This window comes from Amblyomma maculatum, chromosome 1, assembly GCF_055883805.1.
Source record: "Amblyomma maculatum isolate TAMU_Amacu chromosome 1, ASM5588380v1, whole genome shotgun sequence".
In the NCBI taxonomy this organism is placed as follows: domain Eukaryota; kingdom Metazoa; phylum Arthropoda; class Arachnida; order Ixodida; family Ixodidae; genus Amblyomma; species Amblyomma maculatum.
In genome coordinates, this window is record NC_139344.1 from 301,776,533 (window position 1) to 301,848,621 (window position 72,089).

A 72,089-nucleotide genomic window follows, 5' to 3' on the forward strand; every position below is an offset into this window, starting at 1 on the left:
CAAAGTACACATTAAGTTGATCCCGCAGTACGAAATATGTTTCTTAAGTAGGTGTTGTCGGGCTAGTTGGTGCAATATTTCAGACATGATGGCTTTGAGAAAAAGACACACAAGAGGGATCAGGAGGAGCGCAAAACGAAACCAGTCCTGCAAAATCCCGATATGCCACCACATTTCGAAATCGCACTTCCTTCACATGATGTCGACCGCTCTTTGCTCAGAATCTGAGACTTCTTTGCTCGCACGGTAGAAGCAACTACGTTCGTGATCAAAGTGTGCATTTGAGGGTAGCAGCAAAGTACACATAAAGTTGATCCCGCAGTACGAAATATGTTTCTTAAGTAGGTGTTGTCGGGCTAGTTGGTGCAATATTTCAGACATGATGGCTTTGAGAAAAAGACACACAAGACGGTTCAGGAGGAGCGCAAAACGAAACCAGTCCTGCAAAATCCCGATATGCCACCCAATTTTGAAATCGCGCTTTCTTCGCATCATGTCGAGCCGCTATTTGTTCAGAATCTGAGACTTTTTGATCGCACGGTAGAAGCAACTACGTTCGTGATCAAAGTGTGCATTTGAGGGTAGCAGCAAAGTACACATTAAGTTGATCCCGCAGTACGAAATATGTTTCTAAAGGAGGTGTTGTCGGGCTAGTTGGTGCAATATTTCAGACATGATAGCTTTGAGAAAAAGACACACAAAACTGTTCGGGAGGAGCGCAAAACGAAACCAGTCCTGCAAAATCCCGATATGCCACCACATTTCCGAATCGCACTTCCTTCACATGATGTCGAGCCGCTCTTTGCTCAGAATCTGAGACTTTTTCATCGCACGGTAGAAGCAACTATGTTCGTGATCCAAGTGTGCATTTGAGGGTAGTAGCAAAGTACACATAAAGTTGATCCCGCAGTACGAAATAAGTTTCTTAATGAGGTGTTGTCGGGCTAGTTGGTGCAATATTTCAGACATGATGGCTTTGAGAAAAAGACAGACAAGACGGTTCAGGACGAGCGCAAAACGAAACCAGTCCTGCAAAATCCCTATATGCCACCAAATTTCGAAATCGCACTTTCTTCGCATGATGTCGAGCCGCCCTTTGCGCAGAATCTGAGGCTTTTTGATCGCACGGTAGAAGCGACTACGTTCGTGATCAGTGTCCATTTGAGGATCGCAGCAAAGTACACATAAAGTTGATCCCGCAGTACGAAATATGTTTCTTAAGGAGGTGTTGTCGGGCTAGTTGGTGCAATATTTCAGACATGATGGCTTTGAGAAAAAGACGCACAAGACGGTTCAGGAGGAGCGCAAAACGAAACCAGTCCTGCAAAATCCCGATATGCCACCAAATTTCGAAATCGCACTTTCTTCGCATGATGTCGAGCCGCTCTTTGCGCAGAATCTGAGACTTTTTGATCCCACGGTAGAAGCGACTATGTTCGTGATCAGTGTCCATTTGAAGGTCGCAGCAAAGTACACATAAAGTTGATCCCGCAGTACGAAATATGTTTCTTAAGGAGGTGTTGTCTGGCTAGTTTGTGCAATATTTCAGACATGATCTCTTTGAGCAAAAGACTCACACAAGTCTGTTCGGGAGGAGCGAAAAACGAAACCGGTCCTGCAAAATCCCGATATTTTTTTCAAAATTCGTACAAGAAACCAGGCCGAACTGGCCGAACGACGAGTGCGCGTCTACCGTGGTCAAAATGGAAAGGAAAAAAGAAAAACTTTTGTTACTAAACATATGCTTCAAACCTTTAGAATCTGGCTATAGTAACGAGTTGGTTACTTTTCCTAACATAAACAAGGCCAGTCTTGTTCACTTATCATTCAAGCTGAAAGATATCGTCTACTTCAATTTTGGTAGCTTTTACTAGCGCCATTTCAAGCGCCTAAATCTGAAGAAGGAACGCAATAGATTAGTAAGAAAGAAACCCATCAACGATTTAGCGGTGAGGGGGAGGGCAGAAGAGTTCAGGATCTCGCTACAGAATAGGTTTTCAGCTCTAACTGAGGATGGCGACATTACCCTAGAGGCAATGAACAATAATTTCAGAGATATCATTACTGAGTGCGCAGTAGAAGTAGGCGGTAGGATAGTTAAAGAGGATACCGGTAAGCTGTCTAAGGAGACGAAAGATTTGATTAAGAAACGGCAGAGTATGAAAGCTTCCAATCCAACAGACCAGATCGAATTGGCCGAGATATCAAAGCTAATCAATAAGCGCAAGGTGGCCGATATAAGGAAGTATAACATGGAGAAAATTGAGCATGCTGTAAAGAACGGGGGAAGCCTTAAAGCGGTAAAGAAGAAATTGGGCATAGGCAAAAACCAGATGTATGCGATAAGGGACAAGGCGGGCAACGTCATCACTAATATGGACAAGATAGTCAAAGTAGCCGAGGAGTTCTATACAGATCTCTACAGTAGCCGAAGTAGTCAGGACCGTAGTGAGATTGGCGGTAGGGAAAAACAGTCAGACGTTCCACCAGTGACGAAGGACGAGGTCAAGAAAGCACTAGAAACTATGAAAAGGGGGAAATCAGCTGGAGAGGATCAGATAACTACAGATTTGCTGAAGGACGGGGGGGATATCGTGCTAGAAAAACTGGCCACCCTGTATACGCAGTGCCTGGTGTCATCGACGGTACCGGAAGCATGGAAGAATGCAAACATTATCCTCATTCACAAGAAAGGGGACTCTAAGGACCTTAAAAATTACAGACCAATCAGCTTACTGTCTGTTACGTATAAGGTATTTACTAAGGTAATCGCCAATAGAATCAGGACAACCTTAGACTGCAATCAAGCAAAGGATCAAGCAGGGTTTCGGAAACGGTACTCTACTATCGATCATATCCATGCCATCAATCAGGTGATAGAAAAATGCTCGGAATATAACCAGCCCTTATACATAGCATTCATTGATTACGAAAAAGCATTTGACTCAGTTGAAACCTCGGCGGTGATGCAGGCATTGCGAAATCAGGGGGTAGACGAGCCGTACGTGAAAGTGCTGGAAGATATATATAGTGGCTGCACAGCAACCATAGTTCTACATAAAGAAAGCAATAAAATTCCCATAAAGAAAGGTGTTAGGCAAGGAGACACAATCTCCCCAGTACTATTCACAGCTTGTTTAGAGGAAGTATTTAGAGACTTGGAATGGGAGCAGTTAGGGATAAGGGTAGATGGAGAATACCTCAGTAATCTGCGATTTGCTGATGACATTGCCTTGCTAAGCAACTCGGGGGATGAACTGCAAATAATGATTGATGACCTAGACAGAAAAAGTAGAATGGTAGGCTTGAAAATCAATATGCAGAAGACTAAGGTAATGTTCAACAGCCTCGGGAAGGAACAGCAGTTTACATTAGGTAGCGAAATACTGGAAATAGTAGGCGAATATGTCTACTTAGGACAGGTAGTAACCGCAGATCCAGACCATGAAAAGGAAATATCAAGAAGAATAAGATTGGGATGGAGCGCATTTGGCAAGCACTCGCAGATTATGACTAGCAGCTTACCGGTATCGCTCAAGAGGAAAGTGTACAACAGTTGCATCTTGCCTGTACTCACCTATGGGGCTGAAACGTGGAGGCTAACCAAGAGAGTTCTACTTAAGTTGAGGACAACCCAGAGGGCTATGGAACGAAAAATGGTAGGGGTAACATTAAGAGATAGAAAGCGTGCAGAGTGGGTCAGAGAAATAACTCAAGTTAATGACATTCTAGTGGAAATTAAGAAGAAGAAATGGACATGGGCAGGACATGTAGTGCGAAGAGAGGATAACCGATGGTCGCTGAGGGTAACAAACTGGATTCCAAGGGAAGGAAAGCGTAGCAGGGGGAGGCAGAAAGTTAGGTGGGCGGATGAGATTAAGAAGTTCGCAGGGGTCAAGTGGATGCAGCTAGCACAGAACCGGGTTAAGTGGAGAAATATGGGAGAGGCCTTCGCCCTGCAGTGGGTATAATCAGGCTGATGATGATGATGATGATGATGATTTCAAGCGCAGCGGTTGACAGCCGTTGGGATTGTCGTTCGACAGATAGCGCTCACGGAGAAGGCCTACCATCATCTTCATTCATCTCCTTTTGTACTTGCCGTGTAGCTGCGCCGCTTCTCCTTTCTAGTTTTGCACCTTTAGTGCAATAAAGCTCCTTTGCAGTAAACACCTTGGAGAAGTGCCGTGTGACTGGGGTATTGGATTGGTAGTACCAATGTCTCACTAGCCACCATGTTTGAAACCAGAAGCATGCATGGCAGAAACCTGCACGTTTGCCTGTTCTGCTCATCACTGGCTGCTTCGACATGCACTGTGTAAGCTATGTCTTGCTATGGTGTCACGTGAAATCAGTGTCATCCAGAGGTCTGGTCACCATGCATTCATGCTAATCTGCATCATAATTTTGGTGACATGCAGTGTGCAGCAGCAACATTTTGGTGCATTTGAATGCAGCGTAAGCAGTTGCATACTATGTGCGACTGTTCTCAAACCCAATAAATGCAATCCTTGCAACTCTGCTGCATTGTCATCAAGTTACCTATTTCATCACATGGTTACTGACTGTACAGTATTTAGTACTCCCAACACACACCTAAGTACGCTGGCTTTCAGTGCCAATTTATTTTTGGAGATCTGGCTACCATGATACTGGCATCCCATACGAGACAAAAACTTGTGTCATTGAGGGGCCAAGTCTGGCTACCAGTCTGGCTGCCAGTCGACACCCCTGTGCACCGTACTAGCCGAAGGAATCAAGGCCTGCCCCCTGAGCACGGGCCGTTGGAGTTCAACACCGCAGGCGCCCTTCGACCGGCTATGCAAGGAGCTCCAACTTACTACACCCTGCAAAATCCACGACTGCCTCAGCCCTTCCACGGCAGTCAGAGCGAAGACGTCGAAGACTGGCTTATCCAATTTGAACGGGTCGCCTCGTTTAATCAGTGGGACGACGCCGCCAAGCTTCTAAATGTCTTCTTCAGAGTGAAAGATGGCGCTCGTACTTGGTACGAGAACCGAGAAGACGCCCTAACATCATGGCGTGAGTTCTGCCGACACATTCGTGAGACCTATACCAGCGCGGATCAGCGAGAACGTGCAGAAAGGGCTCTACAGTCTCGTATACAGATGCCAAATGAGACTGTGACCATGTATGTGGAGGACATGACCCGGCTCTTCCGACTTCTGGCCCGGCCGTGACTGAAGACAAAAAGGTGCGCCACCTTATGCACGGTATTAAAGAGCAACTGTTCGCTGGCCTCGTGCGTAATCCACCAAGGACGGTTGCCGAGTTTTTTTCGGAAGCTGTCACAATAGAGAGGATGCTCCAGCAGCGGTCTACCACTTACGACAGGCCGGTGGTCGCCGCTTCGGTTGTTGAGCCGTTTTCGGCCTTCGGGGCTACTCCGAACCTACGCGACATCATCCGCTCAGTTGTACGCGCAGAGCTCCAGAAGCTTTTCGGTGCTCCACAGCCGATGGTCGGCTCTGTAGCTAGCATTTTCCGCGAAGAGCTTCAAGCGTTGAAGCCCCCGGTAGCGTCCGCTGATCCACAACCTTTCCCCACGGAGTACCTGCGTCCAACTTATGCAGATATGGCGCGACGCCCTGCCCCTGCTTCGGCCCCATTACCGCCACCCGATCAAGGCTCACTGTATTCCGCACACACTGAGCCGTTCGTCGACAACCGACGACCACCCCAGCGGAAGGCGGACCTGTGGCGCGCCCCAAATCGCCAGCGCCTGTGCTTCCATTGCGGGGAGCCAGGTCGTCTCTATCGCCAGTGCCCCTATCGACACCTTGGACTTCACGGATTTCCCATCGACATGCGTCGCCCTCCAATAGGCCAAAGACCCCGAGAGATTGAAGACTACTTAGCGCAGCAGCCCATGGCGCCAACTTCTCAGCGGCAGTCACGATCCACGTCCCCACGCCGATCATCTCCGCAGCCCGGGTCATCCTGGTCGGCGCAGCGACGCTCGCCAAGTCCCCACCGGGAAAACTAAAGACAGCGACCTCCGGGGGCGAGGCCGCTTGCAATCGACGTGACGAAGACCCCCTGACAAGGAGACCTGTGAGCGATCTGGATTTTACGGCACCGACGACAGTTCCTACGCATGAACATCGACTCTCGCGGGACATACCCGTGCTTCTCGACGGCCATAAGGTTAGCGCATTGGTGGACACTGGCGCGGATTTTTCGATTATAAGCGTGAAGCTAGCAGCGCTTCTAAAAAAAGTCATGACACCATGGTCGGGCACGCAGATTCGCACCGTTGGCGGACATGTCGTAACTCCTAGTGGCCTGTGCACGGCACGAGTTCAAATTCGCAGCTCCACGTTTATTGTAAGCTGCCTCGTTATACCTGACTGCTCCCGTGACGTTATCCTTGGGGCTGATTTTCTCCGGGAGTATGGATCTATTATCGATCTCCGGAAGCGCACAGTGACATTTTCAACCGAGAAAGCTGCTGATACTGACACCAAGAATCGCCAACGCCGCGCCGCCCTTCGAATTTCCGCCGAGAGCGTTTCGATTCCGCCACGCGCCAGTGTTTTTGTGACTGTTACTTGCGACGAACTGCGTGACAGGCATGCGGTCGCGGAAGGCAACCAGTCACTTTTGCTCACCCACGGCATCTGTACAGCGCGCAGCCTCATCCACCTCCGCGACGGCCGGTCTGATCTCCTACTGACTAACTTCACCAACGAACCCCGGAATCTTTTTCGTGCTACTGCCATCGCGTTTGCTGACTCCTTAGCGGATGTTTCTGAATGTTTTACGTTTGGGGCTGTTAGCACTGTGCAGCCCTCACTTGACCGTCTTGATATTAGTCCGGATCTCTCGGACACACAGAATTGTGAGCTACGTGCCCTCCTACTAGAGTTCAGCACTTGTTTTGCGTCCTCATCGAAAGTACGGCAAACGCCTCTCGTGAAGCACCGCATCATTACTCCTGACGACGCCCGCCCTATCCGCCAGCAGCCGTACCGTATCTCAACGACGGAACGTGAAGCGATTCAAACACAAGTTCAGGAGATGCTTTGTGATGGTGTCATACAACCATCCAACAGCCCGTGGTCATCCCCTGTCGTGCTGGTAAAGAAAAAGGTGGGACCCTTCGCTTCTGTGTCGATTATCGAAAGTTGAATGCCATCACTAAAAAAGACGTCTACCCGCTGCCCCGTATCGACGATTCGCTCGACAAGCTTCGTCGCGCCCAGTACTTCTCCTCCATTGACTTGAAGAGTGGGCACTGGCAGATTGAGGTCGATGAGCGGGACCGCGAAAAAACAGCTTTTGTCACGAGGTCGATGAGCGGGACCGCGAAAAAACAGCTTTTGTCACCCCAGATGGACTGTACGAGTTCAAAGTGCTGCCTTTTGGCCTATGTTCAGCGCCGGCTACTTTTCAGCGCATGATGGACACCGTTCTCGCCGGCCTCAAATGGCAAATCTGCTTAGTCTATCTCGACGACGTGGTCGTATTCTCTGAAACCTTTGCAGAACACCTCGAACGCCTGCGCGCAGTATTAGATGCCCTCCGGTCAGCGGACTTGACGCTCAAGCCCGAGAAGTGCCACTTTGGCTACAAAGAGTTGAAGTTTCTTGGTCACCTTGTGAGTGTCGCAGGCGTTAGGCCAGACCCCGACAAGACTTCTGCTGTCGCCAAATTTCAAGTTCCTGCAAACAAGAGAAGTTTGAAACACTTCCTGGGTCTCTGCACGTACTACCGCCGCTTCATCGCCGATTTTTCCAAAGTTGCCGCCCCCCTGACTCGCCTCACGCGCTATAATACACAGTTCGTGTGGGGCGCCGAGCAACAAGAGGCTTTTGCGGAGCTGCGCAGACGACTGCAAACAAGTCCTGTTCTTGCGCACTTTCATGAAGACGCTGACACCGAAGTCCACACCGACGCCAGCAATATCGGCCTTGGCTCTGTACTCGTTCAACACCAAGCTGGCGTCGAAAAGGTAATAGCGTATGCCAGCCGCACGCTCTCCCGCGCCGAGACAAACTACTCCACTACGGAAAAGAAATGCCTTCCGGTTGTGTGGGCAACCATGAAATTTAGGCCTTACCTCTACGGCCGCCAGTTTAAAGTCGTCACCGATCATCATTGCTTGTGCTGGCTGGCTAACCTCCGCGACCCATCGGGGCGCCTAGCACGATGGAGTCTTCGCCTCCAAGAATTTGAGTACACCATTGTTTATAAATCTGGCCAGAAGCACCCCAGACGGCCACTGACGTCCGACGGACAACCGAACTCGGCCACAACTCGGCGGCCGATTTCGGACGTCCGCCGGAATTCCGGCGTACGTACGAAAGCGGATGGTCGAATCCGTTCGCCCAGCGGACAGCCGCCGTACGTCCGCCACTGGATTCGCTTTTAGACAGCTATGATATAGTTTGTAGTCGTCGTGCTCGTCTGAACTGCGTATAAATCAGTAATGCCGTCAAGTCTGCATTATATGATGCCAGAGCGAATCGATGCGATAGAAAGCGTTTCCATTAAACAGTTGTTTTTTTTATTTTCTGCATGTTTCATCGTTGAATTCTTCCTTCAAAAATTTCTGATTAAAAGGATAATGACCATTAAACATTTTTCTATCATGATGCTTCGGTGAAATTTTAATCACTGGCTGAATAGACGCAACAAGCAGCAAGCTCAAAAAGAACGAAACCGAACCTATCCTCAAAAAAATCTGAAATGAGCCAATCCAATCCACCTAACAAGTTGAAGTTTTGTCATGGAAGATGGCTTCACGTTTCCGTGTTCTGCATTTTCTGCGCAGTTACAAATACCTACGGCTGTAATGCACTGCTAGCATTGTTTTTGCTGTGGCTTGGTGCGGCTGGCACACTTTGTTCACCCGCCGATTCCAAAGTAAGTATTTCACCGAAATTTTGTTTCTTTAGTGGAACTTTTCGATGCACCGATGGTGCTGAGCTTTTGGGTAAGGAAACAGCTCTGTACAGCAGCCGAACGGTCGAGTGTTTTAGGCGAGACTGACAGGATAGCTTCGCGCCGACTAACTAAAGTGCAGCCTCAAGTCTGAGGGCCATCTTTCTCGGCATTCCTGGACGCTGCGCCAGTAAGCCGCGCAACTTCTCTGTCTCTGATAAAGAAGTGCCTGCCTGGGCTTTAAAGGAGTTAACTTGTTAACCATGCGCAACGTGCAGAGTTGTAAAAACTATACGAGAAAACTTTAGCACTCGAGCCTATCGTGCGACATGCCTACATTGTGAAAACGTCGCGAGGTTGGCTTTTTTTTTTTTTTTTTTTATGGACAGCCGCTGACATTTCTCTCTTGAGCTTTACGGCAACTACAGTTTCTACAGGGTCTCGAATATTTGGGGGCTGGGATTTAAAAAATTCCTCTGTAAAATCTACTGCCCCATTCGAGCTGAAATAACGTTCACAAAGTAGCAAAATATCGTCTACGTTATCTGATAAGTGATTCAGCATCGGTTCTTGCCTAGATTTTCCGAAATCGAGAAAAAACTGCTCTCGGTGGCGTGCACAATTTTCGCAGAAGAAAGTCGAAAAGCTATTTTGACATGATGCGTCATCTGTCGAGCATTGAGACAAGCTGCTTGTCTCAATGCTCGACAGATGACGCATCATGTCAAAATAGCTTTTCGACTTTCTTCTGCGAAAATTGTGCACGCCACCGAGAGCAGTTTTTTCTCGATTTCGGAAAATCTAGGCAAGTACCGATGTTGAATCACTTATCAGATAACGTAGACGATTTGTCTCAATGCTCGACAGATGACGCATCATGTCAAAATAGCTTTTCGACTTTCTTCTGCGAAAATTGTGCACGCCACCGAGAGCAGTTTTTTCTCGATTTCGGAAAATCTAGGCAAGTACCAGAGCTCACAGTTGGGCTGTGAGCTCTGGTGGATGCAACGCCTTCTTTTATGCCAAACAGGCGTACTGGGAGGCCGTGCAAGCCGCGGGCTCTAAAAAAAAAAAAGACCGAGCTGAGCAAAAGTGAGATGAAAACAAAATTGTTGTTGCTTTGTCCGTACAGATATTCAAAGACTCCTCAGAACTTCACTGCATTATTGACAGCGAGATAATGCCAAAGCTACACTAGAGCCATGCAGCACCTTATAGTGCATGATACTGAGCTTATGTCTCGCACTGAAAGCTATTAGCATGTTCTTAGATGATCATATTGAAGTAGCTTTAAACCCATGCTTGTTAATACAGTGATAGCCATAAATTGAATCTATGGCATCATGCTCACATACAAGGCTTCTGATAACCGCTGGCCACATGATGTGGGCTATAGCAGAAACCTGTACCTGGTCATCTTACAAGCATTTGTGCAATTGATGCTTTTAATGTGTTGTAAAAGTTGTGTTCTGTTTCAGTATGGGAATGCTTTCCTTATTGAAGGCTAACATTTGGCTTCGTACAGCGAAAACCTGTACCTAGTCATCCTAAAAACAGCACCGCAGTTGGTGCTTTTAGTGTGTTGTAAAAGTATTGGTGTTCTGCTTCTGTATGGCAATGCTTTTCTCGTTGAAGACTAGCATGAGGCTTCCATAAATTTTTCAGATGGCATTTGCTGTAGCCAATTTCGTAGGCCAACAGGAAGCAGCACTTCGAGCGTGGAAAACTGTCATCCACGGGGAAAAAACAGCTACATCCCTTTGCATTCTCATTTCTTTGGTATGGCTAAAAGTGAGTATTGTATCATTATCTATATTATTAATATTGAATCATGATTGTCAGTGTTGAAGTTGTTTGAGCGTGATGATTTTAAACACACAGGACATCCCTTCGACAGTAATGTTTTTAGCTTGTTTACATGTAGGATGTAGAACTGGTTTCAACAAACTTCATGCAGCAAATTCTTTTTACATTGTCCACCATGTTACTTTTTGTCATTGTCCATTGAAGTAAATAGCCAGTATTTTACGTTTACACAGTCGTCCACTCTTAACTTGAATGGGAATGTGTGACATGCAGTTTGCAAAATAGCAATGCATCCGTCACAGCCATGCATCAAGGCTAAGTGGCTTGTGCGTAGAGGGACCAGCCGCTCCAGCTTCATGTCATCTGCCTCTTTGCTCCGGTGTGCAGACGTGCATTGAGGCAAAGTGGTTTATGTGTAGAGAAACCAGGAGCTTCTTTGTCACATCTGGCTGTTTGTTACGGTGTGCAGATGCGCATCGAGGCAAAATGGCTGATGTGTAGAGGGACCAGGAGCTGCTGCTTAACGTCATTCGCCTCTTTACTACAGTGCACAGCCGTGCATTGATGCTAAGTGGCTTGTGCTTGGAGGGCCCAGGAGCTGCAGCTTCACGTCTGCCTGTTCGCTCAGGTACGCAGGTGCGTATTGAGGCTAAATGGCTTATGCATAGAGGGACCAGGAGCTGCTGTGTGACGTAGTCTGTATATTTGCTATGGTGCGCATCGAAGTACAATGGGGGGGGGGGGGGGGGGGGGGCTCATGTGTAAAGGTACCATGAGCTGCTGCGTCATGTCGTCTGCCTCTTTACTATGTGCGCAGGCATGCATCAAGGCAAAGTGGCTTATGCGTAGAAGGACCAGGAGTTGTTGCTTCACATCTGCTATGATGCGCAGCTGCGTATTGTGGGTGGTGGTGGAAAACATTTCCATCAGATACAAATACAGGAGGTTACGCACTAGCTGACCCTGAGGGGGCCTGTCCTGGCAAAAACAAGGGGTCCCTAGTTTGAGACCCCAGTGGCGGTAGAGGGACTAGAGGCTGGTACTTCATGCTGTCTGCCTCTTCGCTACGGTGTGCGGCTGCGATGGATGCAGTGGCATCTCGAAAAGTGCATGCCACGCACTCGCATGTTCAGCCTAAGAGTGAACGACTGTGTACCTGCTATAGCTTTGTTATTCATAGAATAAAGCTAGGCCAAGTTGGATAAATTATAGCTCACCTCATATGTGGTCAGCAAAGAAAAGCCACTCCAGATAATCTGATGCATTTACTGCCATAGGATTCTTATTCATATACATGCTACTTCACCCTCAAAAATGCCAGAAAAACAACCAAGGGTGCGTCTGTAATAGTCTAGCTTGCTCTTTCTCTGCAGACGAGTCAGATGTGTGTTACATTGCTGTGGGTGGGACAGGTGTGAATCTGATTTTAAGCTTGCAACAAGTATGTTATTGTAGTTTAAAGGCAAAACGGTACTAATAATCGTAGCCCCCCGTGGCCTTTATCCCCTTTTAATAGTGTTGCCAGACACTGAATTATTAGTTTACTCTGCACTGTTTCTGTCTAGTTAATGTGCAGAGGTGTACATATATTTATATACTTGGAGTTGTCGACTTTGCACTTAGAAACATTGTAGCGTTATCTGATGTGTTGCTTTCATTCTTTTAATGATTTCTGTAAGGGATCGGTGGGCATGCTAGGCATCATTATTAAAGTCTACTCTTTTTGGGTCACTTGTTCAATGCCCAGCTGCAGCCATCTCCCACTTGCCCTCGGGCAGGAGGCAGGGAGGCGCGCACAGAGAGGCAGCTACAGCAGCTACAGTGCTTAACGGAAACGTAGGCAGAGAGGGAAAGAAGTCCCTTCTTCTGAGGACTTTGCTGTCGCACTCAAAGACGCGGGGACAGGCAGTTCTCGTTGCTGCATCATGTAAGGGGCTCATTTTTATTTAAGGAGCTTTACGAACAGTATACACCAACTAAGGGGTCCTTAGTACTAAGCGTACTAAGGGGTCCTTAGTACGCTGACTGGACCCGGAGGCAGCACAACTTTGAAACGCGCACCTCTTTTGGAAGAACTGCTTATTGTTCAAAGAAAAAACACTGTCAGGCTGAAGGGTGTAAGGCCCTCTTCCTTGTCGGGGAGCCCATAAAAGTGACAATTATTCAGTGCAGGCGCGCTGAGTGGGTCTCGTTGAGGATTCTAACCCTGGATGCCAACAATGGTGGGAGATGGCGGCGTTGAAAAAGGGCAAGTGTGTAACAGTGACGGTATGATGCGGAGCGGGAGGATGTGGTTTGGCACTTCTGATGTGGTCCGCAATGGTGCTGACTCGGATGCCGATAATTGCCCTGTAAAAGGAGCCGCCAAGGGTGCAAGCTTTGGGCAATGGTTGCGCACGTGGGACTCCGTTTTGATGGGTTTTAATTTTTTTTCTTTTTTTCTTTCCTAGGGGAGAGAGTTTGGCGTGTGACCTAGTGTGCCAATTATTTCGAGGTCCATTCTCTTAATTCCGTTTGTTGTGAAACGAATTTGCTGTCCCTTTTGCATTGTTTGTATTAGGGAGAGGGTGAAGAACCTTATGAAAGTGGAAAGACATGCCAAAATGTTTGTTAGCCAGTCATGTGTGAGTTCGTTGTTATTGGGGATGAGAAATGTGGGCGGAGTCCCAAAGTTAATGAAACTGGGCCCCGCGGCCTGGAGAACTCGTTCTGAGCTAGATTTTGATCTCTTGCCTCTTCGGCATAGATCATGGTCATTGTTTCACCTATTGTAAATATGTACATTCATGTATAAAGTTTTCAGTTCATCTTCCTCACCGTGTGCAAGGTGTTGTGGCCAGATGCAGTAAATTCACTATTTTCATTTCTATATAACATGCCTTTCTGAAGATGGTGAGCTCTTTTGTCCAATCCTGTAAGAAAGCAGCAAAGCGCTCCCAAATCTTCCACAAAACTGTGTGATATCTTTAATGCTAACTGCCGCTTGATGTCACACAAAACATGTAGTTGAGGTAGATTTCTTCCCCCCTCCCCTCTTTTTGTTCGTTCAAATGAGGACCAGCGGACACTAACTCTTGCTTTTGTAATGCCCTTAAGGCAGTACTCCAATGTCAATACCATTTTTATAGCTATGGCTGTCCAACAGCACTCATGTCTTTTATACACTTCTTTTACTAATCTCTTACCCAAGTGGTGGCTTATGCTGCGGGGGCGAAAGTCTGGACAGTATGTCTGGAGATTTTGGACTAGAATCGCGATGTAAACGAATTGTGACCTTATTTCTCTTGTACACATGAAAGAACTAACGTTGAACTTTCACATCGACAAGTATGGTCGGAGTTTCCTGGTCGATGTGAAAGTTATGTGCTTTGATTGCAGTTTGTGTAGTCCACACACTTTTGTCCCCGATATTACATAGGGAAAATTACGGCCCTTGGACAGAGGCAGTTTCTTTGGCGGCCACTACCTTCCACCTAAAAAAGCTACAGTGTTTCTTGTGAACAGCTGGCTGCATTTATAAATACCATTATTTTTTTGTAATTTGTTGTGCGTAGTTGAGAAATCCATGACATGCATGCACAGCTGGTTGCCAGAATTATGCAACCATATTTCAGTAACTAACATCCATGCTGCAAGCTGCCGGTAATACATCAGGAGCTTGTGGTTGTCAGCTTTTTTTGTTTTGTGTAACTATAAGCCTTGCTATTGTAATGTCACATATAGCGCTGTGGGTAAACAAATAACTTTACTTTTAACTCTAGTAGAAGCATGAACACTGCGCAATCAATGCGGCGGGCTATGCTTCCACATTGGGCTTTAGCCACATGTCAAATGTCTATCTTTATTCTGCTGCAGCAGCTTGCATGTTATCAGATAAGTTACTTCGTCGCAGCTGCTCTAAGGAGACGCTTTCTAGACGCTTGTAGCCTAGATGTTGATGTCGATATACCCCTGACACGCCCAGGGAATGTCTTCGGTAGAGGGTACATGGAAACCAGCGAAACGTGCAGTTTACAGAACAAAAAGGTAACAATTTTAAATGATGTTATTATTGATCACTTCTTTTCAGAGCAGGAACAATGACTTTAGAAATCTGCCTGTTAATCCGCTCAAAATGCAGGTTTCTACCGCCAATGCGTACCTGTGTAATACTGCAATGCTCTGGCTGTGCTTCATGTTCATATACAGCATCATTCACGCTTAGTTTCTCTGCATGTGCACTCCTTGTCTTGGGCATTGATGAGGGCGCATAGCAGCAAGCATAATATGCCATGTTTGGTCAGAGTGACATGTTCAAAGATACGACATAAAAGCATTAAAATACTGAATGCCAGGTTCTGGTCAAACTACGTTTGTATCTTTTGTTATTCTGCATGGGTTTTGCTGCAGTTATATGACCTTTCTATATAGTATGTGACAATTCTGAATGGAGATGCATGCGTACAGTGCCATCTGGAAAAAGCAATTGAGGAAGCTGGCAGTTGCCCTTGGAGATGTGTAACCAAAGTTCAGCGCAGATAACTTGAATTTCGTTTTCCCTTCTGTTGCAGGAGGAGCCCAACCTGCTCTTTCCATCTTTGGCCTGAAAGACCAGCAACAGCTGATCGAGCAAATGCACAGGATAGTAGCAGCTCCTGGAATCCCGGCCTGCGGAGGCCGCCCACAGAGGACATGATCATCTCCTCGCTAATTCCGAAATATTAGGTTTCAATAAATACCTTTTCCTCCACCACCTCCCCAAGGGAAGAGCTGTCGCGGCCAAGGATAATTAAAAAAAATTATTCAAGTAGATTCTTAATACTCCAGTTGGCTTGCATTCTACCATGCCATTCCGTCTATGTTTGCATGCAGCTTTAACATGGATATTTTTTAGTGTAGACTATTTATGCATGCAGTTTTTGCAATAAAGCAAAAAAAACAAAATGCTGTTTTTACAACCTCGCATGCTGGTATGCCTATGCACTTCGCATGTTTTCAGGAATGGTGCATTTGTGTAAAGCTCAGCTAGCATATGTGCCTCTTTGATGGAAGTTTTAATTGCACACTACTGTTCAGTGCTTTGTGTGTGAAAGTAAAGCAGACAACAGGAAACTTGAACCTGTTGCATATTCTGTTGTCTGCTTTACTCTCACAACAAAGGCATTGAGCACTAGTATGTGACTGAAATTTCCAAGGCGCATGCTTGCCGAGCTTTACACGAATATTATTGGCAAGTTTTTACACCAATAGCGGGCCCTGCAAGCAAGTTCCGGGAAACGTCCGAATGTCCGCCTCCGGCTGTCCGTCGGACGTCCGTGGGACGCGATCCGGATCCACGAACGATAGTCCGACGGACGTCCGCTGTACGTATATCGAACATAACCGGACTTCCATCGGATGTCCGAAGGTCCGAAAACGGACGTCCGTCGGTCGCCCGTCGGACGTCTATGGCCGTCTGGGACGAAGATGCTGACGCGCTGTCGCGTGCACCCGTCAGTTTAGTCGATGAGAGCACGGACGATGAGAGCGGTTTTCTTGGACTGGTGAGTGCTTCAGACATAATGACCCGACAGCGAGCTGACCCGGACCTTAGACCTGTCATTGACCACCTGCAGGGTCGCGCTGCTATCCCTCGGCAATATGCTCGGAACCTGTCTTCTTTCTGTGTCCGGTGTGTTCTGACCAAACAGAACTCCAGCACTGTTGACCGAGCGTTCCTCCTCGTAGTGTCAGCCGACCTCCGTGCCGATATCCTTTTTGCTTGCCATGATGAGCCCACCTCTGGCCACTTGGGCTTTGCACGCACACTCGCCCGAGTTCATCAAGCCTATTATTGGCCTAAACTTGCTGACGCCGTTCATCGCTACGTCAGAGGCTGTCGTGAGTGCCAACGTCGAAAGGCGCCACCTCTCAAGCCAGCGGGTTTGCTCCAACCTATTGCGCCTCCCCGAACACCGTTTGACCAAATCGGCATCGACCTTCTGGGCCCATTTCCGCTGACAACGGTCGGTAACAAATTGATCATAGTCGCGACCGACTATCTCGCACCGTATGCTGAAACCAAGGCGGTGAAGCGGGGCACGTCATCTGAGATCGCCCAGTTTTTTATGCAGCAGATCGTGTTGCGCCATGGCGCACCGTCCCAAGTAATCACCGATCGAGGCACGGCGTTTACGGCACAACTTATGCGCGACGTATTTGAGCTGAGTCACACGAGCCATCGCAAAACCACTGCTTATCACCCACAGACGAATGGTCTCACGGAGAGACTCAATAAAACGATCGCCGATATGATTGCAATGTACATAGACTCCCAGCACAAGACCTGGGACGAGATTCTCCCGTACGTCACATATGCCTACAACACTGCCATCCAAGAGACTACGCGTTTTACGCCATTTCGCCTGCTCTATGGACGCGACGTTCAGACGATGTTAGATGTCATGCTTCCGTGCTGCACGGATAATCCTCTCATCCCAGACGCTGAGCAGTTTGCTCAGCGCGCCGAGAAGCACGTCAACTTGCCCTCATCCACATTCAGCAACAGCAGGGAAAGGATACGCGTCGCTACAACCTCCGTCATCGACACGTCACATACCAACCAGGAGAGCAAGTTTGGGTGTGGATACCGGTGCGCCGGCCCGACTTGTCTGAAAACTGAAGTCGCGATACTTTGGACCTTACAAGGTTCTGCACCGTGTCACAGAAGTGACATACGAAGTCCTTCCAGCGGGTACTGTGCAGACCTCGCGTCGGCAACCACGCTCCGAGGTGGTGCACGTTGTCCGAGGTGGTGCACGCGAGACGCCGAAGTTGTCTCGCGTGCTGTGCGCGGAACTTTGCCTACTGGTTCAGCTTCGTCCCGTCGTCTTAGTCACGTCTAGCCCTGTTGTCCGTGACACATGTAACTTCACTGGTAATGCCAGCAGTTATGAGACCTCGCCTTTAGGTGAGGCGCTCGCATTGTTCCTAGGAATAAAGTTCTCATTGCTGAATGAATGAAACATAGCGGTAGTATGTGGGCTTTGGTGCAATGTGCACAAGTGCAGGCAACATTTGAGCTACCTAGAACCTTTTCACATGTTTCAATGGAAGCACCCTTCACTAGAAAGTATCATTCAAGGTCCCATGATTCTATTACACATGAACTGTTCCTGTGTGGATTCCCGTCAAATACACTGTTCTTGAATGGCCCCTTTCCAAATTGTTGATATTTAAATTAAAGTAGTGTGGTGTTGCTAGCATGTTTTTCTGAACAAATCTTTCTATGCAGCTAACTTCATGGCAACATCTGATTGAAGCTGGAACACCTGCAGCAGTACCAGACTGAAAGACAAAAGTGTCCATGCAGATTGCAGAACTTTTGTACACATGAAAAATAATAAAGTATGATTCATACTTTTGAAACCTTTGCCCTCGTCTTTGTTTGGATGTGCGGCCCAAGGCAGCGGCTGCACCAAGATTTCCATAGGTCAACAGGCCCACAAGAACCAATGCACCCAACCGACCTTCTGCAGCCTTCAGCGAGATCCAGCCGCTGCTGATTCCAGTGGCTATGGGGAATATGCTAATAAACCAGTACTACTGGAACTAGTAGGATCCCAGCAAGAAACCAGTAGGAAATTTTTACCCGGGATAAAGAATTATCTTCTTTGGCATTTTTCAGCAGTTGCTACGGTTGCTTTTATTATAGGCGGCTGTACTTCAACTACAAAGCTCCCAGCCCATAAAAAAAAATATTGGCTACATATCTACAGAATATCATTTAATATCTCATGAAGAGATCATGTATGGGCATATGTGGGTATTCTGTAGATGTCCACTTTCTACTCTCATCAACGTGGACATTATAATGTACGAGGGGGTACCCAAAAGAAACAGAACTAATTTTTTGGTGGGCAGTGTTTTCGTAGTACCGTGTTTTGCCGCTAGGAGCGCATAGAGGGAACATTCCAGAGGACGCTCCTATATTCCATCCATCCATCCATCCAGAGTCAGTCAGCCGAGTGGCGTCGCTGAAGATCAGACGTATATAGTGCCTAGAATATACTGGCTAGTGTGACGAGCGCCCGCGCTTCCCTATGGGCGAGGATGGCGCTATTTGCAATGAAAGCCAATCGTTAGCGGCAGAGGGCGCTGCTTGTCGGGAGGGTGCCACCTGAGCAGACGACGCAGTTTTCTCTCTTCAGAATACGGCAATCTGTTGGTGTTGTGCGTGGGTGTTAAACCTGCTTCTGCACGTCTTTTGCTTTCACGAAGGTGCAGTAGTTTATTTACGGTGTAGGTGTTTGCTCATGCGAGTCGTTCCGCACTTCTACCTGCTCGGCGACGATTGCATCGGTTTTTTTTTTTTTTTCTCGTTTTGTGCGCCCGTTCTGTGCTCGCCTGTATCCCTTCTTTTTTTACTGAGTCGCCAGTGGTGAAGCGCGGTTCCCGATTGTTGTTTCCCCAGTGCCTCTCACTAGACTGCAGAGAAAAATGCCAAAGAGAAAGCGGTGGTGCACAGAGAAGACTTACTTTTTTGGCAAACGGGGCTACCGCTAGAACAAGGAGCGTACGTATTACTGCGCTATCTGATGCTACTTAAGTACGCATTCTGTACAATGGGAACGAAGCATCGATAGAAATGACGGAAGGTAAACGGCAGCTGCGTTTGTTGGCGAGAAACATTTTTAGAGCATGCAGGTATATTCACAAGGATGGATACTTGGGCGAGTCGGTAACGGTGCTCCATGACAGTGTGTAGCACAGAGTGTACACAATCAGGCGCTACAGACAGCATCTGTGTTGTGTACCTTTTCTGTGTCCCACGATTGTCCTTTTGCGCAACAAATATGTCATATGGATGCAGTTATATATTAGGCGCATGTTTCACCGTAAGCGCGGCATTACCAACGAGCTTCATCGCGATGAACCGGCCGCGTCTCGTGCATATTGTGTATCTGAGAAAAAAAAAACTTCGTCAGCTTCTTCATTCCAAAAGATGGTGACTTCGGCAAAACCTTGTGCAACAGGCCGCGATGTACCTTAGCAGCTGTAAGTAAAGGTTCCTCGTTTGTGTTCTGCTTTTTTTTTTATTTTTTTTTATTCAAATACCCCACGGGCTCCGATTGGAGTATTATGTGAGGGGGGTTACATAACTGGGGTGCGAAACAGAAGCATGTAGAAGATGGTTATTTTAACATCGTTATTTTCAAAACGTTAACATCACACCTTGTGCCCAAGACGGCACCAAAAATGAAGGAAAGAAACATATGCGAGCAGCAACCAGCTCGTAAACGCCATAAGCGGGACGCAGGGACTGGACCCGGCGATTCGGGCTCGGAAATCAACGAGGGCTCCTGTTTTCTCGAAGCTGGCATTCAAGACTGCAACGACTCCTCCGGCTCCAGTGAAGCGGGCATTGTGGGTGAACAGAGTGGCAGCCAGGCTACACTGTGCAGACACCTAACCACCACGGAGGCCGTCATCCGTTTGAGGACATTCTCATTCCGGTTACATGGATGCGGATACCTTCCGTGGATGACAGCCTAGCTTATGGTTAAGACCCAATAACTTTGAAAAGATGAAGGTTGACCTTGCATTCCAACTTTTTGGAGATGAGGTTATTAAAGGACTTTTTTTTTTGCACCGGCGGCATGTGGAGACTATATACACTCGGGTGCAACCAACAGAAGACTTCGTCAAGCTAATCAATCGCCTGATACGAGTAATGACCTCCAGGATAACCAAGCGTGCACTTAAGCCGGGTAGCCCAGACATGCGTTTCTTGGAAGACTTTTTAGGATATCTGGACAAGTGGGAAGAACATGCCAGCATTGCCTTCCACTCGCATTGTCACCTTTGATTAAACATGCTGCTTTCGTTCTATTAAACCGAATCTGTGTTTCGTGACTTGTATTCTTTGAATTTGAATTCCTGCAAACGCGAAAGCTCTCATGTGCGTTTAACGGGTTAGCGTGTGGCTCACGTACCGATTGAGCTTTCAAGTTCGAGCAATCTGCACAAAGCAATTCGATATTAACATTAGCATGTTAAAACGTTATATCAATCCTAAGCTCCTGAAAGAGCTCTAAAACAAAGTATTAAACGTGAGCCAAAGCAACGCGCAGCTCCCTTTCCAACTCTCAGCAGCGCGGCGCAATGTGCGCGAGAAACCGGCTCGCACCCTCTCGCACCACAGCGCCGCTATGCGGCCGCCGCCGGCAAGCATCAACTCTGGTGCCACCGCGCCGCCCGCGCTCAGCACACTAGTCAGTATATTCTAGGCACTATAAGACGTATTAGCTTCGGCAGAGTTTATAGTGACAACTGTTTTTGAGTGTCGTTTTTGCAATGGCTGATTGTCGTGAACAGCGTGCGGCGGCGAAATTGTGTTCTGCTCGGAAAAAATTGAACAGAAGCTCTTGAAATGTTAAAAACGGCATACAAGAATGATGCTATGGGGAAAACTCAAGTGTTTGAGTGGTTCTCCCATTTCAAAATTGGTGAAATGTCAATTGATGACCAGCCTCGTTCTAGTCGTCCTTCCACGGCCCGAACACATGAAAATGTTGAAAAAATTCGTGCAATCATCAATATTTGACCAAAAATGGTATGACCCCTGTTCTTCACCCCCATACTCACCGGACCTTGCCCCGTGTGACTTTTTTTTGTTTCCCAGAATGAAAAACATACATGAAAGGAAAGCGTTTTGCTGATGTTGCGGAGGCAAAAAGAACAACGAAGGCGCTGTCAAGCATCACAAAAATGGATTTAAACATTTTTTTTTTGAAAAGTGGAATGAAAGATTAGACAAGTGTATTAGTGCAAGTGGAGAGTAGTTTGAAGGAGATTGAAGGTTTTGGCTTAAAATGTGAATAAATAGGTTCAAAAGAAAATAAGTTCGGTTTCTTTTGGGTACCCCCTCGTATAGGCAAGCGTCATGTTTGTAAACAAACATGGCGCTGCGATCGGCAGCGACTTGGGGTGCAGGCAAAAGCGCAGCATGCCCACACTGCGCCAAGCGACGCTGCCTTCGAAATCAGTTCGCGCGTGCGAATATTCTGAAGCGTAAGCTTCGCTTCTGCGTAGAAATAGTTTAGTTTATGCCTGGAGAGTATTTCAGCACGTTATCAGCCGATTACTGCTGGAATTACCTGGCGAAGAGCGCTGCATTGGCTTCCTTATCCATGGCCTCAACAGCGCACGGCTACGGTGCGTAGGCGACTGCAGTGAGTGATTAAGTTAAATTAGAACGAGAAAGCGCAATGTACAAGAAAGACTAATAGTCAACATTGCTCAACTCCCGGGCCTATTCCTAGCACATGCAAGGGGGACGACGATGTGAATGACTAGAAGTGTGTTTTCAAATGCCGACTCTTTTGACTGCGCACCTTTCTAGCTGCTTCAAGCACTATCACTTAAGGAACGATATTATCGGCAATTATATATAGTGAACTAGAAATAACATTTCTAGCTCACTTTACCGCCAACTTAAGTAATAGAATTTTATTTTTAATAAGAACTCAATCTTTTAGTAATTAACATGTTCGCATATATTGCGCTGCCAACTTGTTTTCGCCTGCTCGATAAAAAAGACGTTTGACGTCTGTCTCATCTTATACATAGCCAAGGTCATTCACAGGTTAATATATACATGAAGGCCGGTGAGAATGCTCCCATTTTTTCCCCTTTGCTTTCTAGGAAAGACGCATGAGTGCAGATGCAAGTCAATGTTCTCCACGATCGCATGCAGCGAAATTTGCGCGATCTGCTGATGTTTTGAAATATACGTAAAATTTTTTTATTCGAATGCGCGTCATCTATTATGCTTATTTTACACCCCTCATAGCCGATTCCACATTGGGACGCAAAACTCCATGTACCATATATACTTAAATATCCTGCTCGACCAGAGCTAGCTAGGTTGTACATGGATATCGTACGTTCGTCAGGATCTTAATGACCTTCAAAAATAAAATTTAAGACTGTGAGAAATAACGCTGCTGGACTGCTCGGATCATAACGATGTTACTATATAACCGGTGATGAAGAGCCACTGGAAACTCGCGAAAGTACAAATAAAGAAAAGCTACTTTACAATTAAGTCCGCGGGCCTGTTATATCGGCAATATCGCGCTGGAGTGACCGTTCAAGGTTATTGCAGTTACCATCGCCGCAGCTTCTGTGTCTTTTTCTGTGTGAATATGCACGGGCAATACTGCAGCTGAATGGAAATAGTGCAGCTTTCCTGCGGGATCCTACGCACATGGAATATCGCGTTTAAACTTCTTAATTATCACTTGATAGTATACCAAACGGGCACGAGCTGCAGGCGTTTATTGTTATTTCGCTCTTCGTCGTGCCGCCGAAAAGTAATCATGACAATTAAGGGTTGCAAACGAACCCATCTAGTTGTGGTGCAGAAGTGCAACGCATGTTAGCCGCGAAGGTAATCCGTCACCGAAGTCTACTTGTCGCGCTCAACGCCGCTGATCTTCGCTCTCATCTTTATCCGACGCAAGAAACATGTTAAAACAAGTGCCATTTTGTTTTTGTGCCTTGTGGCGCAATAAACCGCACCACAGCCTGCAGAAAAATCGGGAATTATGCCCGAAAACGCAGCAAGCGCCGCGCATTCAATGCAGACTGTTCGGGCTTTTGCCTACACAACGAAAGTCACTGCTGCCGCCAGCGCCGCCGCATCTCCACTGACGTCACGAGCTGACGCTTGTAGTGCTTGTAGCTTACATGATGCGATGTATGCTGGGTAATCCGCCAAGATGTTGTCGCTGGCAGCAGACTACGCAACACGTCACTCACACTAGCCTCGTTTGCATGGTCGCGTAGTGCGCGCAGACGATGCTGGCGCAATCAGACAGGCCGACTGCGGGTTCTTTACAATTCCAAAAGTACGTATGCACGAGTGCGGGAAGGCAAAGAATCCCTCTAGCGTTGCCGACGCGAATGTCTCGCACGGGCCAACACACGGAGATCGACGCCAATCCGGGAAAGTATCAAACTACTCGCCAGAACTAGAAGTCATGAATGTCGACGGGCGGCCACAGGTTGTTGTTGTTGTTGTTGTTGTTGTTGTTGTTGTTGTTGTTGTTGTTGTTGTTGTTGTTGTTGTTGTTGTTGTTGTTGTTGTTGTTGTTGTTGTTGTTGTTGTGGCTGTAGGAAGAAGGAAAAGAAAATCCACGGGCCTGCTACTGGTTCTGTAGCTGAGCCACCTCTGCTGCCTCGTGCGGACAGAAGAGAAAATGGAGACGAAAGAAAAAGAAGACGCGTAGTACAGCCAGTCGTCTGCGCCTAGCGTGAACAGGTCCGCGCCACACTGCTTTGCCTTTCTTCATAGCGCGCCCGATTTTTCGGGCACAGCATCGACACGTACGTTCCTCACTGATATCTTGCAAGATCTTGCACGCACGTAAGGACAGCGCACGAAAAGCCGCTTGTTTGCTCAGTGGACCCTAGAAAATGGCACTCGCTCCATTCAGCCTGGCTGCGCTTCCCGCCGTCTGCTGCCAGCGACAACATCATGGCGGATTACCCAGCATGCATCGCTTCATGCAAGCTCCCTATCCTGATATTAACATTTGTGGCAGATATTCACCGGATATTCAAAGTTGTTTGGCTAAGATTTTTTTTTTTTTGCGAACTGGTGTTACGAACGTTTAGAGGGGAAAGTTTTCAAGTTGACGGCATGTGACTAGCATTTGGTGTCATCATTTCTACAATTAGTCGTTTAGCTTCGCGGTCTCTTATTCTCTCGCGCTTGCCAGCTAACTGCATAGGTCTGGAGACTATCGCCTAATATATCGCGCTCGTGTACTTTCCAATCCAGTATAAACGAGAAGAATAGCTCCCATTTTTATTAAATTGACTAAAATCCAACCCACATATAGCACTAGCCGAGTATACATTATTTGAGAATAATTGAAATATACCGTTAAGAGCAGTGCGGGCTGCTCGGCAATGTGCATACATTTCTCCATCCTTTTGAACATTTTGCACGATCCAAGACGTGTTGATTTCGACGCTGTATGCTTCCAGCCATTTTTTGACGGCTGCCTCGTTTGCCAGGTTCGTGCGATACACTGATTCGTACCCTTTTCACGCGAGCTCATCTTTTAGGACTCGAGTGGCTCTGGGAGCTCGTCCATCATCTCCAGTTAACCGCAATTGACACAAAAATTCGCCAAGCACAAAATCACCCTGGTAATCTAGTGAATCAGCGCAACGGCACAAGGCCAGAGGAAGAAAGGGACAAACACAGCGCTGACGGCAATGTGCGCTGTGTTTGTCCCTTTCTTCCTCTGGCCTTGTGCCGTTGCGCTGCTTTACTAGATATGTCAGACCAACTCGCCCACCAGTTCTTATTGTACACCCTGGTAAGCGCAGCACGCAACGGATGAGCCAAGTGCACGCGCGCACAATGCAGAAGCACCGGACGAACCAAGGTATATGTACTGGACGAACTACCGCGGAACTATGCGGATGGGGAGAAGTGCAAACTTCGGGGTGTAGCAGAGCCGAGCGATGATTCCAGAACATACCAGAACAAGAACAGCCGCGCAAGTAGATTAGTATTCTAGTTTAATATACGCGCAAGTGACCACTGGAGCGAAATTTACGTGATACGTGACCGGTAGCCGACTGACGTTTACAGAACACACCAAAGCAAGAAGCCCGCGAAATGGTCACTGGACCGAAATTAACCTGACTGTGTGACCAAACTTTTTTAGCCGACGGCAATTTGCTTCAATTTTACGTGAACTTCAGCGGATAGCCGTGCGGAAATACGAGCGCTACGCAAAAACGACACCGCAACACGAGTTCCTTTCACAAACACCAGCGGGAAAACAAGTAAATACGAGCCCTGCTCGAAACGAGACTGAAACCACGATGAGTCTCATCACAAGGCGCTAGGGAGAAACAGCGCGGAAGTGACGTCGTGTCACGTGATTGCATGTCAGAGCGTCGTCTGCTCGAGTGCTCCTACGGGATATGGTTTGTTAATACGCCGCCCGGCCGTGCAGCTGAGACGCGGCGGATCTACTGTGCGTGGGACGCCTTTGCCGTTCGTTCTTTCGATTCGTGGCAATCGATGACCACTAATGAATTGCTAGGTTGCAGTCCCTGGATTGCTGCTGTTGCACACATTTTCACTAGCCTGATAAAATATTTTTCACGTCACCGAATAAGCTTTACGAAGCGAAGCGACGCTATGTTTGGATCGCTGCCGTCCAAAGAGCAGCGAGCTGCCAATCATGCCCGGGTTTGCCGCGTCTAGATTTTCCGCGAGGCATTTTTCCCGAAAGAGGATGCACTACCTTCACCTGCATTAGCATCCTTCCTCAACCCGCAAAAAAAAATTAAGAGAAATTGTGCAACTCATAGGCATCAGCGCTATTTGCATGGAGCCGATTGGCATGTCCGATGAATGGAATGCACGTCTACTGGGACCGCTGTGCACGCCCAGTAGGCCGCGCTCGTGGATGCACTTATTGTTCATTGCATAATTTTTATTTAAGCTGTCCTGTGGTCTATATTTCCCTCTCTCGATAGCTTGCATAAGCACCAGTACAATGCAGAGAGTAATCAATGGGAATGGGGAGTTTTAATTGCGCATTTACTGTCTTGCGCTCAGTTTCGCGAATTTGGCTTGGCAACTTTTTTTTGCTTGCTTTCATTATTTTTTCTTCCCTCTCAGCTCGTTCCTTTTTTTTTTTCTTCCATGCTTACGCCGCTACTTTCCTTCTCCTCTTTGGCGGTTTCCTTTGTCCGTCCCCCCGCCTGACGCTTTCTTTTCCCCTCGCCATCCTTCGCTCCCCCTCCCCCGCCCCATACTAAAGTAAGCACTTTCAACTGTAAACTTTTCTCATTGCCCGTGCCCTGTCAATTTTCTTAGCCCACATATAGTTTTCCGCTGTGCGCCTCTAGCTAGCTTTATTTCCTTGGGATCCTGACATATGCTAGCGGCTGTCCATGTGTCATTGTCAGACCACATGCATGAGGAGCTCGCGGCGCATTTCTTTTTTTTTTTAGCTTGCGACACCGGCACGCCGCATAGTTCGCCACGACTTCTTCACCACAGAGGAAAGTCGTGTGAGCAACTATACGCTTTATTCCCTTAGTTGTGTTAATGACATTTCGATGTCTACTCAGCTGTTGAACCTCAATGATGAGCTGTTTCTCATGCCATACTGCTCAATCGAGACCATAGTAAAAACATACAAATAAACGCCATTTTTTTACTTATTCGTGGACGCTCTGAATAGATCTTGCATTCATTACCACTCCATCCTGCTGCAAACAAGTGGTCGAGCGGCTGGCTGCCACCCCTCCCCTGTAAAAACTTAATTTTTTGCCAGAGGACTTGAAAGTATTAGAAGCAATAAGGATCGTTAAAAAAAAACTAAAAAAAAACAGCATTCAAGTCGGGATTTGAGACAGGACGTTCTTTCAACGAAAGAGAAAATTAAGCATACTACAATTCTGACACGTGACAGAGAGGAAGACATGCATGTGCATTAGAAACTGTAGATCGCTTATTGTGCCGTGCTGTAAGGGAGTTTCCATTCTCATAGCTGTGTTGCTGTATCAGCGACCGCATGCCATCTGTCATCCTTTCCTTTATCGTCGAGAAAAGTGGTAACCGCCTCACCAGAAAACAGTTAGGGCTCTTCAAAAGCCGTTTGCCGAATATACCGTATTTACTCGCATATAACCCGCACCAAAAATTGAAAAAATGTGTTTAAAAAGTGGGGGTGCGGGTAATACGCGAATATTCCGGAGAAGGGGGGTTCGGCGGGTCTGCTTTACGGCAACGCGCGACCTGCCGTGCAGAGTCCGCATCCTCATCGACATCAACTGCAGTGCATATTAATATTGCACCATCCTTTTGAAGGCCAGTATGGACTGGAAGAAGACCACGTGGAAGCGGAGACATCGTTTTGCGGTGCAGAACACTTTGCGCAAGGGGCGCAAAATCTGTTAGTGTGCTGACTGGCGGCAACACCAAGCTGCGCTGCACAGTGATGTTGTGTGCTTTGGCCGACGGCACCAAACTGCGCCCGTATGCAATATTCAAGCGCAAGACTCTACCGAGTACACCACTTCCCCCAGGAATTGTTGTGCGAGTGGAAGATAACTCGTGGATGAACCTCGTCATTGACTGGATTCAAGCAATCTGGGAAAAAAGGCACGCCGTTCGATGCTGGATTCCTTCCGAGGCCACTGAAGCCTCGCTGACAACGACCTTGTCGTAATACGACTTCCATGCTCCAATCACTCGACGTGTGCATCACGTGAAGCGGCTATATGCCCAGTGGATGGCCGACACCCTTACGCCGACGGGACGCGTGCGAAGGCCAGATATTGCCAGTGGATCTTTGATGCATGGGGGATGATCCCGGCCGACATGGTACGCAAGAGTTTCAAGAAGTGTGCCATAAGCAACAGCCTAGATGGTTCCGAAGATGATTACGTCTTTAAGAGCGGCGATGAAGCCTCGGACGGTAGCAGTGAGAGCGGCGACGATTGACAATTGAACGACAGCACTGACAACGTTGCGGCAGTCGTTTTCAAATATATTTGTTTTGAAAACTGAAATAGTGACTGTTTGCTCAGTTGTAACTTCCTAGTCCTCATTTTTTCAGGTAAGTGTGCGGGTTATACGAAAGGTTTTTTTTTTTATTTCATGAGGTTCAAAGTTAGGGGTGCGGGTTATATGCAGGGGCGGGTTATAAGCGAGTAAATACGGTAAGTGCCTGTGGCTTTTCAGGCCCCGGTAATCGCGTTCTCGAGTTTTCAGGCTTGTCGCTTCTTTTTTTTTTAGGTTTTTTTCTCTTCGACTCCAGCTTCATTATCCGAGGTTCAAAGGGTTCAAATTAACCGGGCCCTCCGTTTTCAGGGGCCCCCCAAGAGCTAGAAAAAAATGGCGAATTTAGAGGTTTGTTTCAAAAACAGCCTAATCATCTTGTCTCCAATTTCCCACGATTGAAAATAGAGCTAATCTAGTGCAATGCCTAATGCTTTAAAAGATCTTCATCGCATCGTTCGCTTAATCCCAAAGACAGCTTCGTATTTCGCCAGTGAAAGTACAAAACTTTGTACTGGCTGAATAGATGGGAAAAAAATTGAATGATTTTAGCTGGTTTCAGCTGGTCCTAGTTGGTACTGAACTGGCATTAACTGGTTCCAGTTGCCTACCAGAGGAAATTCAGTGAGTCTCAGTCGGTGGTCAAGTGAAATCAGCAAGTACTAGCTGGCTTTCAGTTGGGAGTCAGCTGGTACCAACTGGTCAACTAACTTAATTCTCCCTGTTATTACTGCTATTTAGGTCAGTTGTGTGTTTTATTAATCTGAGCGTATGCAGTGAAAGCTGTGACAAAAGCCACAGATTATTAGTTGAGAGCATGACTGCTCATAGCTGACACCCGTCTCAGTAATTAGTCGCTGCTGTGATTGGAGACGAAGGGTCATGCGGGTCACCGTTGGAAATCTCATCAAGAAACTCTCCCAGAAAAAAGCTCGAAACCGCGTTTAGAAACGTGAATACCCTTATTCCCTTGCTTAAAAATGGAATTAAAAACACAAACACGTTATAAGAATGCACGTATCATATAAAACTTGTATTCCTGAGAAATATTTAAACTTTGGATTCTTCCCTGTGTAAGCATGTTCTATTTCAGCAAAAAAGAAATGAGAGGATGCTTGCGCAATAGCACCGCTTAAGTGCTCATCCTATTTCAAGTGCATCTGTATGGGTAGCCATTAATGCTGTCCCACCTTAAGATTAAGTGTACATCGTATTTTCAGTGCCCACTCTACTTTTTCCGGCCGCCATCTACGGCATGTGGCGGCGTCTCGATGGAACGAACTGCCTACACTATCTCGTAAAAGGCAAACTTATTTTTAATGGCAGGAAAGGTGTATGATATATGCAAATGAGCTTCATTGTTTTAAAAGTGAAAAGTTTGTGCAAAATGTTTAAACGTAGGAAATCTGCATAAATGTAAATATATATTACTAATTTTGAATAAGCCAAGAAAATAACCACTCTAGAAATATATTTTTCCCGAATGCGCGTTCTGATTCTTTAGGGAGGATGTTGTGCTTCCTGTCGTTTCCTAGAATACCTCAGTCTAGATGCCAGTCCGTCCGTGTGATCTGAGGGAAAGTATATGCTCAAGTAGGGTTCATAAACAGTCTGCAGATTCTTCGAATATTACGTGTATTATCTGCAAAAAATTCTAAGATGCATCAGGACTCGGGAGGTGGGAGGAGGAGGGGTGGTTACAGGGGCCCTATTAGGTTGTTTTGAACCGGGCCCTCAGCACTGTTAAGCCGGCCCTGGCTTCATTCAATCCTATTCTTCTCCCATACTCGTTCCACCCTTCTCGACCGCTCGATTCTCCGATTCTCCGCAGCTTTTTTTTTTTTTTTTTTCTCACCCACCCCTGCTTGGGGCGTTCGAGCAGGCTTTTGTGAAGCTGTACCACACTCTGGAGGAGAGGCGTTCGCCACAAATGTTTTCTGTATTTTCTACATTTTTTACGTATGTTTTACGCCCCCCACCCTCCCACCGCCTTCGTTTTTTGCTCGGCCTTTTTCAACTGCGCGCGCTTCTCCTGTCATCTTCCGTTTCTCATATTTCCAGCCTAGAAATAAACGCCCAGAGGGCGGCCAAGGCTAGTCCCTGTCAGTCTTGTAACTCTAGCATTGTGTTTCGCTACGTCGCTTGCTGCGCAGGCCGCCTTTTTCAAGCGCGCGCCCTGCCCAGGCGGCCACTACGAAAATGTTCTGGCGCTCACTCGTGGCTGTACTAGTGGCGCTGCCTGGTTGGATGGATGAATCGACTATATGAGCCTCCCCTTTGAAACGGGGTGGTAGCAGTTGCTATCATGCTCCTTTTTCTCCCTATATCTTATTGTTTTAGATTGGTGAACTATACCATCATTCTATACCAGTGCTCGTGTGTCCTTGTCTTCTTTTTTTTTTTTTTTTTTTGTCCTCGTCCCTCTCTGCGCTGTATTTTTCGATCACCATCATTCTATTTATTGAATTTTTGTTTCTACATGACTAACATTATGCCACTTTTCTGCTTTTAAGCCACCAATCTTCCAGTCGTTTTTTGCTAGCTTCCACCGCCGGTTTATTCACCCGGCCACTGGTATCTCCATTGAGGAAGGAATTCCTCCGTGGGTATCTCTAAACCCCAGAGCTTCAGGAAGTGTAACTGCGTCTGCGTCGACTTCCGGATGGATCTGCCTTTTCCACTTTCGGTATAATTCCACACTGTTTCTTTTCCATAGATTTATCCAATTTTTACCTTCTGTGTTTTTCACCTGTTGCTTAACGTTCTTTATTTCTTCGTCCTTGTGGCCAGCATACTTACTGGTTAGTTTTCTAGTTCTTCTCCTCCGTTGTAAGTCAACGCGTTTTAGGTATAGGTATTTCAATACTTCAGCTGCCCATCTGTTACTGTCCAATTCCCTCAGGCGTTCCTCATATAATATTTTACTCTGAGCTTCCCGAACATGGCGCTGTGCGGAGGAACTGCGACGCGGTTGATATGCAGAAAGTGAAAACTCTAGTCGCCTCTTGTATTTCCGTGTTAAACGAAAACACGAAGAGGAGGTGCTAGAATTAGCAATAGAAGCCCAGTCTAAAATCAACGAAGGCATGGCACTGAGGCTGGTGAGCAATTCGTTTGCCATAGCTGCAATAGTAGCTACCGACCGTGTAGTTCACCGTGAACGGTGGGCATTTCAGCGAAATGAACGCTGGTTCGAAGACACTTTGCCACATCTTGGAGAAAACCACTTTAAGCAAGCGTTTCGTGCGTCGCCAACAACATTCCGATATATTGTGGAGTCTTGCAAGCTCGTCTTAGAGCGCGAAACCACAAATATGAGGCAGCCCTTGTCTGTCGAGAAAACGATGGCCGTTGGGCTATATCGGCTTTGTTCAAGCTCCGAAGACCGTACGATTGCCCATCTCTTCGGAATTGGCCGCTCAACTGTGAACGTCGTGTTCCGAGAGGTGTGCAGCGCCATCATTAATCTAGGCAAAGTGGCTCCATATGGTCCGGCGCCACGAATTGAAGGAACATGTCAAGGAATTCTTCTCCTTCACTGGCTTTCCACAGGGAATCGGCGCTCTCGACGGTTGCCATTTCCCGATATCCCCGCCCAAATACAACGCCATTGATTACCATAACTACAAAGGGTGGTAGGTACCTTGCAGACTTCTTATGTGGCCGCGAAATTTTAGTGAATTGACATTTTATTCTCGTTGTATCATGATATATAATTCATAGCTAGTCGTTACTGAACATAGCTTTACAAATAGTAGCTGTCAAATGCAGACGTTTCTGCAAAAAATGCGTTTGTTTTTTTTTTTGCTCTGCGGGAACTGTAATATGGTGTATTTTCTGCGACTTCCTATGCTAGAATTTCATAATTACAGTTGTCCACTGTCTGTGTACTGTCACTATAAGTACGCATCAGCCTCAAAAAGTTGAGATAATTTGCCGAATTAGCAGTTCCTTCCAAGCAACGTCCTGCTGTACAGTGGTAGTAGGAAGAGACTATTGCCAACACCAGCATGTGCTACTTTTGCCCCCACGGTGCCTTAATCCCCCCTCCCTCTTTTTTTTTGTCCCCAGCAACGTAGAAATATTGTGATTTGCGATGGAGAGGTCAAGGCTAAAGATGTTGCAGCAGCGTGCCAGTCTGTGCACATAGCCTACATGCAGTGGAGTGCAGGATCCTGTGCCCATAGCATTCCCCTTAAGAAAAAACATAAGCATGCATGCATAAGACCACAGCTTACATGCTGTGTGGCCTGCACCTGTTGCCTAACTAAACAGCTATTTGAGAAGGACGTTTTTTCAGCATGGCTGTTTTTGGCAGTTGGGCACATCACAAATAGGACTATCCGCTGTTACATATGAGCGAAAAATCAATTGTTTCTATCGTTTCTTCTGTGCAGGTACAGTATAATACTGCTGGCCTTGGTAGACCACCACTACCGTTTCCGGTACATGAATATTGGAGCCCCCGGCCGATGCCACGATGCCAACGTGTATGGACGCTCCAAGCTGTGTACACTTATGGATGATGGACACTTTGAATCGCCTGTGGCCACAATCGAAGGTGTTGCTGTGACACCGGTTATATTCTGCGATCAGGCTTTCCCCTTGACTTCAACTTTTCTGAAATTTCCGAGTACATCATCACCTGGCACCTGCGAAGCCGCCTACAACTACAACCTCTCTAGAACAAGACGCATAGTGGAGAATGCGTTTGGAAGACTTAAAGATCGCTTTCGTTTTGTGATGAAGCGGATGGAATGCAAGGTGTCCAATGAGAAGCAAGCCATCAGGGCCGCGTGTGTTCTTCACAACATATGTGAAGCATTCAGAGACACTGTGGATTCGCAGTGGGAGAAAGACGTGCCTGCCTTTGATGCACTCTTCCAACAGCCATCGCACACCACCACTCAGTCACGTGGGAATGGACATTATGTCCGAGCTGCTCTTGCTCAGTACTTCTGGAGGTGTGCTCAGCAGGCTACATGACCAGTAGCATTGCACAACAGAACCAGAAGTGTTGTAGCCGTCACAATTATTTCCCCTCGTTTTATTGCTGCATTTTGTGTAAAAGTGTTTGCCTTTTAATGTAAACTGCTTTGATATTTTCACTACTCCAGAATGATATATTTGCATCCAATTTTTATTCTAGTAACCACTTTGAAATGAAATATTTGATATTTGCACACACTTAGAATTTTCAGCTCTTTGAATAAATTAGAAAAATGGTAGGCTCTCATATTGCGCAGCTGGCAGAGGAGAGGCAGTGATTCCTTCACGAGTCAGTTCGAAGCTACACTGCCTTCTGTAAGGAAATTAGCTTTGTCAGAAAGGGCAATATGTTTGTATTCTGATGTTTTCAGTTTAACTGAATGATTATTTCGCATTGAATAATCTTTTATGCTGTCCATTATTATTGGCCACTGTTTTCCTGCCCCTTCAGTGGTCAAGGAATACAATGAGAAGTCTGGAAACTTGAAAAGTAGCTTGAAAGGCACCCCGGTGGTGAATTCAAGAGTAATCATGCTGCTTGACAGACAAGGCAGAAGTGGTTTTGTATGCAAGGAGTATTTATTTTTTGAATACTTCCCTAAAGCATGAAAGAAATTGTTCTTCACGCTGCGCACCTTGCTCTTGCAGGTGAATTTGTTTGTCTTGGAATTCCTGCGTCTTCTTCATTCCTGTCTTAGTAATAGGCGCAGTTACCGCTGCTCCTGAATGAGTTGTGCTAGCGCGTTTGCTTGCGACGGTCGTTTTGCCCTCTTTTCTCGCGGCTCCGTTGAGGTCAGGTGTTGATTCCGCTGGCTCAACTGCTGTGGCAGACTGTTCAAATGTTTCACACGCATCGTTCCCTACACTGCGTCCTCATACAGGCTGGCGGGTGCCGCATCATCTTCTTGGGTGCTGTACCCATTGTCCATTTGGTGGATGAGCTAGAAAGCAATGAGATACTAATAATATCATCTGAAGTATTTTGAAGCAGTGCAAGCAAGTAATATGAATCTACAGAATGGCAACATGTAGTATTACATAGCACTAGGAAATTGTGCTGACATGCACCTGCAACCTATTCATCACTGCTCAGTGCAAGTATGACAAAGGTTTTCTTGTAAGTAAATTTTGTACTACCTTACATAATGCCACTGTTAACAAATATAACTGTACACGACAGGCAGATATGTGAACAAGGGAACTGTAGCATTCCCAAAATGTCATTTATTTTTTACTACCAGTGAACAGCTGCAGCAAAATGCATCCAAGATGTGCACGTCCGTCTTGCCTCCTCCACAGTGTAGCACTGGCTTTTTTCCATCTCTCTCTGGTTATTCATCGGCAATTTATTGAGAAATTTGTGTATATCCCAGTAGTAGGGCCAAGTTATCCGTCCTTGCCCTATCCCTTTTTTTTTGTTGTTGTTGTTGATGTCTCTGCAACAATAAAAAAACATTAGCGCTTTGCTAATACATTTTCAGTACGTATACAACTCTCTGCAATGTCCTTTGGCCCCGAAACAATAAATAATGTATCTCAAGTATGCACTGTGTTGGCTGCACGATATAGTGCGCAACACGCAGCTGATAAAGACGACTGAAGGTGAAAAACTGATTAAAATTTAGTGCAGTGCTTCTCAATCGGCCTGCACCGCTGAATGCGTCGTACAATATACGACAAGCTATATCTCATAATGGATCGGAAGCTTCGACCGCAAGATGACGGCTTTCCGACATCGGCAGCTACGTGAAAACTTGTCAGCTGCCCCATTGATCCAGGATCGCACAAGGAATTTCATAATCCTCTAGTGAAAATTACTAAATTACCGTACTTTATACCGTGGGGACTGCGTTTTCAAGCGAACTGTGCTGTGCGAAGTCGGGGCACATTAAAGCGCAAGTGATATAACAATCAGAACTGATGATATAATAATCAGATATAATAGTCAGAACTGGGCATGGTCTTACTGATTGGTTTCCGATCGAGAAAGGAGTGAGGCAAGGCTGCATACTGTCGCCCTGCCTATTTAACCTATATGCAGAGTGCATCATGAGGAAGGCCGGTCTGGACGAGTCTTCAGCTGGAGTGAAGATTGCTGGAAAACGTATCAACAACCTTAGATATGCGGATGATATCACTTTAATGGCAGAAAGTGAAGTGGAACTCAAGAGTCTTCTGATGCGCGTACAAGAAGAGAGTGAGAAGTTTGGGCTTAAACTGAACATTAAAAAGACAAAGATCATGGCGTCTTGCCCTATCAAGTCCTGGAGCATCAATGGACAAGAAGTGGAAGCTGTGACAGATTTTCTGTTCTTGGGCTCCAAGATTACCTCGGAAGGAGAATGCAGCCATGAAATTAGGAGACGCCTGCTTCTGGGAAAGAGAGCAATGGTTAGCCTTGACCGCCTAGTAAAGAGCAGAGACATTAGTCTGCCAACCAAGATCCGTATAACTCGCGCTATGGTCTTTCCAGTTGTGATGTATGGATGCGAGAGTTGGACAGTGAAAAAGGCTGCCCGCCGAAAAATTGACGCGTTTGAATTGTGGTGCTGGCGAAGACTCTTGAGAGTTCCTTGGACTGCCAGAAGATCAAATCAGTCGATATTGTCGACCATAAACCCTGACTGCTCATTGGAGGGTCAAATTCTAAAGTTAAAGCTCAGCTACTTTGGTCATCTGATGAGAAGAGAGGAGTCGCTGGAGAAAGATTTGATGTTGGGAAAGGTTGAGGGTCGCCGGAGAAGGGGTAGGCAGCGAACGCGATGGTTAGATGGCATCCTCGAGGCACTGCAGATAAAGTTATGTGATGTTAGGAAGATAGTGAGAGACCGGAAAGCGTGGCGTGACATGGTCCATAGGGTCACGAAGAGTCGGACACGACTGAACGACTGAACTGATATAATAATCATCGAAGGTTTTCCACAACGGCGTCCTTCGGTGCCTGCGTGAAGCGTCTCGACGTTAAACCGCACGTACTATATCATTAGACGCAAGTCATATCTGATAAGCTACCCGCGGCAATGTTTACAAAACAATGACACGTGCACGCGATACAGCTGTTTTCTCTTTGCACGAAGTCATGCTTCAATATTTAACAAAATACGCTTACCTGTACTTGTTTGCCAGGTTCTCAATTTTTGTCTTCGTTTCTCGCAAAGATTTGTTGATGCCACCCTCGCGCAGCTTTTCAACTATTAACTGGTATACCTTGGAGTTGCGCTTCGCTCTCCTCAAGTCATGAAGATGATCTTCCCGTAATTTGATGAGAGTAAATGTTTCCTCGGTGCTCCAATGTGCTCTTTCTTTCGATTCTGCAGCCGCTGTAGCCGTAGCCATCGCACAACACAGTTGACACGGGTAAACCACAAACCACACACCCCACCACCACTACCCCTGCCGCTTGAAATAATGGCCGCGGCAGGCTAGTCCGGGCACTACTGATATCGAGAGTAATGGCGCATGAGACAAGACCGCGGCGCAGATTTCTCAGCACAAATAACTATTCTTTTTATGGCGCTTAAAAAAAAAGTCTTAGCTTCGCTAGTACGCATATTATTTTTTCACTTTGCTTGCTCTCGTCACTCACCTGGGGTAAACAGTATACATTCGGTTCGAGATCGAATGCGAATGAGTTCCCCAAACTCATTCGATGAAAGATGTCATTCGAACCTAATTCGAACATTAAATTTTCTCGTGTAGCAGGTGAATAATGACATTAGATGCTAATGTCATTCGAATCGAATGACATTAAATTTGCTCGTGTGACAGAGGTACAAGGCTGTGTGCCGATCGCGAAGCGAAGTGGGGACGAAGGGGTATGCCGGGCTGCCGTCAGAAGCGAAGGTGCTCTACGCGCTTCGATCGCTACTTTACGATCGGGAGCTCTCGGTCAACAGCAGTGCGACCATTTGAATCCGGCAGTCGTAGAGACAAATAGCGTACGTAAGTGTGCGGGCTGGGTTTTTGCCCCCCTTCTACATGAGCGGAAGGGGTGCGGACGGTGGTTGACTGGATCGAGTGCGGTCGGATTCCATGTGTCATCGGCTGCGTCCGATATTGACAGCTATTCACGGAAAGTTCGCGCATACTCACGACGCTTGAGCGGCCGATAAGGCTACGGACGCTGCTCCGCTACATCGGCAGGCGCGGTGCCGGTATCAAGCAGCTCGTTCATACTCGCAACGGCGGCAGCAACTCCTCCGTCATAGAGCTAGCGGGATTCGGACTGCATACTACGGGCGTTGTAGACCTCGTTCTTAGGATATTTGTCATTCTGTGCGAAAGACAGAACTTACAAAAACTTCACAGCGAGCGAGGAAGCAGATGACACCGCCGCGCGCGCGACATTATCTAGCGGCGAAAAAGGTACTCATGAGCCAAGAAAACTGCTTGGCAGTTGTTAACAGGAAGTTTTTAAGAATATTTCAGTCAATTATTCACTAGTTTGCATTACTATGTAATTATTAGATTTCTTTTTTGCTTAACACCACTTTGGTACAAGTATTAGGCACCAGAAAAAGCCACATGCTCGTGGTGGACACGCCTACAATCTGGCGACATCGCTGATTGGACGCTGTCATTCCCATCCTCGCCGTGAGGTGGCGCTCGCTGTGTAGTTTTTTTTTTTTTGTTTGTTTGGTTGACAGTTGACAGCCGTGTGGTGCGGACGCGTGTTCCATCGCTCCTCCTATTGCACGTGGCTACCGGAAACGGACGGACTGGCGACAGCGGGAGCTTCCGAAGCGTCAAATAGATGAGTTCTTTCTTTTATTAACTTTATTTCGTTTTCAGCTAGTTAGGTTAGGTGCAGCCTAAAGAATAGATTTTAGCTCTTGGTCCTAGCGGCCTGGTTTTTCGTGCCGGCAGCTAGGTTTTCTTGGCGTTCATTATTAGCTATCTTGTTTAGATAAATATTTTTTTTCTAGGCTATTGGCATTCGCAGAATTGGTTTTTAACGCTTGTTTGCTAGTCGTTTCTTGCGTCTTCTTTTGGCAATTTGTATATTCTGAGAATTCGTAATAGATATAGTTCAGTCGATGAGCGCTTAAGATGTGCAATCAAAAGAAGGTAAAGTGTACTCAGTGTGAGGCGCAGGTTAATCTCAAGGAAACGCGTTTTGACTCTGTAGGTGAAGCGGAAGGCAGCGACTTTTTGTGTCGGTGTTGCGTACTGAGTGCGCGTCTAGATAGATTTGATCAAGAAAGGGGCAGTTTAGTGTCTCGTGTGGATGATTTAGAAAATTAAGTACGTTTGTTAAGAGCGGAAAATCAGAAACTGCTTGGACAGCTTACTGAAATTGAAAAAAAAAAGGCCCGACTTTATTCTTGGAACCAACGAGGACGAACATTCCAGTGAGGGCCACGTGGCTGGGGCCAACACTGGCATGGAAGGCATAAGCAAAGTAGGTCAGGCAGATCCGAACCGTCATAGCTATTTAGAAGCAGCAAAGAAGCCGGAAAAAAAGGAAGAAGTAAGGACGAATGAAAATCCCAGAGATAAGGACACAGATAACCGAAAGCAGGAGCCAACAGTTCGGAGAGGGAGAGAGAAGGCCCAGGTGCTTATTGCCGGAGATTCTAACATGGACAGGTGCAAGCGAGATATCTTGGAACGTATAAGGGGTGATAAGAGAGTGTTGGTTGGAGCCTTCTCAGGGAGAACAATGAGGGCAGTGCTAAAAGAGAGTAAAAATAGGCTGTTGAAGAATTCCGCAGAGCGCAGTATGGTAATAGTAGCCGCGGGGCTAAACGATGTCCTAAATGATGACGCTGCAGGAGTGGTGGAAAGTTTAGCTAAGGGAGTTGACGAGATCAGGGAGATAGCACAGCAGACGCAGATAGTTGTATGCACAGTACCAGAGGTGCTAGGATTGAACGGAAAGATGGAAAAGGGCGTGGTAACAGTTAATCAGGACATAAGAAAGTTAAGCCTGGAGAAGCGTTTCGAAGTGGTTGAGGTAAACAGGGAGGTACATAAAGCAGGTTTTGGTAGGGCTTTTCAGCGAGATGGCATTCATTTTAACAGAAGGGTGGGAGCAGAGATCGGCTAGCGACTGGCAGGCAGGGCTGTAGCTTTTTTAGGGGGTCCGCGAGGACTCCGTGCACAGAGGTAGTTAGAAGTGAAGCAGAAGAAAGTGTAATAACGGAGGCAGAACCCCCAGAAATGGCAAGGAGGAGGTCGGGAAAGAAAAGTACAAAAAAGAAATTTAACACTAGGATCAGCTACATAAACATGCAAGGAGGTAGAAAAAGAGCGAAATGGCTAGAGATAGAACAGCAGTTGAAGGATGACAAAATAGGTGTGTACGCTCTTTGCGAGACTCATCTCGGGGATCTAGAAGTTCCGCCGTTTATAGAAGGCTACGTCTGGGAAGGGTACAACAGAACGAGAACGGAAAAAAAGGGTGGAGGGGTAGGTATTTTGATACACCAGGGAACAAATTGGCAAAGAATTAAATCATCTTGTAAAGAACATATCTGGGTTTCAGGAACAATTGCCGGCATAAGGACATGGCTAGGGGTAGTTTATTTAGGAACAGGACATCAATGCAGGCAATAGAACAGGGATCTTGTTGAATGTCTCAGTGACGATATAAGCCAGTTTGGAAACGGGGGCAATAATTTTCTACTGGGGAACATGAACGGCCACATCGACGATCTGGATGGATACACGGATTGTAATGGCAAGCTAATGCTAGATTTTTGTGAGCAACACGATCTAGTTAGAGTAAATAGAGAAACAAAATGTGAAGGCCAAATCACGTGGGAATTCCGCAACAGGCAGACGACCATTGACTATTGTCTAATGTCGCAGGAAATTTATAGCAAGGTCACAAAAATGGAAATAGATGAAGAAGGGGAGTATAGTCTGGGAAGTGATCATAAACGTATTAGTCGGCAGATGGGGCCCTTGATGAAAAGAGAAATGGAACTTAGACAAAACGTAAACGCAAAATTAAACGACGATCAAATAGCGCAGATAGCAGCAGACATAGAGGAAGCAATAGAGAAAAGCCCCATGGAAGACTGGGATTATGAACAGGTAGAACTACTCATAAGGAGGAAAATTCAGGAGGTTAAAGTAGCAAACCGCTGGAATGGAAAGAGGAAGCCACGGAGCTGGTGGAATAAGGAAATCAGGGAAGCTATTGAACAACGACGGGCTGCTTCAAGGGTACACCGAATGGCAAAGAAAGCACAGGTATCTCAGGAGGAAATCGACCAAAAATGGGAATCATATCGACAAAAGAAAATTCAAGTGCAGGCCCTCGTCCAAAGTAAAATAAGACAGTCCACTGATCGCTGGATGGCTGATATACACGATGCCTCTAGAGGCGGAGCAAGAAAATTCTGGAACCATATAAGCTGGCTAGGGAAGATGAATCAGAGAAAGCAGGATCGGATTCAAGATAACGAGGGAAATTGTTTAAAGGGAGATAACGCAGTGAACTACATTACATCATTTATAGCCGAGTCATTTAAGAGCGACGATAGGGTAATCTCCGCAAATCAGGAAGCAACACAAGGTAGCAGAATACAAAGCAGCTTAGAACTGACCAATCTAAACTGGAAAAAGGCAGAAAAAATATTCCTAAAAACACATCTACAGGAATAAATGGAATTCCGATCAAGCTGATTATTGAACTCGGTCCAAAAAGTAAGGAAACGTTGTTAAAAGCTCTGGAAACAGTCATAACGAATAAGCAAATTCCGGACAGCTGGCGGCAGAGTAAAATGAATTCGATTTATAAAGGGAGAGGAGACAGGATGCACATAAAATCCTACAGGCCGATTACCATAACATCTCTTATGTACAGGATAGCCATGCAGGAGGTGAAATTAAAGATGCAAGCATGGGTTGAAAGTAACAAGATACTCGGAGAACTTCAGAACGGCTTTAGAAATGCTAGGCGTTTAGATGATAGCCTGTTCGTGCTTACCCAATGCATCGAAATATCTAGAGTGGAAAATAGACCTTTGCATTTGGCCTTCCTGGACATAAACGGGGCGTACGACAACGTAAGCAGGGAACTCCTGAGGAACATATTAAAAGAAGGTATCGGTTATGAGATAATAGAGTTCCTACAGGAAATATACCTGGATAACAAAGTAGAAATTACGTGGGAAGGAATAAGAAGTACGGAGGATGTCAAAGTATGCAAGGATTAAGACAAGGCTGTCCTCTATCACCGGTGCTGTTCATGCTTTATATGATAAACCTGGTGTGAGCCTTCCGTGGATGTTCTTTAATTTGTTAATTCCATGATCTTTCTCTTTCATTTGTACATACCATCATCATCGTCCCGTGGCGCCGGCTCCGGTACGCGCCTGGGTTTTTGCCATCGGATTAAAACGCTAGACAAGGCATCGCTGGCCTTGCCGTCACGACCTTGCCGTCTCAACCTAGCCTTCTTTCACAAGTGGTGGAGGTCAAATTCGATCCCCTTGCTGCCTTGGACCCTGCCTCTCGCTGGAGCTACGTTCCGGTCGCCGTTTGGCAGCTCCTACCATAATCATGTCCACCGAGAGCAATCCCGACCAGGCCGGACCCTCTACCTCGGCTGCACCGGCGCCTCCGACTCTGGCCCCACGTCAACGGGACCCGGCGCTGTTCGCTGGTCGTCGCGACGAAGACGTCGATGACTGGCTCGACACATATGAGCGCTGCAGTGCCTATAACCGATGGGACGAGGCTTTAAAATTCCTCAACGTTTCGTTCTATCTCATTGAGGTCGCCAGAAACTGGTTCATTAATCGCGAACCCCACACTACTAACTGGACCACTTTCAAAGAGCAGTTCCGACAATACTTCGCCGACCCGATAGTTCGGACTGAGATCGCGAGAAACAAGCTCGCTTCCCGCCTTCAAGGTCCTGATGAATCATATGCGTCTTACATACAGGCGGTTCTTGCACTTTTTCGGCGCATTAGTCCCACCATGACAGAACCTGAACGTGTGCACCACGTCTTAAAAGGGATCAATTCTATGGCTTATCATACCTTAGTTGCCCAGAATCCTTCAAGTGTTGATTCAATTATAACGACCTGTCAACGCCTCGACCAGCTGCAGTCCTCTCGATTACAGCCCAGCTTCGCAACTGGTCCGACCTCTGCTGACCTTGATCTGCGGGCAATGATTCGAGCAATCATCCGCGAGGAGCTCCAAGCACTCAATCCTTTTTGTCGACATGGGTGCGATCATTCTTCCGCACCTTCTAATGACGCCGTTCTCCGCACCATGATTAAAGAAGAGTTATCAACTATCAGCCACCCCACGACATCGGAACCTGCTGCAAACCGTCCAGCGCCGACCTACGCGCACGTCGCTGCATCCTCCCCTTCTTTGGTTCCCCCGCCCCGACCGGCACCAACTTACAATCACGTTAATGCAATGGCGATGGCTCAACCTACACCACCCTATTACGCACCTTGGCGTCCCCCCCCCCCCCCCCCCGACCAATCTGCTATTACTGTGGTATTAGAAGACATATATCCCGCTTCTGTCGTCGCCGCCGTCAGAACGAGCGCCGTGGTTACGACACCTTCGAAACTGACATGCCTTCAACCTCATATTATCAACGCCGGTCTATTCCAAGCCCACCTCGACGATCCTCCCCACCTCCAGTATCTTCCTCAGAGCCTCGTGGGAACCATGTACCCCGACGCCGGTCCACATCCCCATACCGCCGCTCAGTTTCCCCTCTCCGCCCAGCAACCATTCTCCCTGTCCGCCATCCGGAAAACTAAGTGTTGCAGTTTCCGGAGGTCAAACTGCACTCTGCGAACTTACTAAAAGTCCTCCTGATCGCCCGTATAATGTGATTGCTGTTATCGCTGAAGGTTTACCGGTCGAAGCTTTGATTGATACAGGGGCTGCAATTTCTGTCATTCACGCTGATTTGTGCTACCGTTTGCGAAAAGTGACAACACCATATGATGGGCCTGAACTCCGTGGAGCCAATGACGTCCCTTTGCGCCCTTCAGCGAAGTGCACCGTAAGAGTTCTTATCGACGGCATCCGCCATCATGTGCAGTTTGCTGTGCTCTCACCTTGTGCGCACCTGATGATTTTTGGGTGGGATTTTTTGTCAACCGCTTCAGCGTTAATTTCTTGTGGTGACCGTGTTATCCATATGACAGACAGCGATTTTTCATCTGACTTTTCTGAGCGACATCATCCCCTCGTTGCCGCAGCTGATACTGTTTTGCCTCCTCAGTGCGAAAAACTGCTTACTGTTGTTTCTGACCACATCACTGACGGGGACGTACTCATAGCACCATCATATAGTCATCTTTCACGCGGCATCGCTTTCCGGTCAAGTCTTGTCCGGTTCCACAACGGCTCAGCGACAGTACTGGCCACTAACACTTCACGTGAATCCCTCGTGCTCCCAAAAGGAACTTCTCTGCATTGCATGGTGGATGTTCAACCTTTTTCCCTGATGGTGCTCACCGCCCCTCCGCCTTAGCAAAGTGTTTCGTCAGACGTCTCTCTTTCTGTTCTCGCAAAGACTATTAATCCTAAACTCACGCCGAACCAACGCCAAGAACTGCTGACATTGCTTCGACACCACCAAGCCATTTTTTGATGCCACTTCCACACCACTGGGACGGACTAGTGTTGCGCGCCATCGCATCATTACTGAAGATAACTCTATCGTTCGACGACGGCCTTATCGGGTTTCCCTCTCTGAATGAAAAGTAATTGAAGAAAATGTAAATGACATGCTCCATCGCAATATAATTCGTCCCTCAACAAGCCCATGGTCCTCCCCAGTAGTGCTAGTTAAAAAAAAGGACGGCTCGGTACGCTTTTGTGTTGATTACCGCGCACTCAACAAAATTACCCGCAAAGATGTATATCCGATGCCACGAATTGATGACGCCCTTGACTCTCTCCAAGGCTCCGAATATTTCTCGACCTTGGACCTCCGCTCAGGTTATTGGCAAATACCTATGCACGAGGACGATAAAGAAAAAACCGCTTTCGCAACACCCGATGGCCTTTACGAATTTAATGTTATGCCTTTCGGACTTTGTAACGCACCAGCGACATTTGAAAGAATGATCGATACTGTGCTTCGTGGCCTAAAATGGAGAACCTGTTTGTGTTACTTGGACGATATTGTTATCTTTTCGGAAACTTTTAATGACCATCTCACGCGCCTGAATGAAGTCCTCACCTGTCTCGCTTCGGCAGGCCTTCAGCTCAACACCAAAAAGTGCCACTTTGCACAGAAGGAAATTAGAATATTGTGACATCTGGTCAGCCATGACGGCATTCGCCCAGATCCTGAAAAAATAATCGCGGTCTTGAACTTTGCTCGTCCACAACGGACTACAGATTTGCGCAGCTTCCTCGACCTCGCCTCTTATTTCCGGCGTTTTATAAGGCATTTTGCAACTATTGCTGCACCACTTCATGAGCTACTTAAAGCACGCAGCCCTTTCGTGTGGACGGAACAGTGCGAAACTGCTTTTAATGACCTAAAGCACGCCCTCACATCAGATCCTGTTCTTGGTCACTTCAGTGACAGCGCTCCAACTATCGTGCACACCGATGCCAGTGGTCACGGTCTTGGCGCTGTACTTCTGCAGCGTGATGCAACATCGCGTGAGAAAGTGATTGCCTTTGCCAGTCGGACTCTGACTCCAGCTGAGAAAAACTACACCATTACCGAGCAGGAGTGTCTTGCCGTCGTCTGGGCTGTCCAAAAATTTCGCCCTTACCTATACGGTCGGCACTTCACAGTTGTGACCGACCACCATGCACTTTGCTGGTTGTCTTCACTCAAAAATTTGACAGGCCGACTTGGCCGCTGGATTCTACGCTTGCAAGAATACCATTTCGACGTCACTTATAAATCTGGTCGCCAACACCAAGACGCCGACGCTCTCTCTCTCACTGTCCCCTTTCGGAATCAACTTGCTGTTTTTCTTCCCAATGAATTTCCACCTCTGACCAGAGCCGACCATCTCTTTGCCCGACGTCTATCACAACCGTTTGTTTTGACGACTCCGAGAACAAGCACGCTCTCCGCTCACAGCAATTAGCCGATGCCTACTGCCGTCCTATCATCGACCGCCTTATCGGCGCTTCGGACCCGCCCAATGCTAGGCTTCGCCGACAGCTTCGCAATTTCAAGCTAGAAGATGGCATCCTACTCCGTTACGTGTATTGCCCTGATGGAACTCGCTGGATCCCAGTCGTGCCGCGTGTGCTTCGCCCACGTATACTGGCGGCTCTCCACGATGACGCTACTGCACGTCATCTTGGTTTTGACGAAAGCTACGACCGCGTGAGAAAAAGATTCTTTTGGCCTGGCTTATCTTCCACCGTTGCCAAATACGTCGCATCCTGCCCTCTGTGCCAACGTCGCAAACGGCTGACTTCTTCGACCGCTGGCCTTCTACAACCTCTTCCTTGTCCCGCCATGCCATTCGACGTAGTCGGCATCGACTTATATGGTCCCCTACCTCTCTCCTATGGGGGTAACCATTGGATTATAACAGCTGTCGACCACCTCACACGCTACGCTGAGACAGCACCTGTACCGACTGGTTCCGCTGAAGAAGTAGCAAATTTCTTTTTGCGATCAATTGTATTGCGTCATGGCGCTCCTCGGGTGCTCCTAAGTGACCGCGGTACAGCCTTCTTATCGAAAGTCGTTGCCGAAGTTCTTCACGCGTCATCCACCCTTCACAAGACAACCTCAAGCTATCATCCCCAGATTAACGGTCTGACTGAGCGATTTCATCGCACCTTGTCAGACATGATATCCATGTACATCACACCAGATCATCGAAATTGGGACACTATTCTACCATTCGTCACATTCGCCTATAACAAAGCAGTACAACGGACTACCGGTTATTCTCCATTTTTCCTCGTTTATGCCCGTCCTCCCACTACAATTCTCGACGCTTCCTTCTTCTCTACGCCCGACTACTCCACATCAGTACCTACCCATTTTTTATCTCGTGTCGCCAGATGCCGTCATCTTGCCCGCCTCAACACGGCAGCGTGCCAGGAAGACCGCAAGACTCGCTATGATTCTACACATCGAGTGGTCTATTTTCGTCCTGGCGACGAAGTACTGCTTTATACACCATTGCGCACCCCTGGCCTTAGTGACAAATTCCACCATCGCTACATAGGTCCCTGTGAGGTGATAAGCCAAACTTCCCCAGTGAACTACAAAGTGGCGCCTGTTGATCCCCCAGCTGATCGACGCCACCGTGGAACTGAAATTGTTCATGTGTCTCGCTTGAAACCGTTTGTGCGCCGCGATGCATCGCTTAGTTAGGAGCGGCCAGGCTGGCCGCTTCCGACACCCCGGGCAGATTGTGTGAGCCTTCCGTGGATGTTCTTTAATTTGTTAATTCCATGATCTTCCTCTTTCATTTGTACATACCATCATCATCGTCCCGTGGCGCCGGCTCCGGCACGCGCCTGGGTTTTTGTCATCGGATTAAAACGCTAGACAAGGCATCGCTGGCCTTGCCGTCACGACCTTGCCGCCTCAACTTAGCCTTTTTTCACACTGGAACGGAGGATACAAGACATTAACCTAGGTTTTAATCTGTCATATAGATTAGGTGGAAAGGCGGTAGAGCAGCGCCTCCCCGGTTTGATGTATGCAGACGATATTGTGCTGCTAGCTGAGAGTCTGGAAGAATTGCAAACTCTAGTTAAGTATTGCGGAGACGAAGAGGACGCTCTAGGCTTCAGTTTCAGTGCAGTTAAGTCGGGTCTGATGATTTTCAACGGCTCAACTGAACAGGGTCTTAAAATACAAGGCCTTGAAATACCTAGAGTAGCAGAATATAAATATCTGGGGGTATGGGTAAACGAAGGATTGGCATACATTGGAAAGCATGAGCAATCACTTAAGGCCAAAGGGCGAAGGAATGCCGGGATAATGAAGCATAAGGCATTGTGGGGATACAATAGGTATGAGGTTTTGAGGGGTATTCGGAAAGGAATTATGGTGCCCGGACTTACTTTCGGAAATGCGGTTTTGTGCCTAAAATCAGCGGTACAGTCGACATATAGAAACAAATCAGAGATCCGTTAGACGATTACCACTAGGTGCCCAACGGCAAAACTACAAATGAGGCGGTACAGGGAGATATGGGCTGGGCATCTTTTGAAGTACGGGAAGCTCAGAGTAAAATATTATATGAGGAACGCCTGAGGAAATTCGACAGTAACAGATGGGCAGCTAAAGTATTTAAATACCTGTACCTAAAAAGCGTTGACTCACAATGGAGGAAAAGAACTAGGAAACTAACTAGTAAGTATGCTAGTAACAAGGACGGAGAAATAAAGAGCATTAAGCAACAGGTGAAAAACACAGAAGGTAAAAACTGGATAAATTCGATGGAAAAGAAACAGAGTGTGGAATTATACCGAAAGTGGAAAATGCCGATCAGGAAGGAAGATTTCTTTGATAACTCAAGAGGCAGTGCCCTACTTTTTGAAGCTAGATCAGGGTGCCTTAGAACACGCAGCTACAAAAAGAAATTTAACAATGGAGATGACGCATGTGCTGTTTGTGGAAACTCCAGTGAAACATTTGACCATATTATACTCGAATGTACTGGTATCCATCCGGAAGTTGGTGCAGGCGTAATCACTGTTCCTGAAGATCTGGGGTTTAGAGATAACAGTGGCCGGGTGAATAAACCGGCGGTGGAAACTAGCAAAAAACGACTGGAAGATTGGTGGCTTAAAAGCAGAGAAGTGACATAATGTTAGTAATGTAGGAACAAAAATTTAATAAATAGAATGATTATTTAGTTAACCATTCTAAATCAATAATTAGGATATAGGGAGAAAAATGAGCATGATAGCTACTGCTACCACCCCGTTTCAAAGGGGACGCTCCTATATTCCATCCATCCATCCTTCACCTACGCAGAATCTTGTAGGTTTTCTAGTTTTGCTTTGTGTTTGACGTTATATCGAAGGCATTTGCCAAGTCCAGGCTCCGGATAACTCGTGTGTGTTTAGTATGCACTTTGATGATCTGGTGTTGGATTTGCAGCATAATGTTCTGGGTGCCTGAAGATTTGGGACAGACCAGGTCTGAAGCCAATCATAGAAACTGGGTAGAGTCTATTGTCTTCCATGCATCTGTTTAGTCTTGTCTAGATAATTTGTTCCATGAGTTTCCCACGCATTGTCACATAAATTGGTCTTAGATTTTCGATCTGTAGCTGTTTGCCAGATTTGGGGATCATGACGATTTGCACTGTCACCCAGATGGTCGGTAGTTGTCCGCATTGCCAGCAATCTTGCATGTATCTTGCGAGAGCAGCGATTGAAACGTCTTCCAGATTTCCCAACATTTTGTTGCTCACTTCATCTGGCCTCGCTACTGAATTTGTTTTAAGGCAGGCAATTTCAGCTGTGGCTTCTGTTCCTTCTATGGGTCTGTCTAGGTCCTGGTTTGGCGGTCCATGGTAGTCTGGGAGTGCTTCAGGGACAGGAGTTCCCACATAGTGTGACTTTATTTCTTCAAGGAGTTCCTTTTCCATCCCATCGTACGAATGTTCAACCTTTTGAATGTTTTGCTTCTGCGCTGACTTGCAACCTTCCGGCTCCAAGAGGTAGTGTAGTAGCTAACAGGTTTTCGCTAGTCCTATGGATCTTTCCATGCTATTGCATGTATATTCCCAATTTTATCTACATAGCTGAAATGCATATTCTTCTATTTCTTTGTTGAGTCGGGCCAGTCTGCAGCATACGGTCCTGTTCCATCTTTGTTGCTTTAGTTTCTTCTCCAATTCCTTTTTGGCCTGCCATAGGTGCAGAAGACGGCTGTCTACCTCCTCCAGACCTGCTTCTTCGGGCACATCTGTGGTTGCTTTAACTTTTGCATGGTGTGCTGTTGCCCACTCTTCTATATTTGTGGTTTCTCCGCATTCTATTTGGCACCTGACTTCCCTGAAGGTTTCCTACTGCACTATTGTAGCCTTCCTGCCTTTGACTCTTCGCGGTCCTCCTATCACCACCGTTTCGATAGTGTAGTGGTCACTGCTTAGGTTTTCGTGTTACACCGTGTGGTGTCGTTTACATGGCTGAGAAAGGTCAAATCTGGAGAAATGTCTTCTGCCGCGATGTTTCCGCTCCAGATTGGATTCTGTGGATCCATTAATAGCGTTAGACCTGCCTGTTGCACGTCTTGCCAGAGGACCTGGCCCTTTACATCTCGCCTGTAGGCCCACGCTGGATGTGGAGCGTCAAAGTCGCCTACTAAGTGGGCCGTTTGCGGCGCTGACATGGCAGACAAGAGGCGACGTATTTTGCCACACTTGAGGCGAGGCCTGGCCAGAAGAAACGGGTTTTCACGCGGTGGTAAGTTTTATGAAAGCCTAAGTGACCGGCTGTAGCATCATCGTGGAAAGCCGCCAGGATACGGGTGCGAAGCGCTCTCGGAATAAAGGGGACCCAACGGGTGCCTTCAGAGCAATAAATATAACGGGAGAGCACGCCGTTGTCAAGTTTGAACTTTTGGAGTTGCCTGCGCATCCTAGCGGTAGGAGGGTGAGAAGCACCGGTGAGAAGGTTGATTAGGGAAATACAGTAGGAATCTGCTCGCTGGTGTGAAATAATGGCGTAGCGATCTGGAGCAGCGGCAGGAGTAGCACAGGTGATGTTTGGAGCTCTGGACGACATTGGGACGTCGAGGGTGCACGCAGGAAGGCTCGAGGAAGCACTAGGTGGTGATTCTGATAGCGGGCAGCGGGAAAGAGCATCGACATCTCGATGTTTGCGTCCCGATTTGAATATGACATCAAAGTGGTACTCCTGCAAACGCAGAATCCAACGGCCCAGGCGTCCAGTCAAATTTTTGAGGGTTGATAACCAGCACAGAGCGTGGTGATCGGTAACGATCGTGAAATGGCGGCCGTAGAGGTAGGGGCGGAATTTCTGAACTGCCCAAACGACGGCGAGGCACTCTTGCTCAGTGATGGTGTAGTTGCGTTCCGCTGGTGTTAGAGTTCGACTGGCAAAAGCAATTACCTTTTCCCGAGAAGCGGTATCACGTTGCAGAAGTACGGCGCCGATACCGAGGCTGCTGGCATCGGTGTGAAGAATGGTGGCAGCACTGTCGTCGAAGTGAGCGAGAACAGGGTCCGAAGTGAGGGCATTCTTTAGGGTTTGGAAAGCTTTTTCGCATTCTTCGGACCAATTGAAAGTAGTACGGTCGGTAAGGAGGCGGTGGAGCGGTGCAGCAATGGTAGCGAAATTGCGAATGAAACGGCGAAAGTACGAAGACAGGCCAAGGAAACTGCGTAGTTCCTTATTCCGCTGAGGGCGTGCAAAGTTCAAAACTGCAGCAAGCTTGTCAGGGTCGGGTCGAATGCCATCGCGGCTGACGAGGTGGCCCAGGATCTTGATTTCTTTCTTGGCGAAATTACACTTTTTTGTGTTCAGCTGGAGACCGGCGGATGCCAGGCACGTTAGTACTTGATCAAGGCGGCATAAATGATCAGAAAAAGTCGCAGAGAAAATAACTATGTCGTCCAGGTAGCACAAACATGTTTTCCACTTAAGTCCTCTAAGAACAGTGTCAATCATGCGCTCAAACGTAGCGGGGGGATTACAAAGTCCAAAAGGCATGACATTGAATTCGTAAAGCCCATCGGGAGTAGCGAATGCGGTTTTTTCTTTGTCGGCTTCGTGCATCGGTATCTGCCAGTAACCGCAACGCAAATCTAAAGTGGAGAAATATTCGGCGCCTTGAAGACAGTCGAGGGAGTCGTCAATTCGTGGCATAGGGTAAACATCTTTGCGAGTGACTTTGTTAAGTGCGCGGTAATCAACGCAAAAACGCACGGACCCATCCTTTTTTTTTTTTTTTGACCAAGACGACCGGAGATGACCAGGGGCTAGCTGATGGCCGAATAATGTCTCGCCGGAGCATATCATTCACATTATCTTCTATGATTTTACGTTCTGATAAGGAAACACGGTAAGGGCGGCGGCTAACAATAGAAGTACCTTCTGTAATAATGCGGTGCTGCGCAGAAGACGTTCGGCCCAAGGTCGGAGAAGTGACATCAAAGGAGGCTTGGTGTTTTCGAAGTAATTCCTGCAAAGCTTGGCGGTGAGTCGCAGGAAGGTCAGGATTGATGGTGCCAAAGAGAACACAGAAAGAAGCATCGGAAGAAGCTGCTGGTGAGGAAAAGGGGGCGGTAAGGGTGGTGAGGGACACCGGGTGAATGTCCAGGGCACAAGGAAAACAAGTCCCTTTAGTCAGCACAATGGGCTCAGGGGAAGTGTTCGAAGCAGCGACAAGCGCTGTGCCATGCTCAAACCGAACAAGACTTGGTGGTAGCGCGATTCCACGGGTCAGATGGCGATCAGAAGGCACGATTAGCACATCTCCGTTATCAATGTCAGTAGAAGTAAGCGCGACAAGTTGTTCGCATCCAGGGGGCCACACTGAGTTAGTAGCGGCAAGCAGGCGATGACGGGGCTCGGGAGGTTCAGAAGACGGATCGCTCTCGTTCATGTAAATGACCCTGTCGCGACACGAAATGCTGGCTGATGCGGCAGACAGAAAATCCCAGCCTAAAATAATTGGGTGAGCGCACGGTGACATCACGGCAAATTGTACATGGTGGCGGACACCATCAACAAAAACTCGCACAGTACACTTAGCAGAAGGCCGAATTATTGCACCATTAGCTCCACGGAGTTCAGGTCCATCATAAGGCGTTTTCACTTTTCGCAAGCGGGAGCACAAATCAGTGTGTATCACAGAAACAGCGGCGCCCGTGTCAACCAAAGCCTCAACAGATAATCCTTCAACCCGCACTAAAATAATATTCCAGGGACGTTCCGGAGGATTTTTGGGATGGCCGAAGAGTGCAGTTTTCCCTCTTAAAACTGCAGTGGTCAGTTTTCCGACAGGCGGGGGGTCGTCAGAGAAGCTTGACGGAGAGGCGAGGTTGAGCGGCGAAAAGGCGAAGGAGAACGGCGTCTTGAAGGCCTGTAACCAGCAGGCGGAGCGGGGCTTTCTGGCGGGGGTGATGAACGTCGGGGATAATCAGGGAATGAACGGTGGTTAGAGCCGGAAAAGCGAGGAGGGTAGTCTGCTTCAAATGAGTCGTAGCCGCGGCGTTCATTCTGGAGCCTGCGCCGACAGAAGCGGGAAATATGGCCTCGGTACCCGCAGTAATAACACACAGGGCGGGCTGGGCGCCAGTTGGGGTAGTATGTCGGCGCCGCGGCAGGTGGTGCCAATGCAGCGACATGAGCAGTGGTAGGCGCCGGTGGCGTAGGCGCTCCAACTGCGGGCGGCAAGGACGTGATCTGGGCGTACGTTGGCACCTGACAGATGGTAGGAGCGACCGATGTTGGCGGGGAATAGGTCATTGAGGCCAGCTCTTCTTTGACAATGCTACGCAGGCCGGCACTTGAATTATGTGGCTCAGATGCAGGGCGGCACAAATTACCTTGAGCCGAGAGCTCTTCACGAATTAATCCCCGAATAAGCGCACGGAGGTCAGCTTCGGCAGTGAAACCAAATGAAGTGGGATCAGGCTGCAGGCGTATTGACTGTAGTTCGTCAAGGCGTTGACAAGTCGATATGATGGCGTCAATTGTGGTTGGGTTCTGCACGGCCAGGGCGTTATAGGCGAGTGGGCCAATACCTTTAAGGACGTGCCGAACCCGCTCAGCCTCTGGCATGGTGTCATTTATGCGCCGACAAAGTGCGAGAACATCTTCGATATAAGAGGTATAGGTCTCATTGGACCGCTGAAGTCGGGCTTCTAGCTTCTTCTTGGCGGACTCCGTGCGAACAGTAGGAGCGCAGAAAATCTGGCGTAACTTTTGTTTAAAGGTAGCCCAGTCCGGAATCGTCGATTCATGATTTAGAAACCACGTTTTGGCCACATCCGTCAAATAAAAGGACACATTAATTAATTTAAGAGAATCGTCCCATCGGTTGAAAGCACTGACCCGGTCGTAGCTGTCGAGCCAGTCATCAGCGTCGTCGCCGCGGAGACCGGCGAACATCTGCGGGTCGCGCTGACGGCTACTGACAGTCCAAGTGGCAAGGGGAGCTGGAGTCGAGTTGGTAGCAGCCGGAATAGCGGAGTGGCCCTCTTGAGTCATGACGATGGTGGTCGGGGTCAAACGGCGGCCAGAACGAAGCTCCAGGTGGATGCAGGTGACGAAGCAGCGGGGAAATCAAGGCGCACCTCCACCACGTGTAAGGTAACGCGAAGGTCGGACTTGGGGAATCAGGCTTTATTGCAGACCTGAAGCCTTGGTCGCACACTGCAGCCAAACACACTCCGCGATGACGATGGGTATCTACAAGAGGGAGCAGGATGAAGATGAAGCAGCACGTTCAGCCGTGTGGAAGATGAAGCGCCACACAGTGGTCGCAATATATATATATATATATATATATATATATATATATATATATATATATATATATATATATATATATATATATATATATATATATATATATATATATATATATATATATATATATATATATTTAAATGAGGAGGCATCAGTTGTTTTTAACGTAGCAAGAATTCATCAGAAAAGATCAAGAGAGCCATGAAGCCATGCAGTCAAAATCAACCATGAGAAAATTGACATACATTTAAAGTATCAGGAGATGGAACGAAGCTTCTGCGCCAACTTCATAACTGTCGAATGGACGCTGGTGCGTGACTTCTTCCCGCCTCGCCACTTGCTCCCTGACAAGGGACTGATGAAAAAGATTTGTCTGTAAAACAGAAATGACTAGTTTTAGTTGTGTTTGTTTTACCAAAGAATACATTGTAACATGCTTGTTATGTTTGTTGCTTAGTATTTCATAAACCGTATGAAACACTGAATAGTTGGCTAAGTAGTTTTGCTAGAATATTCAAAGGCGAACAAACTTTTTCAGTGCAACTATTTCACATTCATGCAATTCTCGAACACTGATGTGTATCGCTGATTGCTTACTATTCCAAAAACTTCGGCTGCAGAAAAAGGTGAAATAGTGGCTAAACAACCTGTAAAAATTCTTTTAGTTATTTATATATTTCTGGATATAAGTAAATAAAATCGTAATCTACAGTGGCATAGATTCACGTATTCTGCAATACCCCCAAAAAAAGGGAATTGCAAACGCGCACAAAGTCACAGGTGTATATTTTTGTTTGAGCTACGAGAGGTTGCACACTAATAGAGCTTAAATTATGTGCAAAAATATTTCGTAGATTTTTCTTGCAGTAAGGAACAGATCTGGCCATCACATCGGTGCATGTCAGTAATGTGGCTAGGTGTTTAGAAGGCTCCTGACCAAAGGCACAAGGGCACGTTGTGCGGCCTAGTCCCGCGAGGCAAGCAAAATGAGCCATGGTGGGGTTCGAGGCAAAGAATAAGTGGGAGACTAGAAGTCTGTATGGCGCTATGTGAGGCAATGTTCTATATTTGCGTATAAATGTGAACAGCTAGGGCACTGTGACATGGAAGAGTGTTTGCACAAATAAAGTTTGGCTGCTGTGTGAAGACGGAATTGCTGAAGGATGTAATTTTCACAGATCGATGAGGGTGGGCGTCCTAAGTGGCAAGTTAGCTGAGTCAAATCACTGGTGCGTGCATTATTCATAGCCTATCGCTTTGTACACCGTCTGCATTCACCCTCGGTGGGCTCGTCCATAGGAGCCTCAGCACCCGGTTTACAATAGAGCAGGCAAGGTAGTAGTAAGCCAGCTCATAGAAGTGCACAGAAATAATTGTTTTCTTGCCTGCACCACTGCTGAATTTGACAAGATAGGGACTATTATTTTCTGAATGAAAAAGTTGAGTACTGGAAACAAGACTAGAAAAGTAGCGTTACATGCATTAGTACATACAGCACATAATTATAAATCAGTTCTAAAAGCAACAAAGAAAAGTAAGGCCAGGAGGAAAGATATTTTCAAATGGTCCTTTGAAGGCACTATCCTGAAATGCTTCACCTCAACAAGCAAAATAAACGAAGAATCAAGTGTTAAATGGAGAAATGACATTCATCCCATATATACGCTACAACCAGAAGAAAAAAAACGATAAGAGCCTCACCTCTGGATAAATTCCAGCGTCGTTGCCATGTCGTTGCCGCTGCCTCTGCATACTCAGGATTCAGGACTTATTACAGCACGAAAAGCAGGCAAGCTGCCTCACAGAATGATGCTGGCTCTATAAATACAGCCTCCTGTTCAAAAAACGCGTAGCACTGCTTTCCATATATGGTACCTGAAATAGAATAAACATTTTTTATTTTGCTTCTAATGCAACACAGTGCCAGTGCTTTATTTGAAGTAGCCTAAAAAGTGCGGGCATCATACGCACTGGTGCTGTCAATATGAAAGGAGCAGCTAATTTGCACAAAAAAAATGAAGACAATTTTTGGTTAATTTTTAATAACATAAATATTGACTTCATATTGTGAGCAATAAAAAATGCTAGTAACGAAAAAAAGAAAGATGTGCTTGTCGTGCAAAATTATATAGTAATCATTATTTGAATACTCGAAGTGGCAACTTTGTCCCATTCTTTTTCGGAAGTCTATGCGTTCAAATGGTCATTTTGACTGAAATAGGAACACATCTTGTATAATGCTCGCATATCTACAGTTTACAATAACATATACCCGTACTCATTAGTTAGATATATGACAATATCTCGTAACCTATGAAGACAGCTTCCCAAAATTTAAACCGTAATTTAATTTGATTAGTTAGCCTTTTTGTGAATGTAGAGCGAAGCAATCCAGGAAAAGAATTAGTCCAACCACACAATCTGCGGCAGCATTACAAAGCATGATAATAAATACCATGATCAAGCTTACAGAGTACAACTATAACTGGCGTGGACGGCAAATCGGAGATACTGGATGTAATGCTCGTGCCTTACTGATAAGAGACAGTTGTTGTTGTAGTGGTTATTTATTGTATGTACAAAAGGAAAGCAAAGATGTTTGCCAGCCCCGGTATCTGCTATCTTATATCTGAAGCACCTGAACTGGGGCGGCGGAAATAAAGGGATAGCGAGAAGAAGGTAGAGGAAATCAAAGAGGTGAGTGATAGGAAGAAAGAAAAGGGTAGGTAAAAATAAAAGAAATATATACACTATGGTACAGTATACAGTAGTTTGCTTGAGGCCCACCCGCAAATGTCTTAAGTCACTGAGCACTCGGCCCATCGGGCGGGCCTCCGCAATAGCTCTGCGTCCAGGCAACTGTTCACAGCGCACGCACTGGCCAACTGTACAAAGCACTGACGGCTGTCGTGGGCGATCGGCCGTTATTGTGGGAAATAGCACACTTGGAGCGTTCTGTCCCAGCGCGCACTATCTGGCGAGGTGAAATAGGCGGGTCATCAAGCCCGCCTGTTCGATGTACTCACACAAGCTCACGTGAGCTCGCTCGCGGACGCGCGCACAGCCCGGCGGCCACAGGAGCACAGCTACGCTGTCCGGGATTACCCCCTGCGCTCTGTAAGCCGCCAGCAACTCACGTCGTGGTTCGGCTAGCGCGGTGCAGCGCAGTAGAAGATGTTCGAGAGTTTCTACCGCCCCACAGCCGTCACACACGTCACTGGTGGCAAGTCCGTGGCGCATCCGTCGTTCCCCAGGCCACACACATCCAATGCGTGCACGGAGGATCATTGCGCGTTGCAGCCGAGTCAGCGAGCGGCCGCTGACACTGTGAATGCGCTCACCTCTTGCGATGCGTGGGTCGGGGTGCTGCGTCCGGAGGTGATCGTCGATTACCGCACGCACATCCTCCAAAGCGAGTTGCTCGTCGCTAAGAGGGAGTTCATGTTCTGCGGTCGCGAGCTCGTCGGCACGTTCGTTGCCCTCTATGCCGCAGTGCCCGGGGATCCACTGTGCCCGTATAGCGCAGCCACGCTCCGCCAAGCGCTTGAGACGCGCGCGAATCTGACACAGCAGCGGAGTTCCCCGGCCGGTGGTTCGAAGGCGGCTGAGGGCAGCGCGGGAGTCACATAGCACGGCACACCTGGGTGGCGGCGGAGTCAGTTCAAGCAGTAGATCCAGGCCTAGGCGTAGGCCCAGCAGCTCCGCCGTGGTGGAAGAACCCAGGAATGACAGGTGCAGCTGTCTGTGCAGTTGCAGGGCGGGGATGGTAGCCGCCGCTGCTAGCGAGCAACTGTCTCTGGCCACGGAGCCGTCGGTGTAAACGAGGAGGTGGTGTTGGAGTTCCTCGTAGATGACGGCTCTGGTCAGCTGCTGCACTGCACAGGGCGGTATGGTGCGTTTCCCCGCGATTCCGACAATCTCTCGCTGAACCTCCGTAGCAGCGGGCCAGGGCGAGAAGTGGTCGTAGGGGGGCGTTGCATTGGTGAGCTGCTCGTACTCGAGCAGCGCCGCTCCCATGCGCGAGTGGCGATGATGTCGCAACCGATGTAATAGCGGGCCGCCGTCCTTTGCGCGCTGTAGGCGATCGATGTGTCGGAGCGCCCGCCGCGTGGCCTGAAGTTGTAAAGGCCACGCACCTGCCTCGGCCAAAGTAGCTGCGCATTGCGAGTTCTGAGGAAGGCCGAGGCAAATGCGGAGCGCCTTGCGATGCTCGACCTCTAGCTTCGCATGGTTTGCGCAGTGTGACGAGCGGTAGCGCGTAGAGTATTGCCCCCAGAGCCGCGGAGTTGTACAGCCGTAACGCTGCTTGCTGGGAGATGCCCTGGCCTCGAGCAGTGAGCCTGTGTACGGCGGCGGTGGTTCTAAAATCGAATTCATATGGTAACGAACAAAAACAGTTTATAGTGCTCAAAAACAGTGATAACTGACTAACTTTATAGCCATGTTTCTTAATTCAGCCGATGCACCGAATCCTTTGGTTTCTAGGGACATATACGCGGCAAACAATACAGCTGCGGATATTCCGACAGTCACCTACAGCTTTAACTTCAATGGTGCAGCTCTCTATTCCATGCTACAGATGCTAAGCATTTCAACAAAAATAAAACGGCTCTGACAGGTGCACCTTTTCTTTTTACAACTAAGGAGTTTCCTTTCTTTGATAGGCTCCATGCTCCTATTCCGTATAGCCATAAGCATCAGTCTTGCAAGTAGAGAAGAGTGGTGCCAGCATATGGTAGCTACCGAACCTAACAAGCATACTGAAAAGAAACTGCAATAATCAAGGCTTCTAATAATTATAGTTCTTTCTTCTTTCTTTCATATAGTTCCAAGTTTCAATGAATAAGGCCAAGAAGGCTGTTAGGTTATACCTGACAACACAATATAGTTTCACATTATTTTACAATCTCCAAAATGGATTGCTCGGGATTCACTACTGAGGTACAGTGGGGTTTATACCTCACTTCAAGGATGCGGTAGAGAGCACAAGGGTCGTCCTTGAAGTATGCGGCAAGGAGAGGCATTACCACATCTGCCTCAGCTCTGATGTTGCTTTTTGTTTCTTCGAGCTGCCGCTCTGCAGGCAGGTACATGATTTCCTTTGAAGGTGCACTGTCAAGGTACTTGACAAGGAGTGGAGCGCATGTTGCAATACTGTCCTGAAATGTGGCCTGGAATAAAATAAAACATTTTTTTTTTTTCATCATTGGCAAGCAAAGGTTATTGGTAGGCTCCAGTGGCAAAAGGCAAATGTTTGCTTTGACATGTATGCAGAAATTTAAATTTGCAGCAAGAAACACTGCAGTATGCTACCATTTTTCTACGGCTATCACAGTATCACCATTGAATGTGATGCGGGTCTGGCAGTCCTAAACCAAAGAAACAAATTATCGGGAAAAAAAATTAAACATTTAAAAGTTCTCATAAAATAATGCCCTTACATCTTACTGATTAAATTTAGCTGCAGATCTTCACCACCCTAGGATTTCCACAGCTTTCGCTGTCTGCACACGGTCTGTACTTGTAATGCTCAAATGTTTCATTCGCAAAAGCAGGATCTTTCACAGCATAGCTTGGTTTCCTCACATATCAGTCAGCAGAACTGAATATTCACAACTCTAACTTGTACACTGCAGCCATTCTCCTTATCTAACCTGCACATTTTTCCCAAGAAGGTTATCTGCGTGACTGTAGAAGAATGGTCTGTGAAATAACAATGGCCATTCTTCTTTCACTTGGGCTGTGGTATGCACAGGGTTAGCCGAGTTGATGAACAGCCGTTGGCAAAAGTATGCTTCTTTAATGTACGCCATTGCAAGCGGCACCTCTATATCTCTGAATGTTTTCCTTCCTTCCTTTTTCAAAAAATCAATTTTTTCATGGTCATTTTCGGCAATTGACTTTTGAACAGGCTGCCAGTTCTGACAGCCATAGCTGCTGCTCTTACTTTTCTTAACTTGTTGTTTGGTCTGCTGCAGTGCCGGTGTTCCACGATGCAAATTTTCTACTCTGTTCTCTATTTGAAATGGTCCACAATATGTAACACAAGCTTCATCCGTGTTGACCCGTATCTCCCGCAGGATGGCACAGTACACAGGAAGGCAATGTTTTCTGTTTCAGCATGGTTTCTGTGGTGCCTGAAGACATGGCTTCTGAAGGTTCGGCAGTTCTTGAACGTATCGCCGCACGGACTGATTGGACATAAGACACCATCGAGTACACTACTATGATAAGAAAAATGTTCAAAGCAGGCCAGCCATGTAGAAAAGCTTTGCGCACACCTGGGGCATTTGTTCATATTTCAGCACCATCCGGTTGTAACGCTATAATAAAAAATAAGATATATAATTTACAAACAAGCTGTCATACGAAGACCACCCGGCGCACAACCCTTTGAACAATCAGCACCATGTCATGTCACCTGCCAAAGCCACGCCCGTGATTTTTTCGCTGATAATTAGCCGGATTTTCTGCTAATCGGCAACTTTAACGCTATCGCATTAATATTGGATACTGCGGTCGAACAGCTCCAGTTGAAAACAAACTTCCACGGTACAAACGAGCGGCTTAGTTCGCGATTGACGGTTTATGCCTCCTTAAGTCTGATCACCGCAGCTGACCAAAATACAAGCCAATGTGCTGCTTAAGTACCGCTCAACACCGGACGTTCGTTTAGTCGGACAGTGCTATAGAATAGTTTCGATATGGTCCGAGTAGTTCCTCTGTCTGGACTCATCATGCGGAGACACGAAAATCATATGAGCAATGCAAATAAACAAGATTGGAAAGAGAAATTGTTCACTGAATAAAACGTTCGCACTGCCTGAATGGCGCCTTTGCGAAGCGCGCAGCACTGCTCTTGGACATTCGTACGACGCCAGTCACGCACCTCAAAACAATTGTAAGATTGTTCTCACGAACACGTTGTCTTTTTTTGCTTGTCGGTGATGTATTCGCAAGCGCACAAGATGGCTGGGTCGATAAAAAAGTTGCCGTCCAGACGTTCAGCTCCACACGTCCACGCCCTGTGCTCAACCGCTACGGTGCATGCGTCATTCGACGAAACAGTCGCGGCCGGCTTCCTGCAGGCGTGAGAACCGCTGGGCGTGATTAAATAAAAAACAAACATCGAATCGGCGACGTACCTCTCTACTTGTCGGTGGACGCAGCGCCGGGAGGGAAGAGGTGAACGAAAGAATGAAGTACCCGAGAGCGCTTTTAGGTGCCGTGTGTACTATGCTTGACAGCATCCGGCCAGAGGAGAAACGATTCGCGGCTTTGGAATGTTGCAGGTGGTTCGAGAAGCCCGGTGCATGCTTGGGGATCTTCCATACTTGGGCGTCAACTTCATTCATGCCCGGTTCACGGATTTTCAATACGTATCGAATAAAACGGAAGCGCCTGAAATTCGATTCACGGATGTTCAATACTTATTAACACGGAAGTGTCTGGAATGCTTATGAGGACATTCTCCTTCATCCGTGCGCCAATTCTCGGATGTTCAATACATATTGAGGAAAACAACCGTTTGACGTTCTTTTAAGGAGGTTGTCTTACGGTTGTTGTTTCTTTACAGTGTATGGCCGTGCTGTTTTCCGTTTGCGACAGCTACATGAGCCGGTTCTCGGCGCAACAAAAGGCCACTCAGCCATTGTGTTGGCCTATTCAGAGTGTGTTGCTCCTGTGGTATGTGTTGAGCGGTGAAATTCCCTTCCTCCGGACTCATTCTAAATATGTGTGCATACTCTCTTTATTTGGGTAGTTTCTTCTTCGGGGGCTTTACTTGATTGGCAGTAGAGATACTTGTGATTTAAGCTTTAAAGATTTAGTTTAAGACTGCGGCAGTCAACCGTGTTTCGCCACATACTGTTCCGTGCTTTTGTTTCGTATTGCGTAAGCCCCTGCTGTCAATCGTTTAACTCAATTTATTCATAGTTTTAGTTCGGACTCGCTACCGCTTATTATCTCTTTAAACTTATGTGTAAAATTTCCGATTTTTTTTTTTAATTATCGCGCAAGCATCGGCAATTCTCAGCGCCCCGCGGCGCGAACTGGCGAGGTCGACAGGAATTAAGTCCATGTATATATTTGTCTCCTGCCAAGGAGACCAACCTTGTTCTTGTAACATATATTTTATTTTTGTTTGTTCACTTGCAAATTTCTTTTGCTACTTGTTTTCCTCTGTTTCGTTGACTTTTTCTTTACAGTGCACATATAAACTCCTGTTTATGTATAAAGTTTACATAAAGCACATTTCTGATTGCAAAAACCTTATTGACATTTATTTTACTTTTACAATGTCTCCGTCTCAACAGCTTGTCGAGACCGTTAAGAGATACTACATTTATTCATGTTTTCAAAAATGGTATAAAACAGTGGTTTCACGAATCATACACATACGTTAGAATTAACGATGCTTGATTTGACTCCAATATATTTTACTTCTGATACCGTCGAGCGCACCGGCAAAGCGTCATTTCTCAATATACTTCGTATGTCTCTCTTACAAACAGAGCAAAAAAAAAATTAAAATAAACCTTAAACTTTTTTTCTGCGTTGTATAAATATGCGCACATATGCTGCGATCTGCTTTCTCTATCTACCTCTCTATTTCCCTTTCCACCTGTGCTCGAATCACTAGAGACCCCCCTCCGATGGAGTCAGACTTTTAAGCCCTGCTTCCAGGGGCCATACGTGGGGTACACCCAACGTTTTGGTACACCCGACTGTGCAGTGAACAATATGGCAGCGCCCGGGGAGCCTAAAATGCAAAGGCCTACACCTGTGTATCGAAATTGGAACCAAAAAAGGTCATTTCCGCTTGCAGCGCTGCAACAATGCCTCCTGAAGAACATGCCTGAAGCGTCCCCTCAATTTCAATGGGCTCACAGATCGCCGCGGCGTTGCACGGGTTGACCGCTGCGCGGCGCTCAAAGATGACCCTCAATAGAGTCACTTTTCAGAGTACCGCAAAAGTGCCCGCACCATTTCCCTTCCAGACCGCCGCTGTCCAAACGGCGAGTGACCGCATTCGTAGGCTTGGAACGTGTTTTTAAGCTCAGCAAAACGCGAAGGCACGTTTATTCAGACAGTGCCAACACTGTGCGGTCGCTAACTTTAATACCGTAGTCAGCAATCGAGGGGAAAAAATAAGCGCGTGGGTGGACCGGCGAAAACTGCAGGTCGCCTGCTAATGCATATTCCCGGCAACTAAGAGCAACACGAGCGTATTGATCGTGACAGACGACGACGCACACAGACCCTAAGATGCAGACAAATGGTTTAAAAGACGGGCTAGATGGTTTTCAGCTTCAGACCGCAAACACACACGCACACGAGAGACGGGACAAGCGCTACCTGGATCTAAGGCAAAACATAGAACTCGTAACATGTCTTGACACCATCTAGCCCGTCTAAAAGTTCTTTTAAACCATTTGACAGTTAATCAGGACATAAGAAAGTTAAGCCTGGAGGCGTTTCGAAGTGATTGAGGTAAACAGGCAGGTGCATAAAGCAGGTTTTTGTAGGGCTTTTCAGCGAGATGGCATTCATTTAACCAGAAGGGTGGGACCAGAGATCGGCTGGCGCCTGGCAGGCAGGGCTGTAGCTTTTTTGGGGGTCCGCGAGGACTCCGTGCACAGAGGTAGTTAGAAGTGAAGCAGAATAAAGTGTAATAACGGAGGCAGAACCCCCAAAAATGGCAAGGAGGATGTCGGGAAAGAAAAGTACAAAAAAAGAAATTTAACACTAGGGTCGGCTACATAAACATGCAAGGAGGTAGAAAAAGAGCGAAATGGCTAGAGATAGAACAGCAGTTGAAGGATGACAAAATAGGTGTGTACGCTCTTTGCGACACTCATCTCAGAGATCTAAAAGATCCGGCGTTTATAGAAGGCTACGTCTGGGAATGGTGCAACAGAACGAAAACGGAAAGAAAGGGTGGAGGGGTAGGTATGTTGATACACGAGGGAACAAATTGGCAAAGAATTAAATCATCTTGTAAAGTACATATCTGGGTTTCAGGAACCATTGCCGGCATAAGGACATGGCTAGGGGTAGTTTATTTAGGAACAGGACATCAATGCAGGCAAGAAAACAAGGATCTTGTTGAATGTCTCAGTGACGATATAAGCCAGTTTGGAACCGGGGCCAATATTATTTTGCTGGGGGACATGAACGGCCACATCGACGATCTGGATGGATACACTGATTGTAACGGGAAGCTAATGCTAGATTTTTGTGAGCGACACGATCTAGAGAAACTCAATTTGAAGGCCAAATCACGTGGGAATTCCGCAACAGGCAGACGACCATTGACTACTGTCTAATGTCGCAGGAAATTTATAGCAAGGTCACAAAAATGGAAATAGACGAAGACGGGGAGTGAAGTCTGGGAAGTGATCATAAAAGTATTAGTCCGCAGAAGGGACCCTTGATGAAAAGAGAAACGGAACTTAGACAAAAAGTAAACGCAAAATTAAACGAAGATCAAATAACGCAGATAGCAGCAGACATAGAGGAAGCAATAGAGAAAAGCCCCATGGAAGACTGGAATTATGAACAGGTAGAACTACTCATAAGGAGGAAAATTAAGGAGGTTAAAGTAGCAAACCGCTGGAATGGAAAGAGGAAGCCACAGAGCTGGTGGAATAAGAAAATCAGGGAAGCTGTTGAACAACGACGGGCTGCTTCAAGGGAACACCGAATTGCAAAGAAAGCACAGGTATCTCAGGAGGAAATCGACCAAAAATGGGAATCATATCGACAAAAGAAACTTGAGGTACATGCCCTCGTCCAAAGTAAAATAAAACAGTCCACTGATCGCTGGATGGCTGACATACACGATACCTCTAGAGGCGGCGCAAGAAAATTCTGGAATCATATAAGCTGGCTACGGAAAAAGAATCAAAGAAAGCAAGATCGGATTCAAGATAACGAGGGAAATTGTTTAAATGGAGACAACGCAGTGAACTACATTACATCAGTTATAGCCGAGCCATTTAAAAGCGACGATAGGGTAATCTCCGCAAATCAGGAAGCAACACAAGGTAGCATAATACAAAGCAGCTTAGAACTGACCAATCTAAACTGGAAAAAGGAAGAACAAAATATTCCTAAAACCACGTCTACAGGAATAGATGGAATTCCGATCAAGCTGATTAATGAACTTGGTCCAAAAAGTAAGGAAACATTGTTGAAAGCTCTGGAAGCAGTGGTAACGAATAAGCAAATTCGGGACAGCTGGCGGTAGAGTAAAATGAATTTGATTTATAAGCGAAAGGAGAAAGGATGCACATAAAATCCTACAGGCCGATTACCATAACATCTGTTATGTACAGGTTGGTCATGCAGGCGGCGAAATTAAAGGTGCAAGCATGGGTAGAAAGTAACAAGATACTCGGAGAACTTCAGAACGGCTTTAGAAATGGTAGGCGCTTAGATGTTAGCCTTTTCGTGCTTAACCAATGCATCGAAATATCTAGAGTGGAAAATCGACCTTTGTATTTCGCCTTCCTGGACATGAACGGGGCGTACGACAACGTAAAAAGGGAACTCCTGTGGAACATATTAAAAAAGAAGGTATCGGTTATGAGATAATGGAGTTCCTACGGGAAATATACCGGGATACCAAAGTAGAAATAACATGGGAAGGGATAAGAAGTACGGAAGATGTCAAAGTATGCAAAGGAATAAGACAAGGCTGTCCTCTATCACCGCTGCTGTTCATGCTTTAATGATAAATCTGGAACGGAGGATACAAGACAGTAACCTAGGTTTTAACCTGTCATATAGATTAGGTGGAAAGACGGTAGAGCAGCGCCTCCCTGGTTTGATGTATGCAGACGATATTGTGCTGCTAGCTGAGAGTCTGGAAGAATTGCAAACTCTAGTTAAGTATTGCGGAGACGAAGTGGACGCTCTAGGCTTCAGTTTTAGCACAGTTAAGTCGGGTCTGATGATTTTCAACGGGTCTTAAAATACAAGGCCATGAAATACCCAGAGAAGTAGAATATAAATATATGGGGGTATGGGTAAACGAAGGATTGGCATACATTGGAAAGCATGAGCAATCACTTAAGGCCAAAGGGCGAAGGAATGCCAGGAAAATGAAGCATAGGGCATTGTGGGAATACAACAGGTATGAGGTTTTGAGGGGTATTTGGAAAGGAATTATGCTGCCCGGACTTACTTTCGGAAATGCGGTTTTGTGCCTAAAATCAGAGGTACGGTCGGCATTAGAAATAAATCAGAGAGCCGTTGGACGATTAGCACTAGGTACCCACGGCAAAACCACAAATGAGGCGGTACAGGGAGATATGGGCTGGGCATCTTTCGAAGTACGGGAAGCTCAGAGTAAAATATTATATGAGGAACGCCTGAGGAAATTGGACAGTAACAGATGGGCCGCTAAAGTATTTAAATACCTGTACTTAAAAAGCGTTGACTCACAATGGAAGAAAAGAACTAGGAAAATAACTAGTAAGTATGCTAGTCACAAGGACGGAGAAATGAAGAGCATTAAGCAACAGGTGAAAAACACAGAAGTTAAAAATTGGATAAATTCGATGGAGAAGAAACAGAGTGTGGAATTATACCGAAAGTGGAAAATGCAGACCAGGAAGGAAGCTTTCTTTGATAACTCAAGAGGCAGTGCCCTACTTTTTGAAGCTAGATCAGGGTGCCTTAGAACACGCAGCTACAAAAAGAAATTTAACAATGAAGATGACGCATGTGCTGTATGTGGTAACTCCAGTGAAACAATTGACCATATTATACTCGAATGTAATGGTATCCATCCTGAAGTTGATGCAGGCGCCGTAACTGTTCCTGAAGCTCTGGGGTTTAGAGATACCAGTGGCCGGGTGAATAAACCGGCGGTGGAAACTAGCAAAAAACGACTGGAAGATTGGTGGCTTAAAAGCAGAGAAGTGACATAAGGTTAGTAATGTAGAAACTAAAATTTAGTAAGTAGAATGATGGTTTAGTTAACCAATCTAAATCAATAATTAAGATGTAGGGAGAACAATGAGGAGGATATCTACTGCTACCACCCCGTTTCAAAGGGGACGCTCCTATATTCCATCCACCCATCCATCCATCCATCCATCTATCCCACAACACCCCCTTTCTTGAAAAGTTTGATCTCACAAGTGCATGCGTTCTGGTCGCTTACAAACACGTCCACTTCTTGTGGTGCTCGTGTCCTGCAATGGTTGCAGGTGTCTTGCTACACGTCTTGCTTGTCCTCTGTCGGTTTGTACAACGTAGGACCTTGGTTCTGATGTTGGCTGTGTTACCATGCCGTGTGATGCAGCTTCAGCAAGCATGCGCACCGCTGTGCCTGGTGGTAAGCGCTCTCGGCTCCGTACCTTGTGCCGGGTGTCGTATGATCGTTTTGCACGTGCTCTGCAGGCTTCATTATTTTGTCTGAATTCGCTGTCGTCCCACTTCGGGGCTAGCAGCTTCGAAGTGGTTGGTACTGTGGTGTTCAGACGAAGACCCATTAAGACTTCTCCTGGTGAAAATCCTGCCACGCTGGGTGTGGCCCTGTAGGCAAGCAGCGCTTCGTGTATGTTGGAAGACTTCCTCAAAAACTGCTTTGCTGTCTGCTCAGCCCTCTCAGCCATACCGTTGCTCTGCGGGTAGTAAGGGCTTGAGGTTGTGTGTGAGGCTCCCCAGTGATGCACTAGTTCTTTGAACTCTGTGGAAGTGAACTGCGGCCCGTTGTCTGTGCGTATTGTCCGTGGAACACCGTACCGTGGAAACATTGGCTCCAAGACTCGGGCTATGTTTTTGTAGCTGTCCTCGGCAGCTGTTCTAGCTCGAAAAATCGGGAATAGTAGTCTACTACTACAACATACTCCTTCCCCTCCAGTGTGAAGAGATCCATGCCGACTGTGTCCCAAGGGTGTGCTGGCAACGGGGTTTGAAGCAGGGGTTCTGTTTCCGGCTTTCTGTGCTCTCTGCAAGATGGACACTTTTCCACGTAGTCTTCAATGTGCTTGCCTATGTCTGGCCACCATATGCATTCTCTTGCCCTCGCTCGGCACCTCGTTGTGCCTAAGTGGCCTGCATGGAGTTTTTCCAGAACCTCTACTCTGATGTCTGGAGGGATGATTATTATGTCGCCTTTGAATAGCAGACCATCAACGAGCGAAATCTCACTAGCCACCTCGACGTACCTTTCAGGTCAGGTGACAGCCCATGCACAGTTGGCCATGATGTAGTGCAGAAGGTAGCCACCCTGGAAAGTGTTTCGTCTGACTGGATGCTTGCCCTGATTCTGTCCTGCATTTGGTTTGAAGCAGCAGGGAGCTGTTCAAGTGCTAATTCTTCAAACTCGCGCACTGCACTCTCGAGAGTTCTTTCTTTGTCTGCTGGTTTCCTAGATGGCTTCCGGGACAGAAGGTCAGCTGTGTACAGCTTTTTGCCAGGAGTGTGAGACATGGTGTAGTCATACTCCAAAAGGCGCATCCTGAAACGTTGAAGGCGAGGACTCAGCTCGTCAAGTCGTTTAGTCGTCAGCAGCGGTATGAACGGCTTGTGGTCCGTTTCCACGTGAAAGGTTGATCCCAACAGGTATTTGCGGAAATGTTCGCAAGCCCATGTGTATGCCAGTGCCTCCTTTTCGATTTGGGCATATCTTTGTTCTGTATCCGTAAGGGAGCGTGATGCATATGCCACAGGTAGGAGCTTTTCGTGCGACTGCTGTAGAAGTACAGCCCCAAGACCGTATGAGGAAGCATCCACAGACACTGTGTGAGGCGACTGAGCATCGTAGTGAGTGAGAATAGGCGTCCTGCTTAAAGCTTGCTTGAGTTTGTCAAAACTCTGCTGCTGAGCTGGGCCCCAGTGCCAGTCGGCGTCTTGGTGGAGCAAGTCTCTGAGAGGCTTCGTAAAGTCTGCTAGCTCTGGAAGAAATTTCGCTAGGTGGTTTGCAGAGCCCAACAAAGACCTGACTTCTGACATCGCATGGTGGGTCGAGCTGGACTATGGCCCTGACCTTTTCCGGGTCGGCGCTGACTCAGTTTACGACGTGTCCTAAGAATGTTACTTCTGTTTGTCCAAAGGAGCACTTGTCGATGTTGAGGGTAACACCTGCATCTTCCAGCTTCCTCAGCACCAGCAGTAGGTTGGTGTCGTGTTCCTCAGCTGTCTTCCCTGAGACAATGATGTCATCTTGTAGACAACTCACACCATCTAGTCCTTCGAGCACACGGAGCATTTCTCGTTGGTAGAACTCTGGCGCTGTGGAGATTCCGAAGGGAATTAAGCCTCAGGAACTGGAACCTGCCAACTGGTGTGATGAAGCGAGAGTCCTTGGACAGTGGCACCTGCCAGTACCCTACTCGTGCATCTAGGCGGCTGAAAACTGTTGCACCTAATTTTGCAAGACACTCGTCCACCGTAGGCATGAGCACACGTTCGCGTATTATTTGTTGGTTGAGTTGACCATAGTCCACGCAGATGCGCAGCTCATTGTTCTTTTTTTGTGCGACAACTATTGGAAAACACCACTCGGTTGGTCGCTCGATCTTCTGGATTACTCCCAAGTCTTCCATCCTTTCTAGTTCTTTCTTCACAAGTGGAAGCAGTGGAAGAGGCACGCGCCTAGGATAACTGACTGCGTATGGCTCAGCATCCTTTTTAACTTTGATGCTGTAATCAGTCTTCATGACTCCAAGCCCAGACGTTAGATTTGGGTATGACGCCAAGAAGTTGGGGACATCAGTTGATTGTGCGAGGGTTTCGTCTAGCTCAAGAGGGCGCTGTAGAATCCCAAGTGATTCCATAGCTGGTCGACTGAGCAGCGGTTCTTTTAATCCTTTGATGATGAAGACTGCTTCTTGGACTTCAGTGTTGCGCCAGGTGACTGTTGCATCAATGTAGCCAACAGTGGCTATCGCTGTCTGGCCTGGGCCTATCAACAGCTGTTGCGTTGACTTGATGGGTCCCATGACGGTTCTGTCGTACTGGTCGTATGCGATTGCAGTCACATCCGCGCCGGTGTCGACCTTGAAGGTAAAAGGCAAGTTGTTCACGGTAGCAGTAATCCTCCACGGCGTATAGCTCTCCGAGATCTTTTGGTCGTTGTCGGATACTCGAGGTCTCGTCCTTCGGCTTAGACATGCAGACGCGGGCGTAGTGGCCTTTTTTCCCACACTGGTTGCATGTCTTGTCTATCACGGGACACTGTGTCTTCGTGTGGTCACGCATACCACCACACCACTTGCAGCGTTCGTCTCCCATCTTGTGTGTACGTTGAGGGCGCGACTTGAAAGGCACCTTCGCTTCGTTCCGGCGAGTTTTGACGTTTGTCTGGCCGCGAACTTCCCCCATGTCGAGAGCTGGCTGTTCGATGGAGCGAATTTTTTTGTGTTGAAGTTTCACGCTCTCTGAATTGCGGCCAGCTGCGACTGCTTTTTCGAGAGTGAGTTCTGCGTCACGCTGCAGGCTCTCGCTGAGTTTTAAGTCTCGCAAGCCGACCACGAGCCTGTCCCGAATCAGTTAGTCTTTGAGAGTTCCATAATCGCATCTTTCGGCCATCTTGAACAGTTCAGTCGCATATGCGTCGACGTTTTCATGCTGCTCTTGTTTCGGAGAGTTAAATCGCGCTCTCTCATAGATGACATTCTTTCGAGGTAGGAAATGCTTTTCAAGAGCACTCACCACGGCGGAGTGTGATGGCATCTTTTCGTCTGTCAGTTTCAAAGCAGCCAGCACGTCCTCCGCTTCTTCGCCCATGGCGTAGAGTAATGCGTTGATTTGCGTCGTCTCGTCCTGTCCTGTCAGACCGGAGATGAGTCGGTAGCGTTCCCACTTGCGGTGCCATCGTGTCCAATCTTCGGGCTTGCGGAAATCGAGCTTTGTCGGCAGTTCCACTGCGAGTGGGTTGAACGTTATTCTCGGAGTGCCGCTCGCGCGCTCTTCGTACGCGCCGCGAGTGTCTGGCATGACGCTGCGGCCGCTTACGTTGGGCTCTCTGTCCTTCTGGGTGTCACGCTGCGTTGGTTATCCAACCGCTCCTGCCATGTGGTGGACGTAGCCGGTATAACAAGCAATACTGTTTATTTATACATCAGGTAATGGCGCCCGTTTTCGCTCTCCTTAGCGCGGTCGCTTACGCCGGGGTCTCCCGACGGTCCGCCTGGTTAGCTTGCCGCTTGTGGCGCTGTCGTCAGTGGCGCCCACTGTTGACAGTTGACAGCCGTTTGGTGCGGACGCGTGTTCCATCGCTCCTCCGATCGCACGTGGCTACGGGAAACGGACGGACTGGCGACAGCGGGAGCTTCCGAAGCGTCAAATAGATGAGTTCATTCTTTTATTAACTTTATTTCGTTTTCAGCTAGTTAGGTTAGCTGCAGCCTAAAGAATAGATTTTAGTTCTTGGTCCTAGCGGCCTGGTTTTTCGCGCCGGCAGCTAGCTTTTCTTGGCGTTCATTCTTTAACTATCTTGTTTAGATAAATACTTTTTTCTAGACTATTCGCATTCGCAGAATTGGTTTTTAACGCGTGTTTGCTAGTCGTTTCTTGTGTCTTCTTTTGGCAATTTGTATATTCTGAGAATTCGTAATAGATATAGTTCAGTCGATGAGCGCTTAAGATGTGCAATCAAAAGAAGGAAAAGTGTACTCAGTGTGAGGCGCAGGTTAATCTCAAGGAAACGCGTTTTGACTCTGTAGGTGAAGCGGAAGGCAGCGACTTTTTGTGTCGGTGTTGCGTACTGAGTGCGCATCTAGATAGATTTGATCAAGAAAGGGGCAGTTTAGTGTATCGTGTGGATGATTTAGAAGATGAAGTACGTTTGTTAAGGGCGGAAAATCAGAAACTGCTTGGACAGCTTCCTCAAATTGAAAAAAAGGGGCCGACTTTATCCTTGGAACCAACGAGGACGAACATTCCAGTGAGGCCCACGTGGCTGGGGCCAGCACTGGCATGGAAGGCATAAGCAAAGTAGGTCATTCGGATCCGAACCGTCATAGTTATTTAGAAGCAGCTAAGAAGTCGGAAAAAAAGGAAGAAGTAGGGAAGAATGAAAATCCCAGAGATAAGGACACAGATAACCGAAAGCAGGAGCCAACAACTGGGAGAGGGAGAGAGAAGGCCCAGGTGCTTATCGCCGGAGATTCTAACATGAGCAGGTGCAAGCGAGATATCTTGGAACCTGTAAATGGTAATAAGAGAGTGTTAGTTGGAGCCTTCCCAGGGAGAACAATGAGGGGAGTGCTAAAAGAGAGTAAAAATAGGCTGTTGAAGAATTCCGCAGAGCGCAGTATGGTAATAGTAGCCGCGGGGCTAAACGATGTCCTAAATGGTGACGCTGCAGGAGTGGTGGAAAGTTTAGCTAAGGGAGTTGATGAGATCAGAGAGATAACACAGCAAAAGCAGATAGTTGTATGCAAAGTACCAGAGGTGCTACTAT

At 47.1% G+C, this 72,089-nt stretch overlaps 2 pseudogenes; one reads left to right on the plus strand and one right to left on the minus strand.

Moving 5' to 3' along the window:
- The first annotated feature begins 31,593 nt into the window (after positions 1-31,593).
- Positions 31,594-33,957, plus strand: LOC146206935 (uncharacterized; annotated as a pseudogene).
- On the minus strand, positions 33,848-36,604 carry LOC146206936 (uncharacterized; annotated as a pseudogene).
- Positions 36,605-72,089: the final 35,485 nt, after the last annotated feature.